Below are 60,948 nucleotides of genomic sequence, written 5' to 3'. Positions count from 1 at the left end.
TAGTTCTGTGTGGGTTGACAGGTAGACCTGTGTGGGTTGACAGGTAGATCTGTGTGGGTTGACAGGTAGACCTGTATGGGATGACAGGTAGATCTGTGTGGGTTGACAGGTAGACCTGTATGGGTTGACAGGTAGATCTTTGTGGGTTGACAGGTAGACCTGTGTGGGTTGACAGGTAGACCTGTGTGGGTTGACAGGTAGACCTGCATGGGTTGACAGGTAGACCTGTGTGGGTTGACAAGTAGGTATTAGAGGTCAATTGATTAGGGGAATGGGTCACAGCACATCTGGACCACCCTGCATGATTATGCTATTGCACATTATTATTAGCGCAAGTCACGCGCGCGCACGTGTGCGAGGCGTGATCACGACACTGTCGTAAAGGCGCGGGGGAGAGAGCCCCCCCCCACCCCCTGTTCGCTTTACGGTAACCGGACACGGAAGAAGAAGGAGGGAGTGACACGAGACGAGGAGAAGGAGGAGAGAGGGGACCCTGCAAGTGCCTCGGGTGAGCTTCAGTTTCGCCTTCGCTTTTGAGTCGCGTTAAGTCAGGGGCGGACAAACCACGATCGCTGGCAGCAGACGTTGCCGGCAACGACAACGAGGAGGAGAGCGAACCCCTGTAGGCTGCGGCAGCGTGTGGGGGCCCAGGTTCACTGGGGGAGTTGTGGAAGGCCCCAGGCTGTGTTGTGATGCGGCGTTCGATGCTCGCTCTTGTCTCTCGCACTCTGCAACTCGCGGATGATGTCGATTGTTCGCGGCAGTCGTGCCTGACTGCTGGCTTTAGAAACAAACTACGCTCGTTGCCGTTGTATCGTCACCATTGTTAGCTCTGAAGCATGATACCGACACAAGGTGACGGGCGGATTTCCCCACACATTTCGTTGTCCGCCTGGTGATGCCGGTTGTATTTGCTGGCGGAAGATCCGTACTCTTGATCGTAAATGTTGTGGGTTTGGTCTCCTGACACACCGGTGTTGCTGTACTAGTGACGAATTGGCTCGTTCTGTTTACATGACAACACCTTACTAATTGGCTGTGTCGGGTGGTGGCGGGTTTAACGACGCATTAATATGTTTACGCGATCTAACCCAAAACAAACTGTATTATGGATTATATTGGTCGCGAAAGCCTCCTACGTGTTCAACTAGCACAGGCTCTATTACTGCCGTTGTCACCATTTTGATTGAAACGTTAATTATACTGGCCTAGGAAGGGCTGTTGTTTATGTAGCTTTTCCTGTTTCAATGACATCAACATCGAATGCGTTTTCGATGAACTAGAGACCCTGACATGCAATATGGAATATTTCCATCCAAATCGACAAGCAGATCCTGTCATATGAATGTGGAAGTGTAAATTGAGTTTGAAGGGAGATTCCACGTATGTTTCAATGCCAGTCCACACTGACCAAGCCAGCACACCACTCATCTACACTGTCAGCCCACACTCACCCAGCCAGCCACAGCTCTCATCTACACTGCCAGCCCACACTCACCCAGCCAGCCACACGACCCATCTACACTGCCAGCCCACACTCACCCAGCCAGCCACACCACTCATCTACACTACCAGCCCACACTCACCCAGGCAGCCACACCACCCATCTACACTGCCAGCCCACACTCACCCAGCCAGCCACACCACCCATCTACACTGTCAGCCCACACTCACCCATCCATCCACACCACCCATCTACACTGCCAGCCCTCACTCACCCAGCCAGCCACACCACCCATCTACACTGTCAGCCCACACTCACCCATCCATCCACACCACCCATCTACACTGCCAGCCCTCACTCACCCAGCCAGCCACACCACCCATCTACACTGTCAGCCCACACTCACCCATCCATCCACACCACCCATCTACACTGTCAGCCCACATTCACCCATCCATCCACACCACCCATCCACACCACCCATCTACACTGTCAGCCCACACTCACCCATCCATCCACACCACCCATCTACACTACCAGCCCACACTCACCCATCCATCCACACCACCCATCTACACTGCCAGCCCACACTTACCCAGTCATCCACACCACCCATCTACACTGTCAGCCCACACTCACCCATCCATCCACACCACCCATCTACACTGCCAGCCCTCACTCACCCAGCCAGCCACACCACCCATCTACACTGTCAGCCCACACTCACCCATCCATCCACACCACCCATCTACACTGTCAGCCCACACTCACCCAGCCAGCCACCACCACCCATCTACACTGTCAGCCCACACTCACCCATCCAGCCACAGCTCCCATCTACCTTGCCAGCCCACACTCACCCAGTCAACCACACCACCCATCTACACTGTCAGCCCACACTCACCCATCCAGCCACAGCTCCCATCTACCCTGCCAGCCCACACTCACCCAGCCAGCCACACCACCCATCTACACTGTCAGCCCACACTCACCCATCCATCCACACCACCCATCTACACTTCCAGCCCACACTCACCCAGCCAGCCACCACCACCCATCTACACTGTCAGCCCACACTCACCCACCCAGCCACACCACTCATCTACACTGTCAGCCCACACTCACCCAGCCAGCCACACCACCCATCAACACTGCCAGCCCACACTCACCCTTTCGGCCACACCACTCATCTACACTGTCAGCCCACTCTCACCCACCCAGCCAGCCACACCACCCATCTACACTGCCAGCCCACACTCACCCAGCCAGCCACACCACCCATCTACACTGCCAGCCCACACTCACCCAGCCAGCCACACCTCCCATCTACACTTCCAGCCCACACTCACCCACCCAGCCACACCACCCATCTACACTGCCAGCCCACACTTACCCATCCAGCCACACCACCCATCTACACTTCCAGCCCACACTCACCCACCCAGCCACACCACCCATCTATACTGTCAGCCCACACTCACCCAGCTAGCCACAGCTCCCATCTACACTGTCAGCCCACACTCACCCATTCGGCCACACCACTCATCTACACTGTCAGCCCACACTCACCCAGCCAGCCACACTACCCATCTACACTGCCAGCCCACACTCACCCAGCCAGCCACACCACCCATCTACACTGCCAGCCCACACTCACCCAGCCACACCTGCCATCTACACTGCCAGCCCACACCCACCCAGCCACACCACTCATCTACACTGTCAGCCCTCACTCACCCATCCAGCCACACCACCCATCTACACTCCCAGCCCTCTCACCCACCCAGCCACACCACTCATCTACACTGCCAGCCCACACTCACCCACTCTGCCACACCACCCATCTACACTGCAAGTCCACACTGATTCGGCCTGCACTCCTATCAGGTGAGGTTCTCCTTGCATCAAAAATAGATGATCAGCTTCTCCTTTTCACGTGGGCACATGTCTTTCTACTGTGTCAGTTGCAGCCATGCCGGTCCCAGGCAGTGAGTGGGAACTGCCGCCCGAGTTATGCTGCCGCCCCATGACATTTGTGGCGCTCACGGGGCTGGACGTGGTCTACAACGCCATCCACCGCGCCATCTGGGACGCCTTCAGTGCGAACCGGCGTGGCGAACGTGTACCAATCTCCTTCAAGGTGCTAGCCGGAGATCATGAGTACCCCAAGTGCCGCAGCAAGGTTGGTGGTGGTGGCTTATCGGCCATCGAGCGCTGGTCAAAAAAGATCTCGCGCAAAATATTTCTCTTGAATTTTGTATATACATCCAGACTGTGCGCGTCTTGGGATTTCCGACATGAGTTTGAAGCTTTTATTTTAATTTGAGACATGCTTTAACATCGCAGTGAGGTGCTCCATTATATCACTACTTTTGAGTAATAAAATATCTGGCGTGATATCACAAAGACGGCACGAGTTATATATTCACTTGCTTGATGGTACATTTAAAGTGTTTTTTTACTCAATAATGAATCTTCAAACTTGTGTCTGACAGCCCAGAACACAGCGACTATGTGTTTTAATTTATATATGTGCAATGTCAGAGCTTTTTCTTGTTTGTATTGCATCATCCTAGGCAGTTCTGTGCTTCTCACAACAGCATTTCTATTGACAAAGTAGTATGTGTGGTAGTCCCCTCGCCAATAACACTCGACCACAATATTCTCAATAAAAGTATGTATCCTATTTAAATTTGTTTTTGCGTAATTCTTAAATCTTTCATTTCTACGTAAATATTTTTTTATAAAAAAAACATAGATAGGGCCTTGAATAAAATACATTTTAAAAATGTTTACTAACAAAAACCTTTTTGCATAACATGTCCGGTCGAAGTAGAACTTCCTCTGCTTCCATCCACCTAATGCTGCTCTTGACACAGGGGGAAGGAAGTCATCGTGGCATTTTGTACAGTGTATGTTGGTGCATAGCTGTTTTGATTCGTAATAGATGTGTGAAGTAACAAATGGATTTGTTCTTTTTTATTTACGGCTATATATCGTTTTTTTTTCTGCGAATTATGAAAAAACGCTGCTAAAAAGTTACATTGAAAAAATCTGGTACAATGATATTTTTTTTTACGAATGAAAAATATATATTTACGAATGCACACCTAATGTATTGTAATAACCAAGTTGTTGTCTCTGGTTGTTGGCAGCGCACTTCCTATGAATGGTACATCCCAAAGGGCATTCTCAAAAGTGGCTGGATGCACAAACATTTGAACCTTGTGCCAGCTGTAACTGTCATCTTCTTTGAGCTCGATTGGGATGATGCTCAGTGGAAGGAAAAGCAGTCGGAGTGTGCCACCCGTGTGGAAATTGTCAGGTATGTTATTTTCTGTTAGAACAACTTTTGGGGGTTGAGTGGTGGCACAGTGGTTAGTGCACAGCGCTATGAATACGGCAGCCTAATTTGATTCCCAGCCATGGCTAATACCAGTGGTGAGTGATATCTGAACCGGTACTGGGAGCCTTCTTTACCAACTGGCATTGACCAGCCTGGTGAAGTATGGTCAAACAATCCCTTTCACTGAAATGCATTTGGAGGATTTAACTCACATTTAATCCAAAACGGTTTGAAATGTGTGTATTTTAAATATATGATACCTAGGCAGTTTGTGTCATATATATCTCCCTTTTGGACATTTTCTACAAACCTTTTTTGTTTCGAGATGAAAATATTTGAGTCATTGAAAATATGGTGTTGGAGATAAAATATATGGCCAATGAGGGACTTGGCTGAGATCAACAAGCTCACTACTTATAGGTATTCATCACTGCATGTGCTTCATGAGCACTCCTAAGGAAAACACCACTTTTGGCATTTATGATATTTTTTAATGTACATAATGGATTTATAAGTGGCTGAGTGTCTGGCTATGAGATATAACAAAAACAGTGTTGCTATAGGCCAAAATAAATAAAACATGCAAAAAGAGCAAGCCAATTTTATATATATTCATTCATATTAGGCTGTGATATTTAGGATGACTGGTAAAAAATAATATTGTGCGTGTGCAACATTTCCAAAGCAGTATCTTAATTTTATTTTATATAATATTAATTGTATATGTAATTATTAGAACAGGTAACAGATTAAAGAAATTGAAATAAAAACGTCTTTCTTCAGCACTTATAATGTGCATTGTGCCATTTTGGTTTATTGCGTGCTTTCTCACAACTGAATCATTTATTGCACAGTTTTAAAATCATATCTTTTTAAACACTACCAGACTTTTTAAGTGTAGAAAATTACATTACTGGCAATGTCATCCTGATGATGTGTTAAATGTATGATGTACATGGTCCATAAAGCACTTGCTACATCGTGATGAATAGGAAATAATTTGTGAACATGTCTTTCTTCAATTTATATCCATCCAGGCCTTGGAGAATTATTGGAAAAATTGCTACTGTACACCCAGTAACAGCCATTGCAATCTAACTGTGACTGCTGCTGTGTGGGTGTAATTTATTTGGCTTAATGTTTCAAATTCATCTGTGGATTTTTAGCTTTGTAATATAGTGAGGTTACACGGGGGGTCAAAGTTATTAACGTTAAGTGAAATGTGACGGCGCTGTGTTTAACACAGAACAAGTCTGCATGGAAGGAACACCAAGGTCGCGGTGGTTTTGATACAAAAGAAGGCACCTCTTCCTCCAGGTACTGAAGTGTTGTTATTCACTTGGAGATTTTGTGTTCAATAAATCCCTGGACATTCAATTTAATGTTGCTATATGTGTTCCACGAATCAAATGTAGATATTTCAACATGTAATTTATATCATGATTTGCCTTTACTTGCGTAAGTTAATTTAGTAACTCTCCAAATGTGTTATTTCTTGTATATCAAAAAAATTCTAAGTTAAATCACCGAAGCATTATTCCCATTTTGTTTTAAATTATTATTAATCTTTGTTGATATGGCTTGATATAACCCAGGTCACACTTGCAAAAGATGCAAACGTTTATTATCGATGGGTTTATTTAATCTCCTGATGAAATGAAGGATACTATTATAAGATACATGTTTACAAAGCCAACTGTTTTGCGTTTATTAAATGCACATTTTGTACAGTTATAGAAATGATCCTGTTGTTGTCGTGTTGTGGTGGACTGGACTTGCAATCCAGAGGTCACTGGTAGCAGTTTAAACTTTTTTAAACTACCAACTCTCCACCCAGCAATTAAATGGCTATACCACAGTTGGCTGATCAGCAAGTCCCACGTGGTGATTTAAAGTGTGGGAACTTCCACCTCTTCCAATAACCTCTGGCCAGTGTGGAAGAAGAGGCAAAATATCTTCTAGAGGGGCTCTATTGAGTGTCCTCTAATGGAGACCCTTCTGCCAGCAGTGGCATGAGCAAGCCAATACAGGGCTGCACCTATACCTTTGTATCACTAACATTGTTTTCATACAGGGATTCTGTTATTCACTAGGTACAAGTAAGAACAAAAATAAGACAAACCATGTTGATAGAATGTTGAGTCAATGGTGGTATGTTTGTTTCATTGTAAACTTTAGGGCATACTCAATGTGGAGTGTAATAAAGAATGTGAGATTTATTTCTGTGTAAATCGATAACCCCTGATGTGATATAAAATGATAACAGCAGTGCTTTGCACTTCTATAATTCATAAAGGAAAGAGTGCATGATTGTAAATCACCGTAATGTTTATTAATATCTATGCTAACTCCCACATGCAGGAGGCAGCAGGGAACCACTTGATAAAGTTATTTCCCATTCCATCGGCTGATTTTGCCTTCAAATATATTTTTTACAGTTAATGGCTTGGATGCAAAGTGTTTTGTCGGTGTCTTAATTACATTTATTGTTATTTTATGGTTCTTTATAATCCGTAGGTGTGGAGTTTATCATACTGTCTCATTAGAATTCTACGTAGTCACTTCACCCATTACTCATTGGTTTTCATACTCACTTCCTTTGCTCCCATGCCAGCAAAGTTTACATAATATCTTGACAATTCCCCTGTATTCGAATGTAAATTAGATAATTTGGGCTCAATGTATTCATAGAGCATGGAAACTGCAACATTGATTATTTGTGTACTGTACTCTGTATGTTCATCATTTATTTGATGGAATTATGTTCAGTGGACCACTGCACTTTGCACGTGCGTTTTTCCATTTTCACCAAAATACTGGAACTTTTACTACGGATAATTGAATACAACTTCTTCATTGAGATACTTTTTATTGTATTCTTTTTTAATTGGTGAGCAAATGTTTCATCAATAAATTACAAAACAAAATCATTGCAAGCATTCATTGCTCTCAACTGAACTAAATAAATGTGAACTATAAATAAAATATTTTGCGTTAAAATATTGATTGAGTCAAAAAAACACCACGATCAGAAATTATAAGCCAAATACCTTTTTGTGTATTAAATAAAACAAACTGCTGGCTCACTGTGTAAAATGTTTTCAGCTACCACCTGTCACATGACCAGAAGTTTTTAAAGTTTGCACTCTTGGAAATATGGGGGGGGGGGGGGAAGTGCAAGTCTATTGAACTATTTAGGCTTTTATAGTCGTGTTGTATCACTCTCCAATGTATTTTGTCTGACGTTTGTCTGTTGTGCTCCACTTTCTGGAAGCTTGAAGAAATTTTCACTTAAATTTTGACTTAACTTTCATGACTGCAGGAATTCCTATTCTATGGTTCTTTCGGTAAAGTCACGTAGACAGAAAAAATAATAACAATAAAATAATAAAACTGAAAATAAAGTGATGAAAATTTTTTAAAAATATCACGACGTTTCAATCACAACACAAGCGGTCGTCATCAGGAACAGGGAGGTTAGCCCCGCCCATCTCAAAACCTTTATAAAACAGCTTGCCCTCAGAAGCTTGAATAAACTACCAGGAGCTTGAAGAAGCTCCCAGTATGTATAGCAAAACATTCGGACATCGCGCTGATCAACATGCCGTACAACCATAAAAAAACATTGTGGAGAGATTTATTATATTTTGTTGCAGTACTCAAATGTTTTGTTGTTTTTGTAGTATTTATGATGTTTAAGGGTCACTGGTAATGGTGATGCCTACAAAGAGCCTGTGTTTTCTCAGGGGAAGACCTGGTTGCAGCTGAGAGAGCTGCAGCCCTCTGCAATTCCTGTGAGCTCTCGGCCAAATCGCTGTTTGTGCTGCCACACACAGACCACCTGGTGGGATATATCATACGGTGAGGGAGGTTGGCCAGAGCATCCCAAGCACAGCCAGTGCCAGTGATGTTAAAGCATAGGGTGATATAATATTGCAGAATTTCCTATGCGAAATAATTTCTACTGCTTTAATTATTAGTTTATATTATATAGATATAAAAAGAATACATTAATAAGCCACTAAATAGTAATTCACTGCTTGATCAAAACTTCTCCATGTTGATCGTGATGGTTGTCTGACCATACTTAACCTCGGTGGTTAGCATGGGTTTGTGAATTGGCTGGGAGGTCCAGAATCGGTTCAGATGTCATTATCACTGTTGTTAACTGCAGCTGGGAATTGAATTCACATCACCAGATACATATCACTGCGCTAACCACTGCCATCGCTCCACCTTTATATGTTCCAATTTATTTGATAATAAATTTCGATTTAAAGCTTTCGTGACTGCAGGGATTCATCTTCTTGGTTCTTTCGGTAAAGTCACGTAGAAGGGAAATAATAAAATAAAATAAATAAAACATAATAAAATATTTCTCAAGACATTTCGGCCACAACGCAAGCAGCCGTCCTCAGGTGAAGAACAGGTCTGTCGGAAAGACAGCGTCTGAATTGTCAATTATGGCAGTAGACAATTCGGTGTGTAGCTGTTTTCCTTGTACAAGTTAACATTATGATGCGCACACTCACCAGTAACATAATATCTGGTGTGTACCGTATCGGTCTGTAATACGAGAGACTTGCATCTCATGAGGGAATATTGCGAAGCTCCAATATTTCTTTATTGTACACAACTCATTGTCTTGTACTGTAAATTATCCATTACAAGTGGAGTCATTAAGCATTGGCCATTCACTTTTGGTACTTGGAAACTTTATGCCAGGCTGCATATGAAATTAATTTATCACTATTGTGACATGCTGTAACCAAGCTGGACATTTTTAAACCACATAATGTGTAGCTTGAATTAGTTGTAGGGTTATTAAAGTTTTATATCGATCATCGTTGCGGTAATGTGCGGAATCTTTCCTTTATGTGCTATGCGGGTGTTAATATACTGAGTGTTCTGTGCTTGTTTGTTGTTGAGAAAAGTCTGAGCCATTGCAACACTAAATGTTGCTTTTGTATTTCTTCCCATAGTTTGGAGAATGCTTTCTATGAGCTGTCTCTGAGTTATTACCACATGGAAGCGCGTCGAGTGAAGTCCCACAAGGAGTTTTTGAACAAGACAAACCACCAGGTGAGCCTTTACTGCTTGACTTGTGTGGATTATCTGGTGCATCTTCAGTTTTACTATTACATAGTAAAACAGCCAACAAGTAACTCCAGCTTCACAGTGGTTGAAATGAATATAAGGTGAACTGTTGATTCATTCGAAATAATAGTTGGAAAATATAACTTTTTTTTACCCAATTAATTGAAATAGTCAATCAGCAGATCATATGGAGTGGGGTAAAGTGTGGATACTTACACAGCTAACATGGAAGAGTCAGCCATATAACCTCTATAGGAGCTCTGTAGAATGCCCTCTCGTTGAGATACCTTTCTGCATGCAGCGGCATGAGAAAGCAAATCCAGGAATATGCACCATTACCCTACTGTGAGAATTAAGCTTCCTACCCATCACCCTATCCCTGTACCTACATGTGTGTGAGAATGAGTCTGGAACATTTTGGCTTGCACAGTATTCCTAACACTGTTCGAGAGAGGTACCATGGCATAGTAAGTCCTATGTACTTTTTGGAACATTGAGCCAAAGGACATGCTTACCCTGATATGAGTGGTTTCAAATTATATTTTCAAGTGCGTACTGAACAGGACTCTAAATGAGCTATATGCATAGCAATTTATGTAATCTTCATGTTTTTTTTATATAAACAAACCAGCTTCCAGTGATGGGTTGTCATGTGAAACTTGTGTATGTATATATTTTTGGGTTTCAATAAGGAATTCGGGTTTAGAAGTGAACATGGATTTTGTTATTCTTGGTTCTTTCGCTGTCCATGGTGCTGACGTTGAGAAAAAAACGCCACTTTTTTCAAATTTTCTTGCCTTGGATTTCACACCTGATGATGATTGCGTGTGTTGCAGTCGAAACGTCGTGAGAATTTTATTGTTTTATATTTTTAATATTTTTATTATTTCCCCTCTACGTGACTTTACCGAAAGAACCAAGAATATGAATCCCTGCAGTCACGAAAGCTTTAAATCAAAATGGATTTTGTTGTTGAAATTGCTTGATGGCAAATATGCACGTTGCAAAAAAGTCAATGATTTCCCACTCGAACGTGTGTGAAGCAGTGCTTACAATTTTTACAGCCCAGAGCCACCGTTGGACATTTTTCATTCCTTTGGCAGGGGCGAGCAATTGGACAATTCTTCCCCAAAAGTGGTACTCTTTTTTTTTATTAACCCAAGAAGGATAAATTGCTGACTGAACCCTCAATCTGAATGAGACTTTTGCAGCATTCCAATTGCAAACGGTGCACAATAACCACTGTGCAAGGCTCACTGCATTTATGATACTGGCATGCCACAACTGGAAAATGTCCAGGAATTTAAATGTGAACATGAACGCTTACTAATTTCAACGAAAATAGTTTAAGCAGGAGTACAAAAATTTTGTGCGTGAAAAAAGTTGTTCTTAAATGAGGAATCTGCAAATAAAAAATTGGGTTGTTTGCCTTCTCCATTTTTATATGTACATTATTAGAAACATTTAAGTTCAGAAATTCTCATTTCAGTGATTGAAAGCAGATTGCAGCTTCATGCATTGGCTTGTACTTAAGCTTTGTAAGGAATGAGATGTGGATAATTTAGTATTTTTTTTTTTACCCCTGTAGAGTTGTGAGGTACAATATGTTCCCAACAAAGGTAGCTTAAGCTCCTTGATAATGAGCTAATAAGATTTGCCTAGCAGGAGTACCCGACACTAACTTTTATATTATGCACATTTATGTATCGCAAAAAATATACATCTCAAATGGAGTTCAAAGTCGAAATGTGTTTTTTGTTTAAATTACGTTTTCCTATAATTGTTACCGGTTTTATTTGCAGCTTCTCTTTGTGAGACATCAGTTTAAGATCGGCTTCTTCAACGAACTGAAGCAGGACACGCAAACGGCTCTCAAGTACGTGATTTAAATGCAAATGTGTTTTAAATGGTAGCATGAACAAAGTTTTTGTTATTATATCAAAACAACTGAATTTAAATGAGTTGAATTTAATTTGGAAAAACAGTCATACACATGCAACATCTGAATTGAAATTATGAACAAGTAACTTGAGCCAGTATTCTTAACTCACATTTTGCCCGTCCAAGGACGGGTGTATTTCAGTAAATCTGAAACTTGCAAGCGAAAAGCAAATGGCGACGTGATATTCATTGCATCAATTCGTGTGCAATTTGTAAGGTCGCGGTGACACAGACTTATTTCATTTAAAGGTTATAATCATTTGTTCATCATGACGTCCTTTTTACTTGTATGTCTCAATAGCGTTATGGAGATCACGTGACGTGAGGGTTCTGCCTTTGTTGTGAGGGTTGTAAGTTGATACCGAGGAGAGGGGAGTGACGTCACCCGCTAATTATTATTAATGGGGGGGGGGGGTGTCCATTTCAAAGATGTAACCTCTTCATGATTATTATTGAGGGGGGCTGTTCGATGTCGAGTGATGTCATCCGATCATTATTATTAATGAGGGGGGGATCCATGTGGAGGATGTCACCTGTTCATGATTATTAATGAGGGGGGCTGGCCGATGTCGAGTGACGTCACGTGCGGGACACACAGACATTCTTGGATTATTTTCATAGTAAATGCCATGAAAACATACTTCCCTATTGGTTATAACGTTGGATAAGTGAATGATGGATAATAATGTTTAATAAAATAATTTAAAATAAATTATTAGTTGTGGTGGCCTCACCATTTCTTTTACTAATATCAGTTATCTACATTTTGAAGCCAGTTTGATTTATTGACGTTCACTTTATATTTAAAGGCAAGAAAACATGAGTGATTGACTAATTTTCTGTATCTTTTTTCATGCCAATAAAATACAAGAATTTTAGAGCGTAACAAGAGAGGTTATAAAGTTAGGCTGGGGATGAAATATGTGCAAAAAATATTAATGGAAAGTTTTCTTATCGGAACAAAACATCTTTTTGGAGGGATACAATTGGAAGAAACGGCAGAGCATGTATACCTAGGGCATGGCAGGTTTAAATACACATTCTGAAATAGAGTAAATGGAGCGCTTTTGGAAAAATATAATTTGATATGAATCACAACATATCGATGTGTCTGTGTAACAACGTTTTTCAATAATTTTGTGTTGCCTGCTGTGATATGTAAGAAACATGGACACTGGCAAATAAACTGTAACATTACTTGATATGTATGCAAGGAATCATTAAGAGATGCATGCTTGAAATTACAATCAAGAGATGGAGAAACACATGGATTATGGTAAAATTGCAGATCAGAGACATCACATTGACTCTTGAGAAACGTAAGTGGAGTTTGGCAGGACACATTGCGAAAATGAATGGTGGCTGCCAGTCAAGAATGGTATTGGATGACGACCACAGAACTGGAGTGATGAGATCAGTTCGTGGACAATAGTGTTATGGATCGTGTTATTGCATGGCAATGAGGACTGGTGAGAGCATGGCAAGGCCTTCATCCAGCAGTAGACAGACCATGGCTGTTTATGATGAATTGCAATGCCAAAAAAATCCTAACCTTAACTTCATCTCTCGCAATCTCATGAGACACTGCTATGGAGGCTGCCATATACAGACTTTGTAATGTGCCAAGAAAAAATACGGTTACCAAAATATTGTTTATTTTATGTTGTGTCCATACCCCTGGGATTAGATATGTGGAGCTCGTAAAAAAATACCATCTCTCTTTATGCGTGTCTCTGCTGATCTCATATTCTTAGGTTTTTTCGGTAAAGTCACGTAGGTAAAAAATAAATTAAAAAAATAAAAATCACGACGTTTTGGAGGCAACACAAGCTTTCGTCTTTAGCTGGAACCGTCACAGCACGATAGCTGTATCAACTACTTGTATCAACTACTTGATACAGCTATCGTGCTGTGACGGTTCCACCATTCACAGTCATAGCACGATTGATACAGCTATCGTGCTGTGACGGTTCCACCTGAAGACGGAAGCTTGTGTTGCCTCCGAAACGTCGTGATTTTTATTTTATTTTTATTTTACTTTTATTAATTTAAATTTTTTACCTACGTGACTTTACCGAAAAAACCTAAGAATATGAATCCTTGCAGTCACGAAAGCTTGAAATCTAGAATCTGCTGATCTAATTTATTGTTAACAAAAAGAGTGTTACTCCCAAGTCCGTTCTGTTTCAGTATAAATAAAAAAGACAAATTGTATTGTGTTCTTGACAGACATTACCGAGCAGCCTATGGCCATGTGCACGAACTGAGAGCGCACGATACGAATATGCTGGAAATAAAAACATTTGTCGGATTCATTAACTATAAGGTACTCTTATTTTTCCAAACACCACATAAATGATCCATACATTCTGATTCCATGTGTGAACCATGTTCTTGGAACATTTTACATTACCTGAAACCTATACTGTCTCTACACACACACGCCAATGCATCTTAGACACCAATGACATGAATCAATTATACTTTGTCACACCGTCTCCTAAGCGGTGTCTTTTAAAGTTCATGCAATGTTGATCTGTTCTACGTAGTATTTTGTATACGTCTGTACCCCTAGCCTGTCACAATATACTGGTTGTTAAAATGAAATCTCACTGAATGGCATCTCAGATGCAACCTCCTTTTTTCATCTCGTGTTCGTTTGAAAAAATAGATACTGCCTGATTTATATGCCGCATTTTCAATCCTGTTTATATGCATTGTTCAAACAGCTTCTGTGTGCAGCATTTTTCAAGCATTCTGTGCTCTGATTCTTTGCGCTGTGGGACAGGTTCTGTGTTATCCCTGCATACAGTGGTACGGGGCATTTCTAATGGGGCATCTGTGATCTCCTGACATGCGTTACAAGGGTGCATGTATATTCTTGGTTCTTTCGGTAAAGTCACGTAGAAGGGAAATAATTAAATAATACAAATATAAAACAATAAAATTATCATGACGTTTCGGCTGCAACACAATCAATCATCATCAGGTGTTGCAGTCGAAACGTCGTGAGAATTTTATTGTTTTATATTTTTATTATTGTATTATTTCCCTTCTACGTGACTTTACCGAAAGAACCAAGAATATAAATCCCTGCAATCACGAAAGCTTTAAATAAAAATTTAAGGGTGCATGTGTATAGCTTTTGACTATCTGTATAATTGAAAAAAACTTACATCCTTGAATTCATTTCTAAATATAGGACCATTATAATAATTCCTACAGGCACTGGACTTCAGAGCTGTGGTTTGGTAATAATTATACAAAGTAAAACAGAATCAACTTTCTTTTGTTTGAACTTTCATTGATTTAATCCGTCTTTGAACTCAGCACTACCGCTCACAAAGGATTGTCATTGACATGACATTCATTGCTTTAATTGAGGTTGTTGACTGTTAAATTTTGCACTGTCAATTCAAGAGTGAAAACTGTTGAAATGTACAAATTGGATTGTGCACATTTCATCCCACCGGATTTTATCACACCTCCTAATGCTGCCTTGCACCACAACCCTTTCCTTGCAGATCTGCCGTCTCTCCTTCCAACACAACACACCCCTGGATGCCATCGCACAGTTTCGCAAACATGTGGATCTGTGCAAGAAAAAAGTCGGTGCTTCCGAGTTGGCCTTCGAGCACTCTGCTTGGATGTCAAAGCAGTACGTACGCAGTTGCATTCTCAATATGTGTGCATCCAGTTGTCTATTGACACTTCTACAGTTATCCAAAGCTCAGAGATCATTGCTCATTGGTTTACTCCTACATGGACTTTGGTGTCAGTTTCAGGTAGTAATTATCAACACCTAATAATCAGGTACTGAAATATATATTGCAATCATTCATTTCTGGTTCAATTTGTGCTCATAAGTTGGTGATTTTGCAAAGGGCCATTAGCTGAAAACGTTGCCTTTTCAGACAGTTATTGGTGAATATGAGTATTATTATTTTTCATTCGTCTAGAGTCATTGAATAATTCTAACCATTTTTAAAGCTTGCCCATTAATTTATGCATTTACTCATTCAATGCCGACACATTTTTCAGACTACATATTTCACCAGTGTTAGATCACGGAATGCCAAAAGGCAAACCGTAAAAAGACTTTGCAAATACAAAAGCATTAATAGCTCTGAATGAGAAGTTATATCTATGGGACCTATTGGTGTTGGCCAATCAATTTGAAAGACAATGCATATATTATCCAAGCACGTTTGCATGTTTTGCCGTAAGTATGTGTGGTAATGCAGGCTTTATGCCTTGAAATAGGTGTCTATTTATTGTTTGAACATTTTAACGTCTGGGTTATTGCCGGAAAGGGTAATGACTTTTTTTCTTATATATTTCAATTGTTTGGAACTTATCTAGCAATGGAAAACAGAAAACAGTGCAGAATGTGTCAGGATTTTTTTAGTATTCTTACAGCTGATTCTGGTAATGCTCCTGTGCTACAGTAGCCATTTGACAAATTTGAAAACAACCTCATGTACATGAAGAACATTAACCGGAATGAAAATTTGACTCCTCTCTGTTGCGTGCTTCAGGTTTGAACAATAAATATACGAATAGCATTAGTGTTGGATCTATTTGTCGAGAAGTGGCCCAATGGCTCAAGAGTAAGACCAGAGCTGACACCGTTGAGAACCAATTGGTCTCAGCACAGTTACCAATGAGTGCACAAAAAAAACAATGCATTAATATATTTTTTTACCTTATTTTGCAAAAACCATGGTGTTTTGGAAGGCATGCCGCTATTCAGATGATGATGGCGTTAGGGATCACAGTAATTCCGCAATATCTTCCTCCGTGCAATATTCTTCAACATGCATGGTTCCAAATGGATACTTCGCCTCTTGACATAACATGAGTGGCACAATGTATTTGGGAAAAAGACACGATACATGAGAAAGTATCTATATTTTGTCTCACTTTATAAGCTGTACCTGTGACAGATCACGATGTGAACATTAGTTGAGCCACTCTTCTGATATTAAGGTTGAACGCTTTTGAGCTCAATGTTCACGTAAAGTGCCTACTCCAATAAATAGGGTGGTGTGGTTACATTGTTAGGGTATTTCTCTAGAAATTCTAAATCTATTCCTCCTTGACGCGAGTAGATCATTGTGTGCCTTATATAAGTAACAAACTCATTCCACAACATTTCATATATTTTAAATAGTTTCTACGTGAACTCTTTCCATTTGCTCCCAACGCCTCCGAATGTGCAAGCTTTTTATGCAACAATGTTCTCAACGTGAATGTTCCTTTACCATTATTAGAATGTAAGGAATCATAAGTAGCTAGTTAGGTGTGAAAAAAAACACTGTCTCGCCATGCAGGTTTTCAGTGTTCGGAGATCTCTTTGATGAAGCCATCAAGCTGGGCCTCACAGCCATACAGACCCAGCACCCTGGTTTTTACTACCAGCAAGCAGCCTATCATGCCCTGGAGAGAAAGAATCTCGCAGCTGTGCTCTGCAACCATGCGGTACTACCCAACACGAGCTCCCAGGAACATTGCCCATCTGCCAGTGTGCCCAGAGATTGTGTGGGCTGCATGCCTGCATGTTTATCAACATTTTCAAATGTCTCTTTATAAGTGTTTTAACATTTATCGAGCATGCGTTATGCACATTAGCTTTTTCCGTTGTTTGAGCTACCCATTAAGGCAATTAGATTCAGGTGTTTTTTTATGATTGCACGGTTTTTTTAGTTTGTGGCACAGCATGCTTAACAGCTATCTACAGGTGTGCTTTTATTGCTCAAGGATTGTGACTCAAATATGTAAAATCAGTTGATGATTGTTCTTGTAGGATTGTTATGTAACTGGATTAATTTACGGACATGATAATGACAGTGGCTGCTTGAATTTTTTTCTTTCATATTTATAACTCTTAAAAAAATTAGTGTTTTATTCAAGTGAACAAATATATAATTGGTAGTATTTGATTATGTTATTGGTGAAGGAAAACCTGTTCGGAGGGTAATTGTTTACAAACTATATGTAAAAAAGTTACATTTTTACATTTAAGTAAATCTTGGTGTGTGTGTGTATGGTGGACATTCGGCTAGCATAATTGTTGTTTGTTTGTGGTCTCTTTGAAAGGGTCAGCATGTTCAATGTGCTCTAATGTCCATAGTCGTATTCCTTGAACTCACAGTAATAATTTTTTATATAGCAGGCATTAAGCACAGGGTATGTATACAACATACATTCTTACTGCAGTACTGCGTAATCCTTTTTGTAAATTGATGGTATATGATGATAATGGTTGAATTAGTTTGGGGAAAAAGCGAGCATGCCTAGACTTTCGCACATGAGTTAGTCAATGAGCACTTGGTGTAAAATGTTGATGCTTAACGGTGTGTGCCTTTTTTAATTAAAGGCTAATATAATGTTGGTCTCAGATAAGACACATTTTAGTTCTTCATGTTGCATTGTTTTGCTGTCACAGACCACTTTGGCATACCCCAGCCCTGACCCATTGGAGACATCTAGTGGACAACTGGATTACTACGGCCAGCGACCATGGAGACAGGGGCAGCAGAGTAAGGTTTTATACTTGAATAGAGTAGAGATTTACTTTTATGTACAGCTGGGTTATACAATTATTTAAGTAATTGATTACTCGTTTTATTATTCGACTCATCGGATAACTGGAACCTTGGTGGGAGAAAGCTTCACATCTGTTCCCATGTCTGCAGCCAGTTGCGAGGTGGTTAGTGGGGCTTGATGGCATCCGTAATGAGTAGCTGCGTCAGTGCTAAGTGTGGCTTATAGAAGGGGCCTGAGTAATCGTTCACAAAATAGGTAGTTGATTAAATGTTCATCTCTAAATCAACCAAATATACTAATCCCAGCTCTGCTTTTCTGAGTCATTATTTCCCCCTACCTCGTTAGTGTGACTCTTTGCCGAATAACAGAAACACTGAATAATACTTCAAATGTAAGTTTATGATCCTTTGAAGATATCCGAGAAATATTCATTTCATACATATATACATTCTGAAAAGTTACAGGGTTTCCTCAAATAATTACAGAAAACTCATACTGATGCATTATCTTCAAATATATTTAAAGCTTTAATTAATTAATAGTGTTATTGAGCATTAAGAGCATGATCATAAAGCAAACATGTGGTTGTCATTTGTGTCTAGGTGTTACATATGTAAACGATTTAGCGGTGTTACATGTGATTACATACTCCAAAGGTTTGGGACACCTAGACAATTTATGTTTTAAAATCATCCACCCGTCTTATTTAACTTTTCCATAACTTCAAAGTTGTTTTTCTTGTCACTACTGCAGCATGGTTGACTATGCACGATGCGAAAGAAGTTCAACATACAAACATACTATAGGGCTTTATGCATTTGTAGTGGGTTCGATTTAGGCGCACACAAGAACTGGCGGCAACGAGTTATTAACTAACACAACAGGTTACTCTTAACGTTAATAGGATAACGACATAGGGTGGTAACCACCGTTCCTAACTTGGCTAACACGGGGTATACTCTATTACCAGACCAGGACAGCTCGACACGCTGCCTGATCCACTTGCGGAGACGGGAGACCGAGGATCGTAGATGTCGGCTTCATTCCCAGAGTTGACCCAGCAGAACAGCCCCGCTCCCTCCCAGGACTTGGCTTATAACCGCTCCAGCGTGGCCGGCTCCGCCCTTGGACACGCCCCCTTCCAGATCCTTCGGGAGGGACCCTGGGTCCACATCACGTGGCCCTCGCCCCCATCTGCGATTCCCCTTCTCCAGTCACGTGCCCTCTCGGGTTCACCCAGGATATCATGTCCTGACCCGACCTCAGTGACACCTGGACTCTGCCCTCTAGTGAGCCATTCCGTGCCATGTTCACTCTGGTGCCATAGAGCAGCACCACGTGTACAGTACCACTCTTCACTCGGTACTGTCGCCACACAATTAGCGACACCATTTATGTCACTACACATTTAGAGTAAATAATTTGTCACTTGATGTCTTCAAAAATTTAGAAATATTAACAGAGCATCTCACAATTAGTCTGAGATTTTATTGAAAAATTGGCACAGTTTTGAGTGTTAAATTGCTCAATGGATTTCAATTAATTGTATAAGAAAGATGACACATTCATCCTTCACAGGCAAGCTGCATACACATTTTATTGTTTGGCAGAAGTAGCTTAGTATGTGATATTTTATTCTGATTATTTACTTTTATGTGTGTTCCTTTGAACATTGTAGAGCTCACACTTCAATAACAAGCTATTGATTTCATTTTGCAGTTGCTTAAATAAAATGGTAATGTGACAACTACACAATCTCCACGGGACTGTATGGTGCTGATAAAATCAAAACACTCCTCATTCTGCTTGTCTTTGAGAACTATATATATTGACCGTAGAAACAGGTGGACTATTTTATCCACAACAATAAACCTCGATAAATTTACCAACCATGCTGGTTCTGGAGAACTAATTCCCTCTTGTATGAGTTACCTTGATTATAGGATGCTTGCTTTGTTGGGAAGATCAATGTGTGTTTCTCACATTTATTTTATTTTTGTAATGTTTGTATTTTGTTGAACCATCATCACCTTGGCTTGAAATCCCACCATGTAGCTGAATTTGTGGCAGTGTGTTCAATTCACAATCGTAAGGTTTTGAATGCAGGTACCAGTACATAATTTCACGTAGCCAATTTTTCTTTCGAGGTCAACAAAAACAGTATCCCTGTGTGGTAAGTCATCAGTTGCTGTCTTATGGATAGACTACTCCATGCAGTAGGAATGTGTAAATCCTACTGCTGGAATAGGCCAATGACCAGCGTCAATAAGCACTGCCCAAGGCACATGATAACACTTTGACTGTTCTATTTTCTCAAGGAAATTAATTTTTTTTAAACATTTATGGGGGTCTGGGAGTATTGTTACACAGCCTTAAGTGGAGTGGAGGGGACATGTGACTTGCCCTTGCCTTCACCTATTAACAAATTAGTCCTACCTGCCAACATGAGATAGCTGCACAGTACATGTCTGGAAGTGACTCACGTCTGACCTTTTCCTTGTATATTCATGAATCTATGATTGGGGCCAGAGGAGGGGACACCGCGTGACACACTTTGATCATCTGTCCCATAGGCATTGACCCTCCAGACGCAGCGCGCGAGCGTGAAGGCATCCTGGCTCTTCAGCTCAGAGAGAAGAAAGTGGACCACAGCGTGAGTTTTCTCTGTCCACTGCATGCTTGCAATAGTGCAGGCTATATAGTTGGGATTGGTGAGTAGTGCAGTAGGTTAATGTACTGCGCTGCGAACCTGTTGAACTGTTAGATTTCCAGGCACGGTTAACAACCGCCGCGAGTGATACTGTAAACCAGTATTGGGGTCTTCATCCCCGTTTACCGTGTTTGATGTCGGGTCAAACAATCCCCATCTAGGAGTAAATTGACAAAGGGCTGTGGATTTTTATGTTATACATATATAGAGACTATGTTTTTATATATATATGGCATAGTTGAGAGATTTTTCTTGAGTCGATAAACCAAAATATGTTATCTAAATAAGTAGGGTATAAGTCTCTCAGGGAAGACTCAGATATGGTGTTCCAATTACAATGTCTTGATTCCTTTTAGATAATTTCACGACTTAGACCGGTATTATTTAACTCCTATTAAACATGTTATCTTAAAATGTATTCTATTTCCTTATGATAATTGGATGGCAACAACATCCCTCGTTTGAAATCCAGATTTGAATATTAAATCTTGTACCTCCCAAAGTAAATACTATATTGCAATGCAATAAATAATAATTGTCATGTACAGTTTTGTTAATCGAGGTGCCCTATCTTCATGCAGGGCCTTATCATCCCTCTGCTGAGCAGTGCAGTGGCACAATTCAAGAAATATAAGTGCCCTCGTATGAAAAGCTACCTCAGTAAGTCGATCGCCTTTGATGGTATATTCCAGTGTTCAACATTAAAAACAATGTATGGTGTGATGTCCCGTGTTCAGTTCATCTGCACGGTCTTAACCTTACATTTGTACTTTGAATGACTTTGACCCCTTGCAATAGGTCATTCAGAGTAAAATAAAGGTCACATTGGTCTCGGACCATATTTTATGGAATGCCTCATCAGATCTTGGAAGCTAACCTTGGTTGAGCCAATATAGTGCTTTAAATGGAGACCTCCAATCTTCTTGGTTCTTTCGGTAAAGTCACATAGAAGGGAAGTAATAAAATAATAAAAATAAAACATAATAAAATTGTTCTCACGACGTTTCGGCCACAACGCAAGCAGCCGTCCTCAGGTGAAGAACAGGTCTGTTGGAAAGACAGCGTCCGACAGACCTGTGGATTGGCAAAGACTGTACACGTGCACATGCACACGGGTACAGATCTGCAGCAGTGCAGGTTGCATTAATGTGTGTTGAGCTTCAGCACAAATTCTTCTTATGCTGTTTTGCAGTGGTACAGATGGGTGAGGAATACTACTGTGCAAGGGATTACAAGAAATCCCTCACGTAAGTTGTAATATGTAGTCCAAAGGGAATTAGCCTTGCAGATAACAGCCATTATTCATCTAGCTTTTGTGCATTGTACCCCAGTCACTTGTATTTAATGTTGGCATTTGATCCCATTCGGCAGAGCAGCAAATAATTAGAAATGTATAACCCTTGTCACATTGGAAATTACTTTTTTAATGAATCGGTGGAATGCCTGTGAACTTTTTTACGCATTTGCTCTTTATATTAACTGTATTTATTAACAGAGAATACATTACTTCTTGTATAAACCTGAATTATTTCAACACTAATAACACTCATAACTTTTGTTATTTTTAATCCAAATGGTTTGCTCAATTACATATGCAAATAGGTATTATTCTTTAATGCATACGAAGTTCGGTAAACTGGTGAATTATAGTAGTTTTCAAACACTGATAATTATAATTAGCATTTTACAATTGCATATTGTCTGCTAAATTCATAAATGCCTGCGAATAATCGTTCGTGTGTATGCGTCATAATTCCTATTGCATTTCTAATGTCAGTGGTCCTTTTTGGAAAGGGGATTTTATATCGACTAAATAGTTTGGTAGGCATCTTACAATGGATCCGTTTCATCTATTAAAATACGTTTTTAAGCTCAACTATATGTGCATTGAATATTGCCGTAAAGAATATTATTTCGCACGATTTATGCAATTGGTATGCGAATCGTATACTAATGTTATCTTTCGGCTAATGCAGTGAACAACGCTGTAAAAACTAAACGGGGAAAAAATGAAATGCAATGATTGTAAATACAACACAAACATAATCCATTATTTCATAAGATCGCAAGGCCCCAATTGTCACTGGAGGAGGGCGAACCAGTAGACAACTAGCCTTCTGGTGTCAGAGATCGCTTACGACGATGATGATTCTTCTTCTTGGTTCTTTCGGTAAAGTCACGTAGAAGGGAAATAATAAAATAATAAAAATAAAACAATAAAATAATTCTCACGACGTTTCGGCCACAACGCAAGCAGCCGTCCTGTTCTTCACCTGAGGACGGCTGCTTGCGTTGTGGCCGAAACGTCGTGAATTATTCTATTATGTTTTATTTTTATTATTTTATTATTTCCCTTCTACGTGACTTTACCGAAAGAACCAAGAAGATGAATCCCTGCAGTCACGAAAGCTTTAAATCGAAAGATGATGATGATTCTGTGAAAGATGGGGGTCGGTAAAATCGTGCTCGCGCACATGTCGCCTGGTTCAGCCTGCTCAGCTACGTGCTGTGGGAGTACCGGAGCGAGCGCTGGTGGAGCCTGCTGACCTCCATCCTCTCAACAGCGCTTAAGTGCGCCTACCTCATGGGCCAGAACCTGGAGTACATCACCTTCTGTCTTGAGCTGCTCGGCCGAGGTGAGGGATCGCGAAACTTCACGACCTGCGCACGTCCACTAAGTTTTGTGCAGGCACCCTGTGCTGCCACAAACGTTCGTGTTTTTATTAAACATATGCGAGGTGTCTTATAAAGATGGCAAATGTTGCAATGGTATTAGTTTGGTAAGGTTTTATAATTGTATATTTGTATTTTATTTCAGCATCAACATTGAGCCATGAAAAGAAGGCTTCTATTCAGAGAAATCTAATGAAAGTGCTTATGGTACGTTATCCATTTGAAAGCACGCGTGCACATACAATGGTGACACGATTATATTATTTGTACACTTTTATTCTCATCCTAAAACTATGGGCATCTTGCTTTTCACTTCTGCATTTAACATGTGTTCATGACGGTGCTGCGTGTATTTTCATGAATTTCCATTACATTCTCGTGCCTGCTTTGTATCCAACGTAAGATGGTGGCTGGTCAGGTGTGAACGATAACCCTGCGGTTTATCTTGACTAATTGTATTAGTTCTGGTGTGTTGTTCAACTAGTAATTGACCATGTAATCACATAACGCCTACCTGTAAAAATATTATGATGTATTTAGACTTAAAACTTTCGTGACTGCAGGAATTCATATTCTTTGTTCTTTCGGTAAAGTGACGTAGATAGAAAACAAAAATCTAAATTAAAAGCAAAAAACCCACGACGTTTCGATCGCAACTCAAGTGGTCGTCTTCTTCAGGTGGAAAACAAGACCACTTGTGTTGCGATCGAAACGTCGTGGGTTTTTTGCTTTTAATTTAGATTTTTGTTTTCTATCTACGTGACTTTTACCAAAAGAACCAAGAATATTAAGATGTATTACATATTTTTTTGACTTTGCATTATCATTTTTTCAGAACGGATCCCCAGACCCAGAGCCTGGTTGCATTGCCGAGTCTGTGAGAGCTGCTCAGAAGCTATGGGAAGATCGAATGTCCCTTAAAGGGAACAACTACTTCACTGTTGATGCCCAGAGCTATGTGCCCTTCGGTATGTCCAGCTGCAGACCAACATTATCGTGCTCCACATTTATGTTTATACAGGGTGACCCAAAAAAAACGGGCCCCGTGCACACGGGGCCTATTAGAGTTGGGGCCCGTTTTTTTTGGGTCACCCTGTATGTGTGGGGAGCGGTAGCGTAGCAGTTAACCCGACGACCCGAGTTCAATTCCCGACCACGACCAACACCTGTGACGATTATCTGAACCTGGTCCTGGGCCTCCTCCCCTAGGTAGGCAGTTTCAAATGAGTACCTGGTGCGTGTGTATAAACATCGTCACTGGGTAGACAAAGGCGGCCGGATTTTGTTCTGGCCTCCCCACCCCCTTGTGTACTGTGCCGACCTTCATAGGTGCTTTCTAACAGCACTTTGCTCAACAGTCTGTTAAAGATATTTGTCTTGTGTGTGTATATATATATGCAGATCAACAGGGGCAACTACCATGCGCGCCAGGTTGTACGAGGCAGCCGTGTGGGGTGTGCTACGTGGTGGGCAGTGCAGCAAAATAAATAGCTTGTCCCGTGCTTCTTTGTTCCCACTTGTATGCTCCCCGTCTTCACCCACCCGCACTGGCCACGGGTGAAGTGCGGTGAAATATTTCCCATGACCAGTGGCGTGGGGAGGCCCTCATCCACCAGTGGATTGTCAAAAGGGCTGTAACCTATACATGTATACATATATGCAGTCTATTTTAAAATTTCCTACAACTTTTTTAACAATATTTATGGGAATATTTGTTGACTAAAAATTACTCTCCAACTTGGTCACTAACGGTTGCGAATCATATTTAACATTGGTTAAAATGGAAGCATTGTGAAATCATTCAAAATGCTTGGCCAATTTAATGAGTTCTCACTTTGCTGGAACAAATTGTGCTTTAATAAAACTTGATGATACATGTCCCATCCAGTAAACATTTTCACTAAACTGTGATGCTTTGCAAAACGAAATTAAATTGGCCCTCCTGCAAATTTGTGCCAGCATTTGCTTTGTGTGTGTGCGGTAGGGCAGCGGTTAGCGTGCTGCACTACGAACCCGGCTACCCGAGTTAGATTACCGCTCACGGCCAACACCAGTGACAATTTTCTGAACCAATCATGGGCCTCCCCTAGGTCGACTCGGCCTCAATTCAGTACCTGGTGGGGTGTATAAACATCGCCACTGGGGAGACGAAGGTGCCCTGGCGTTGTGCTAGCCACCCAACCCCTCGTGTGCTGTGCCAGCTTTCATAAGTGCTCGCAAACATGACTTGCTGCTACAGTCTGTTAAGGCGTGATCTCTGTGTGTGTTTTGCAGTGGAATGCAAGGCGGTGCTGACTGCGAACAGCTTTCCTGTGGACTCTCTCGTGGAGCTGCACGTGTACCTGAGGGCCAGCTGCCCCTTCCCTGTGCGCTACTCCTCGCTCTCTCTCACCTTCAACAACCCAGTGAGTTACTTCGCTGAGCCGCGGCTAAAACTCCTAATGGGGTAGACGGTTAAAAAATGCCAGCATCGCAAACCTTGATGTCCGGCCATTAATGTTGACGTTACAGCCACAGCCCTATTTTAATCGATTCCCTGTCAGTAACTGGGGTTGTTTAAAAATACTTCATGCTGGTCATTGCGGATTGGTGAAAGGGGGCGTCTGCCAGGATTGGTTGCGGTATCATTCAGCACTGATGTTCTCTGAGGCCAGGAATTTAATGAAAGTTACCAGGCTCGTAGTGCAATGAGCTAAACACTGCAACACTGGTCATGCAAATTGTGTACGTACATACATGACTAGCTCTAGTGATTACACTACCTACCTTTTTATATTAGTTAATGAAGAGTAAAATATAACACTGCCATACAGACTACATTTAAAACAACAATATTTTGTTTGTGAATAAGAACTATCTCCATCAGTAATAATATGAAGTACGATATATTGCTTGCAGCAAAATCACATTCGACTGACTTTACCCAAACTTCAAAGCACTCGTAACATTCAAGGCTATTTGCACTTGATTTTACAGCAGTGAGAAGGTTGTTTGAGAAAGAGGCTCTCATGCAGCACGTGCCATTTTGCTGCAAACAACCACCGACAGAGCTGGCTTATATGTGTGCGTGTGCGCATTGGCAGGTAGTGGCGTGTTAGCGGCTGTTTTGTTGTTGCAGGCCTACAATGAGTTCTGCACACTGACTGACGCGAGCTCTGTCTCCTGGTCAATGGAACCGCCAGCGAGCGACCAAGAAATGTGCCTCGTTCCTGAAAAGACCAAGCGGCACGTGTTCACCTTCGTGGGTCAAGCGGAGGACGTGGGGAAGAAGATTGAGGTGTGCGCATGTGATTGATTCTGTTTTTTTATTTCATTAATTTTTTATTCGTATATTTTTTTAATGCCGTTACTTTCGTATGAACGAGCTTAACAATCAGTAAGCCCAATGTAAGAACCTGGTCCCACGCCGAGCTGTAATTATTCAGCCCGGTCATTAATGATCTTTTCTCATTTACTTCTGGATGAAAGGACTGCCGATGCAGATGTAATGTAAGAACTTCACTAATACGTGTGGTCAACTGCAGCCTACGCTACGCGGTTCCCCCGGCTACACACACACGGGCTCTCCCGCCCCGTAGCTTCCAGGGAACCCACCCCGGCTGGGGTATGGGTCCCGACCACTGGGTCCCACAGCCTCGCCCTCACAAGGACGTCAGGCCGCGGGTCCCACGGTCTCACCTCTGAGCCGCACAGGGTCCCGGCCCTTACAAGGACAGCGGGACTAGGGGTCTCGGGGCCCTATCTCTTCCAACTCCGTCTTCGATCTTCACTGGTTACCAACTCCCTGAGCGCCCCTGCGCATCGCCTTTTATAGTCCTCCGCTCCCGGGGAGACGGAGCCTATGCGGACCTCGATGTGAGCACCCACCCTAGTTGACTAATCACCACGCGCTGCCACACGATCCTTTTTCCCAGCTTGTGTCGGCGCACACAACCACTCGCCACGCGCTGCCACACGATCCATCACTGTCAGCGCACGTCACCACTATACCACGCGATGTAGCCACACCCGACGCGCTCTCACACGCTCCCCCCTTGTCAGCGCGTACCGTCACTACACAGACACCAACATCTTCGGTCCTCTAGTGGCATTTTTTCCTCGCTCCCAACTGTGCTCCAATGCCAATGCTCCATTTCCCATTTACTAATTTCCTCTTGCTTACACCTTGTTTCAGCTGCCTCCACCAGTTGTATAGTTTTGTCTACCCGATCTGCAGGATGAATCAATAATAATTATGGTGCAAGATGTTAATCAGCCAAAATATTAATCTTTAGTCATTACGATACAACCACTTGATTGTATATGCCATCTCACATTTCCTCTTGATTTATGATGAGTGAATTTTCCATAATCGGGCCATGACGACCTTTAGAGCATACTTTAAAAACATTTTATAATGTAATGTCACACAGAGTTTCACTGCTTTTAGTAAGAGCTTAGTGCATGCTGTGCTTGCTCTGCTTAACTTAATTCTAAAGAATCATTAAGTGAGTTCTTACCATCATCGTAATTTGTATTAGCTTACAGATAACATGGTCTGGAGGGGAGCAACGTATAATTTTTGCTTTTAATAACTACCGTGCAGCCATTGCGTAACAAGTCTTGCTTATATTATATTTTTCACTGCTCTGTTGGGAAATAAGGGAAGAAGTGGAGTTTTACATAATAATATAAATCAAATGAACCATGTAATTTTATTATGGGAGTTGGTGAAAACAGTGTTTTTTAAATAAGTTTTATGATCAAGGAAATTATGAGAGGAATATAGTCGTATGCACATGTGCTCCTTATAGCGATACCCCGGGGTACCAAATAATATAAAATGGGGCCACGCAAGTCCTGCGCTCGTTCCGGCGCCCGCCCGCTCGTACGCACCGTAGTAGTGCATCGTGTACAGCTCGTCGAGATGAGTCGATTGTCGCATCGCCGACCATCAACAGACTAAAACTGACTGCATCACGGACATTGTGCAAGAGCCAGGGTACCGCCATAAGGTTCATGTGCATAATTAGGTGTTAAGCCTCGCAAACTGGATTTGCAGTTCAGGGGCATTAGGATTAGGTTATAAAAGGTGGATAAAACTAGGGGTGCACCAAATAGCTATTTTTTAATATCTGGCCATATGCAAAATACCTAACAAGTTCTGTGGCTAGGCCTAAATTAAAATAGTAATGGAGAGTTTTCTATGTTTATATAGCATAATTGAAAAGCGAGACTGTGGTACAAACACAATACAATCCCCAGTGATACATGAGAGATGAGAGATACATTCAGTCAGATGAAAGATGACAAATTAAATATGCTATAGGTGAGAGGTACAGTAGGTTGCTACTAGAGAGATGCGAACAAGAGATAGGCATGTAGTGAGGTCGCAGAAGATTCAGACAAGAAATAGAGACATGCGAGACGGTTGCATTGTGATGAGGTGTGATGAGAAGTGTGAGCATCCCACCCCTATCTTCCCGGCATGGAAACGTAGCTCGACAGAGATTCCTCTCGAGGGTATTTGGCTCACCCGCCAGCAGTGGCGTAGACCAAGGAGTTTCAGGGCTGCGCCTTTGACATTTTACACGACAAGTGCCGTGCGGCTGTCTCCCTGCAAAGGTGACGTCGGTGATTGCCGTGCTGGGCAGCGATTCCACGCGCAGAGTTCTCCTGCACTGGGCCAAGGGCGGCGGCGACGCCGCCTCGGCCCACGAGGCCACGCAAGTCCTGCGCTCGTTCCGGCGCCCGCCCGCCATGGCGGAGGGCGAGCAGGCCTGGGACGGAATCACTGTGCAGGCCTCCACACTGTGAGTCGCCACACCGAAGGACTCAACTGCGGTCGTCGCTCACATCTTGCACTGCTATAGGTTCTCATGAGACGGGTCATGAACTGGGCCGGTGGAGGGAGGGGGGGTTGCTGTTGCAATGTGGGTGCGCATTACTTAGACTTCATTGTAGATGTTTAGTGGGTGAAATTTGGCGTCTCTTCAAAAATGTTTTACTGTTGTAGGACACTCGTCTATGTGACAATAAGAAGGCCATCTGCCTGCAGTTTAATTAAGCACTCCATTCAGGTCATAGTTTTACCCATTTTAAGTCACCAGAAAAAAAACCTCAGTGATTAAAGCTGCTATGTTTGGATATGAATCCCCAGTAATGTTTGTTCAAGGAGAGAGGACACTCCTGATACCCCAGTCGTGTGATGTTCTCTTCCTTCGATCATTTGTACTGCATAGATGCTAACCCTGTTCAAGTCCAGGCTCAAGACCTTATCTTCTCCAGCTATGAGCCTCTCTTTAAAACGCATTATTTATTCATTTACTATGCTGTTTTCGTTACTTTCCTATTGTTAAACAATGTCTTTTAATTACCTCGATGTGAATGCCCTTACCGCCTCCTTCCCAATTTGTGGAACAGATGAAGGTGCAGTTCTACAACTTCTTGCTGGCAGATGGCCTCTACTTGGGATCACAGTTTTTCAGAATTTAGAAGCGGACGTTTTTTAAACCCAAACTGTGTTTGCATTGCCTGCAGGCTCTATCCACGTGCCCCGAAAATAGCGGTTCAGATGCAGCACGAGCCGCCTGCACTCACCAACGAGATGTTCTGCATCCGGGTGACAGTGCAGAGTCTGGAGGATGTCCCCGCGGCAAACGTCACCCTCTCTGTGGGCCTCAAGTCTGGTACTGGCTCCTTAGCCCGACACTGCTTGCTGCTCATTTTCATGTCCAGCAGCTCCCTCTTGTGGCGTCTAAAATAGCAGGGCGAAAGCTGGAGTGTTGTAATGTTAAGTACCTTGACCCGAGATTTTTGAGGATTGATTTATATATGTATATAAAGCATAAACGTTGTACCAAGAGCCTCCCGTTGGCCTCTGAACACAGCGGGATGTTGTTATTTTCAGGTCAGGATGCAAACCTGACACAGACAACGCACGTGACGCTTGACGGCTCCAAGATTTGCGACGAGTCCCACCCGTCGTTTCTGCACGACATACCCCTTGGAGACCTGCAGCCTGGGCAAACGGTTAGAGTCCCCGAGGTGCACGCATCCCAACATATAACTTGTATATGTGTATGTTGAGCTTATTTCGCATCGTACTTAGCCTACTCTGCTTATCGGAGGTGTTGGGGAAGGACAACAAACTAAACACAAAAAGCAGTTCGAGTGGAATGAGTTTTCAGTCTAGATTTAAAAGCGCATAGCTTCAGTGGCTTCCTAATATCGGAAGGGTGTTCCAGATAGCCGCAGGAGCGCATCTGAAAGTGTGCGATGCTGAATTGTTCCACGTGTGTGTGTGTAGCAGCGATGGTGAGCTCGCATACACAGAAACCTTGGTTTGATTCCTCGTCGTATTCACTTGTTTTGTAATGATTTACCTCCTGGGCACCTCGTGATTTTTATGAATTGTCATGATGCAGGGTCACACTGAAATATAAAAGATATTCTCTCTCTCTTATTTTTGTACTATTTTCTGTCTGGTTTCTTCCATCTTGTTTATTCCACGAGCCTAAAGGTTAACATTCTATTCGTTGGATTTATCATGAATATTCAATTCTTCGATGAATGAATTGATTCATGTATCAAATTGATGATTGTCAGAATATATTTTAAATGATGTTTGATATGTGAACATGTCATCGTACCTATTTTGGCTGCCTCAAATTAGTACCTCGTATAACGTGTTAGCGTAAACGTCATGTGTAATAATGGATATAATAGATTCTTGCTAAAAGGGGAATTTGTGTGTTCTCATGTGTGCATGTGTATATTTAGGTGGATAAGACGGTGTTCGTCAAATGTTCCATCGTAGGAACTCGTATTTTCTTGATGTCTGTGGGTTACTCGGTGAACGCTTCTGTTGGGACCAGCGGCAAGGAGGTGACTTGTCGCTGTCACAAGGTGAGCCGATCGAAATAAGTGATGAACTATCCACACTAACAACAGGTTACCGGATCACTTGCACCTTTGGCAAATGCTCTATGTTGTTGGTCAATCGAGATTAACGATTAGCACAAGGATAAAAGAACACCAGAGGGATGGCAATACTCTCAACGACATTAAATTAAATGTGATAATGTTCTATACAAACGAATTACTATTGGCCAAGGCTAATTCGAGAATCTATTAAAATTTAGAGCAATAAAAAAATAATTCAACAGTCGACCGCTATAGGCTGAGTGCGACTTGAACACATCGTTAATCATGTTACAAACTGAATAAAAAAGTGTATTTATGTTGATAGAAACTAACACAGCAATTTAACAATACTAAACATCTTGGTTCTTTCGGTAAAGTCGCGTAGAATGGAAATAATAAAATAATAAAAATAAAACATAATAACATAATTCTCACGACGTTTCGGCCACAACGCAAGCAGCCGTCCTCAGGTGTAGAACAGGTCTGTCGAGAATTATTTTATTATGTTTTATTTTTATTATTTTATTATTTCCATTCTACGTGACTTTACCGAAAGAACCAAGAAGATGAATCCCTGCAGTCACGAAAGCTTTAAATCGAAATTCAATACTAAACACTTGATATAATTCACTATGATTAACCAGTATCACCACGTAAATGTGTACTTTATTAACATGTCACAAAATGTGTTATAATCTAACAATCGACAAGTGCAATCAATTAACTTTGCTTAACTTGTTTCATTATGTAAACCTTTGTATTACCATAGCATGTATTGCAAACTAAAATAACATCATTTATGTGATTTATATTAACCTCTAGGTATCACTTCTGGCCACCTTCTGATCTTTTGTGGGCACGTATTGATGACATCGTAGCACCTATTTTAAGTCCCAAGACTGGAGGACATTTGCTCAATTCTGCCAAATGTTTGATGGCTGTAACTGAGTAAACTGCCATACCCAATTGTTAAATGTTGTGGGATTGCTCTCCAATGCACGTGTGTGCTGAAGCAGTAATAAACTGGCACGTTAGTTCAGGTGATAACTTTATCAATTGGCTGTTGGGTGGAGGAGGGTTTTATGACACACTTTTACTCGCTTGATTTGATCCAAAAACGTGTCGACTGAATCGGCTTGGCTGTGGAGTGGTGGAGGGTCTTGAGGACAGGTTTAGTCAAATCATTATGTTGCTCAACGCACAAATCAATCATTGGCTGGGGAAAGCTACATGTTAAGTCAGGGTTATTTGTTTAAAAAAAGTTAACAAGTAACATATTTAGATTTACTAGAAGGAAGGTTTATTGACAAATATTTAAGTAAAAAAAATGCATTTCGAATACTGCATTTCTTTTGTAATGCACTCGGGTGAAAAGACATTTTGCAATGATTACAACCATGCTGTTTAAATATTTTCCCTTCCGTTTTCTTTCTTTGTGAGCAGGATGAGACGATTATCATAGAGACAGTGTTACCTTTCGACACTTCTGTGAAGTTGGTTTCTACAAAGGTACGTTTGTGTTTATTGGTGAAAACTGTGGATTTGTTTGGTAAATAATTCAAGAAGCGTTACATATATTGTTTTCACATTCTTGCAGCAATCATTGTACAATTATAATTTAATAGGGGAGAAAATATGCCTTACAACATATTAAACCTTTAATGTGGTCATATCAATTGGTGAATTGCAATGGCATTGAAATTGTTTTTAATATTTTAAACAATATTAATACACTGACCATCCACACATTTCTATAATAGTCATCAATATTGATTCATACAAAAATATTTTATTTTAAGATTGCAAAACCCATTAGCATCAGATAATGATGTAGCATACAAGACAAAAACATTTAAGAATATTGATTAGTTAAGTGAACGGTGATTTGTTATTTTGGATTTATAACTTTGAGTTAACTTGCGCACCTATAACAAAACTCAATGCATTCGTTAATAGCACTGCCCTAGAAGGAGAACATTTATAATAGGTACCTTTTTGGGCAATGGCCCTTAGGGCAGCATTGGTGAAAGTGTTGGGTTATTTGTTATTTGTGCCGTATGCACAACTGCCAATGCATTATCGCAAAAATGTAAATGTATGCACGTGCTGTATTTCAAACACGTATTTTGTGTCCACATTTTCAGTTTGAAGCCATGGAGAGGGTGTATTCGGACGACCCCTTCGTTCTCCTCACAGAAGTTCTCAGCATGTCGCCCTGGGCTCTGACCATCACAGCCAGTCAGCTCCAGCTAACCTCGCCGATGGAACACACGGACCGTGACGTGAACTCGCAGTTGCAGCAGAGTGCGTGCACGCACACACGCATGCGGCCTACGGGACCACATGCGCATTATTAGATGCCGCACGAATGATTGTCTACATATCCAATGTGGGCCAAGCTCAAGGTTGAGTGGCAAGAATAGCTGATCACAGATTATAGTGGAATTTTATGGACATATTGATTGTATGCAAGTGTCCGTCTTTAGATATTTTTCATTCTACAATGCTTTTATGGATGGGTCATCGGTCATTTGTCCGGCTCCTTTATCAGAGATGGCATTACCCCCAATAACAAGTGGATGGCTCACTGTTATTGACAAACGCGTCTATTCCAGTAAGATTTCAAGATGATTACATGATATATTATACAATGTGACAATTTGAGCAATTGGTCAGTCATATCACCTGCAGTGGATGAATACTCGTTTGTTACTGAATTAAATTTTGTTAGAAATATTCTGGACATGCACCCATCTCATATGCATCACTGTCCATGTAGGTGGGAAAAAGTTAAAGTTACATGCTTAATTACATCCATACGTGTTTCCAATTGGGAGAACCAATTCAGTTATTGATATAAATTGTGAGAATTAGACATGTATTGCATGTGTCACAGTGTACGCGATTCTGCTGCCCTGCAAACCTCATGGACGCTCATATCAGATAGGGAATGTAATCCGAGTGGTGTGTGTGTGTTAGCCGGTTGTTGGTAGTGCACAGTTGTAATCCAACACTGGAAGCGAGTGGATCACTGCACCTAAATGTTGCGAAACTCCCTCCCACCCATGGACATCAAGGTGTCCTAATACCCTGGCTTGCCAGGAGGCAGTACAGCAGCATCTCTCTTTGAGTCCCGTTCGATTAAATGGAGGTTTTGAAAAGAAAGTGAATTTCCCATAGAAGAAACTCGATCCCATTTGTAATTATGCAAAATAAATTGATGTAAATTGCCTGGCTCTGTATAAAGAACACACCCCCCGTGTATGCTAAACTGTACTTGGAAGTGTCACAATGCAGTTAAAAAAGGTCTCTTTTATTTGTAAAATTTCAACAATGTCGGTGTTTGTGATTATTGTTATGATGTGCTCTGGTACATCTGAATGCTGACATAAACTTGAACTTTGAATACCTGCAATATAAAACATTTACCTGGGAGACGTTTCCAGTTGCTTGCTCCAAAGTTTCGTGCCGTTTCAGGTTTGTAGTGCAGGTTCAGATCGGCACGAGTTGGTTGGCGTGCCTACAGACAGTCACGTCTGGCACGTCCAAACAGAGCCAGGCATCTCGCAGATGTGAGGCGGACACCGAGAATGTGACTTTGGCATTGCACGGAGACAGATGGAGTGTTTAGAAGTGTTCAATTGTACACCCAACATTTTACCAATTAAGGATTCTAAAATAGATCTAGAATTCACTTATCAGATTGTATTGTGACGAACTGTGATATAAATCACAAGAGCTCTGTTATTCCAAAATTCTTTCTATACCGAGATGACTTTGCACTGATTTCTGGTGCATGATTTCCGGTATATGTCCGTCAGCAATATTAGAGAATACCAATTAGATTATGACATTGATGATGGCGTTATTAGTGACCTGTATTTGCATTGTATTTACAGTGGAGCTGCAGACAGGAGAGAGTGGTAGCGAGTGCTACTGCCTGCAGTGTCCTCCTATAGCCAATGGACAAAGTGGAATCGCGCTGGGTACATACACCCTCATCTGGAAGAGGTTAGTCTCTATGTACTCTTACCTGGTAAAAGCTGAGCCCAGGGGAGATAACACTTGTACATCCGGACATACAATTCTCTTATACATGCCCAGACCTCCTGAACTTGTGAGCTACTTACACTGTGGCCCATTCTTTCCCATACATAGGTCCCTCCACACATCTGCCCCATGCCCTGCATGTGAACCCTCTGCCCCTTCCACATCTCAGTCCAGCCTTACACACCATAATTAGTCTCCGAGAATAACAATGCCAGCATAGTCTGAGCCACAAGGCAACAGTTGTACATTCTTGTTGTGCATGTTGTCATGATAAGCACATAGTTTTGTTCCTTCATTCTTTCACCAGTCTTGTCTTAAAATGCATACATCGTATGGAGCAGTGGCATAGTACTTAGCATACTGCTATGAACCTAGAAACATTAGTTCGATTCCTGCCCATGGCTAACATCATTGGCAAGTGATATCTGAACCGGCTGTGGATACCCCACACTGCCAAGCATGCTAAAGTAAATAAAAAACACTGACTTAGATTGCGCAGAGAAACCTTTGCCCATTAGTGACTTGCACCATCGGAGATGTCATGCTGTTCTACCTTCAGGAGCTCTGCAGGACCAGACACCCCACTGGTGAGCACAGTGGTGACGCTGCCTCACGTCATTGTGGAGACCATCCCGCTCTACGTGAAGACCGGTATGCATGGCACAGCATAGCATACAGCACAATTGCTGCAGAGGGCAAAGCGACACATGCTGCCGCACACACACACTAAGCTGATGATCCGTGTTTGGTTGTGCGCAGAGCTCCCAGCAAGCGGCTGTGTTCGTGAGATGCTGCCCGTGCAGTACACGCTGCACAACCGCACCGACATTGTGCAGGAGGTTGAGCTCACGGTGGATGCAAGTGAGGCCTTCATGTTCTCCGGAAACAAACAGGTGCCCATAAGAGAGGATTACCACCACCGAAAAGAGAGTTTGCAATGTGGATGTTCACGTAATTTTTGAAAATCATTGACAAATCGGTTACATTTTATACTAGGCCTTCAACAGTGGTTCTCTGCACAGACTGACCCCCACCACAAGAGTGTTGGAATCTTCCACACTTAAACTCGGGTCAAAAAACAACGATGGGTGGTACCTTGTTGATCATTTAAGGAGATAAGCACTCACTTGATTATACTTTTACAATAATGAATTTGCAGTTTTTCGAAGGCCTCATTACTTTGAGAATATACTTGTGACCTAGCATTTGCAAGAATTCAACCAGAAAGCCAACCCACAAATTTTGTACAATATTCCTGTTAGGTATTACAAGAAATATGCAATACCATTGAAAGGAATTATAATTGACAAGTTGGCCTTATGTCACAATGTGGAATTTGATTATAACATCTCCATATACTCCAATACTATCCACGTGGAAAACATGTTTCATGCCAGAAAATCGCTCCATTAATCGGTCTTATTTCAAAGCAACACGACATTAATTGATCAACACATCACTTAAAAATACTGGTGGGGGGGGGGAAGAAAATCCTAATGAACAATAATATTTTTTGTAGGTGGCAGACTGTCTATCCCAAGCACCTCAATCACTATAGTTTAATTATTTAATATACATATACACTGTACCTCTCACGCAGTAGTTATTGAGGCGCCAGACAAAACGAGTATTTGAAATTATTACTTTGGAAGTGATTGCAGACTATATCCAATAAGCAATACGGGCAATATACAAAAACTATATCAAATGACGACCAATCATTTCCTTGAGTCTCATCTCGTTTTTTTTCACCTTCGTTTGAGCTGTTTGCTGCCCAAAAATGTCTTTCATTTTGTCTTAAATGTATTAAATGTCGGTGCCGGAAGCTGGTTCCACAACATTGGTGGCAAAAACGCCAATGTCCATTTTAATAATTCTTCAGATGTGTACGCCGTTCTTGAAATCAATAAAAAAAAAAGTCCTCCGCTGGTGTGCAGATCCGGTTAAGGATCCTGCCGGGCAGCCAGCAAGAGCTGCGGTACAACATGTACCCTCTCGTGGCCGGCTTCCAGCCGCTCCCGCGCCTGCACTTCAAACTGCTGCGCTTCCCAGGAGCCAGCGACGAACTCATTCGCCGCCTCCTGCCAACGCATGTCTTCGTCAAGGTGTGTCCTGACCTTGCACGAGTGGCATGTGTGTATGTATGCTTTCCCACCTGATGATGGACGCTTGTGTTGCGCCCGAAACGTCGTGATTGATTTATTTAATTTTATACCTACGTGACTTTACCGACAGAACAAAGAGTATGAATGTGTGTTACATTTCTTCAGCACCTTACGGAGCCAACTATGCTAATTGATGGTGCAGGGGGGAAAAGATAAGCTAAACACACAAAGCACTTGTAAAGAAGTTAGTTTTCAATTTAGATTTAAAAGTGCATATCTCCAGTCACTTCCTAATATTGAAAGGAAAAGAGTTCCAGATGGCCACAAGTGCATCTGAAAGTTGCGCAATGCACTTTGTGGAGCTTGATGTGCGTTTGCGTGCGCACGTGCTGTAATTTTGTGGGCTTGCCAAGGGGTGTGCCACCTGAATGTACTTGCAGAAAGATGAATAAACTGAGGGAAGTTGGGAATATCAACAACAATAATAATAACAGGAATTGCGGTGCATCAGTATTTTACTTGAAAGTGAGATACTCTAACTCCAGTATGAAGATCATCAGTCTTCATCGATATGAAATTTCCCCACCATTGCTATAATTTAATAGAAACAGGACCCATCGATAGAAAGGGGGTCGGTGGGGTGTAGATGGTTACGTATAAGCCCAGTTTCCAATCTGACCCAAGGACGGCACTGCGTTATTGGCACCTATCTGCAGTTACTCTTGCAAATTAGCAAATGGAAAAGGAGATTCAGCCATACAGTCTTCGCATACATAATATCGTTTTTTTGGGTTGTATCACGTAAATATAAATGTGTCGTTAAACTCGCCACCACCTGACACAGCCAACTAGTAACGTTTGTCACGTAAACAGAATATGCCAATTCGTTACTAGTACAGCACACCGGTGTGTTGGAGAGCAAATCCACAACATTTATATTGGTCGCGAAAGCCTACGCAGTATTCACATCTTGACACGTTAATGGGAGCACAGGCATCTAGCTTTGCATGCAGTTATGGATGACAGTTGCATTTTATGTATATACAACACAGGGTGCTCATAAGCACAGGCATGCTCATTCATGTTTGTACACAGTGGTCTTCATGTTTTGCGATCAATACGTTCCTGGTAATGAAACTTTTCAACCTTGTGGTGTTAATGTATCTTTACCTGTTTTTTGTTTAGCCCCAGGGAAGAGGACTGGAGAGCAACATGTCTGAGGCTGGATGAAAACGGGGAGGTTGGGTGTTAGCCATCCTTCAATTTCACCAGAAGAGTTAATGTAAAATAAGACATTTGGTTGCTGTCTGTAATTGGATCATATGAATATATTTTAATGGTAAGCATTGTAATGCACTACTTAAGTTTGCTGCAGAAAGATTCTTCATTTTACAGCATGGCCTGTGAATAGTTGCGAGAATAATAAAGTTTTAGATTATGTTGACCAAAACTTTGTTGTGTTCACGGAGTCTTGTTTGTGGATATTTTTTCCATTTCTTTCCCCAACCTTACCCATAAAGACTAGCGGGGAGGATAACCTTATATATGATAATATCTTTCTTCCCCTTTTTCTGCCAGAAAAAAGGGGGGAAACCTATTAACATATTTTGGAACCTTATATATATTTTATTGCAGAATACATGCAGGTTAAAGACAGACATAAAGGCATAATTTGGGAGAGGGGGTGGACTTTTGGCATGCTGCCCCAGGGTGATTCACAATAATAAGAGGGCCAATTGGCCCGTGTAAGTTATTTTTAAGTTTTGTTTGGGTAAATTATCTCCCACCCCTTTCCTCGTATCGCCCTTCCATAAAAATGCCTAATTCCCGAACGTTGCCCCTTCGTGAATAGGGCAGTTAGCCCAACCACCTTTCATTTTCCCTGCCCCGTGAGCACCTGGCCTCGGGCTTGTTGTCCGCCGGAATATCTGTACCCCCTCTCCCCGTCGCGTGTGCTTTGTACCAGGCTGGTCTTTAATAAAAAAAAAATTAACCTCGTGAAGAAAAAAAAAGTGGGCTTGGATGGGACGTGTCGCTAAAAGGGATGTCTGGTGGTCGAGACTCACGGAGTGGCAGTCAAAGGAGGGAAAAACACTGAAGTGGATGTCCACTGTGGAGATGGTGAATAAGCTTGTGGATGGAAACAGCAGAACCAAAACCTCTGCCGTAGCTGAACATTGTTATTACGTTGTGGGCTCGCGTGATATTGTTTCTGCAAACCTGGCTACTATCAAAGTGTAATGTGAGGTTACACCTGGGTGATGATGGGCTCTGCCGGCCTCAGCCCGCAACCAATGGGGAGTCGAGCCAGGGGCGTGGCCCTGCAGCCGTACAGTAGCTTTGGGAAAGTTCCAGAGGTGTGGCTGAGGATTGGCTGCGGGGCATCGCGTGTGCCAGGAATTAAAAGGGCGGAGAAGTACAGCACGTGTTCAGTGTGCGGAGGAACGAAGGAGGAAGCCAAGCTGGTGCCGTGGTCCGGAGCCTGCCACGTGGCGGGCCACGGCAGTCTCTCTCACGCTGTCAGCCAACAGGAACTGGAGGAACGAATGTGGTGGAAGCTGTGAACGAAACTGAATAAAGAATTCTCAATTCCTGACGTCGTCTCAACGGGGCTTATTTCCTCTTCCCCTAACGCTCACGCCCCCCCTCTCCCCCCCTTGCTCCTCCCCCCTTACCTATATAACCTCTTGCCACGGCAGCTCTCTCCACCTGATGAGGATTGCTTGTGTTGCGATCAAAACGTCGTGATTTATTTTATTTATTTTTACCTACGTGACTTTACCGAAAGAACCAAAGAGGATAGATTGTTACATCATTTGACTGAGAATTCGAAATGGCTTGAGGGAAGCCTTGATAGTGAAAACGAAGCTAATACTAATGTAACAACGCCAAGAAAGTCATGCATTCGTGTATTGTGTACAGATTCAAATTATTTATTTTGGCAGCCAATTTATTGAGTGCTAGAATTTTGTTAGACAAATGTTTTCTGATATGACACAAATCCATCACCAATGGAAATTGCTCAATATAAATTCTTGCAAAAGTAAAAAAAAATGTGGCAGAAATCCAATAAATCACAATTCCAATACTGTACACATGTCTCTAACTCGTGGAGGTCTTCGACAATGGCCACGACCACAGTCCCCACGCAGTGGAGGGCTCGGTATGGATGAGGCTGAATTTTGTCGAGCCAGTCATGTGGTAGCCACGCCAGTACAGGCTGCTGCACTATTTTTAATCTGTATGAAGATTGGAGATAGGCCGTTAATTTGCGACTTCGCACCTGTCAAGATTTGTCACTTCTGCCAAAAGAATGGGGAATTGTAATAAATGAAAGGTTCACACATTTGAAAACATCTACTTCTCCTTCGAGCATTTTTAAAAATCTTATTTACGCTGCCACTTTGCATGTTTTTGTTTTATCTTTCTCCAGTTGTGCCCTTGGAGTGTCCCGTTAATTTGAATGTTAAACAAAATATTGCATTGGGATATTTAGTTTAGTTTCGACAGGTTTGAACGCATAATGGACAAGTTCATCTTTGCAGGTCTTCGATCGCGTGATCGGAAATATATCAAGAGGAGAGAGGTCTTCGTTGGCAGTCATGTGGACGCGGGTGCAAATGTGCATAGCATCGGTGCTGTTTCAGATGGTAAGGTGCTGTAGGTAGGTCAGTGAGTCAATTGCAGTCAAAGTGTAGATGCTATCCACAACACGTTTCACTTTTATGGAAAGGAAATCGCGAAAGGACTGAGCAGTGATGTGCTGGTTTGGGGCAGCCTCATGTTAATGTTAACACGCCATTTTATCTGGTGCATTTGCTGCTGCTGCCAAAGTCTCGTGATGATGGGCAGTACGAAACTTGCATGTCAGCTTGGCAGTTGCACAACACGATATCCTGTAAGCGAAGACGGTTAACGTCGGACTTTTTTTCTGTATTAGTCTACTTAAGTTTGCTTCGGGTTCTTATTAACGCAATGACTGGTGACAACCAGTGGTTTTTTTGCCAAGCTTAAATTCTTCGTGGCTGTCTTAAGTGGGGGCAGAATCATCCAAGACCGAAGACAAGTATCATAATTGTCTCGTGTAGGTATCAACGCGTGTTTACGTAGTTTAATATTTGGTGAATTTGCAAACTCCAAAGGGTAGCCACAAAGAGTGGAGGATCTGATAACGTTGTTTATGAAATACACAATCATAAGGTGAACATCTTTACCATTTTCAGAGGAATGCGCTGCTTGTTACAGGCAAGATAACGAAATGCCAGTAAATTGTAGAGACCGGTACAAAGTGGAATGAGGCATAGCAAACCAATTTTAAAAGGGAAGTGCTGTGTATAGCTGCTTTTTAGTGTAGACCCCCTCGAGGTTGCGAACATTGGCAGATTAAATTATTAGTAACATTCATCATCATCATCAGCCATTGTCTACCCACTACTGATTGGATGTCTCCTCTCACTTGTCACCATTCCACAGTCAGGGTGCCGCCATTCATCTCACTCCTGCACGTCACTCCGTCTGCAACTGTGATTGGTCTGGATGCCTTCAGCAGTCCAATCAGTGAACCTTCACCAGAGACGGACATACTTCCTGACCCGAAGAGCTGCATACCGAAAGACAAAATATGAACTTCTACAGAACGTGCTGAAATAACTCCACAGTGCTTTAGAAAAACATCAGTACATAACTTGAGGCGGTCACGTGGCCCAGGAGTACCCACCAGGGGCAAGTGTTTGTAACAATAAAAAAGGTGTTTGTAACAAGAAACAAGTTTCACTTTCCTGCTATACAACATTTGACGGCAATAGTGGCAACTTGGGTTTAAAGAAGAAGAAAAATAATAAGATTGTGAAATATTTTTTTTTAGCAATTAAACTTTCTCATTGTTCACATTTCACAATTCCAAATTGGCTTGAACGTTCTGCATTTAATAACAGTGACAATCTGCGAAAAGACCAAATCAAGAATCGCCCTGCTACAGAAACCTATACAGGAACGCCCCGGGTCGTTTCAGCTGCTGTGATGTGGCCTGTCCCCCTTTTACTGATCTACTCCGTGGCATAGTTATTGTGCTCAAGCCTGGTCCGGTAATTTCTACACAACACTGCTTATGAAACAACGCAGATGCCTATCGTAACCAGAATATCTCAAACCCGACACCAATTCCCCCGGCTTCCGGTTCTGGTGAGCATTCTGTCACCAAATATCCACAGAGGTATGCAAACTGCAAGGAAGTTTACATGTTTTATGGCCACGTATATATCTGTACCCATACATGTTTCTGATGGTATAGTGGTCCATGGCATAACTTAGATTTTTTTGGATGTGAAATTCACTGTCAGTTGGCAGCTCATTGCCAATACGAATGTATGGCTTGGATCTTAATTATTGTATCTGGTTAATGTGTTCATCTGGTGGAGCGGTGGCACAGTGGTTGGCACACTATGCTTTACATTTCCAGTCGCTGACAAGAAGATAAGTGGCGAGTGATATCTAAACCTTTCCCAGTTATCCCCCCCCACCCCCGCTTGCACTCAACAGCACTGATAAGCACAGTCAAATATGGTAAAAGAACTACCAAGACCTACATGGTGTGGGCAGGCTTCCATTACCAGTAAATTCCTGAAGAGCCATCTCGTGTATATATATAAAATGAATCAGCTGGCATGTAGTATCAGAGTAAAACTATCCTTGAAGGACAAAGGCATTGAGTGTGGTACTACCTACAGCGAACGACAACCACTTACCCATCATCAACAACGACCTCAAACGTACCTCGCCACCAACTCAAGTCTAGATCCCCCCTTCTGGGATCTTGCTATGACCATTCTAGAATCTCACCCAGATCCTGAAGAACGCTGGCAAAACATTGGGGCAATGTGGACGTCCTGAATAAACACTTCAATCGAGACCAAAAAATTGCACCTCATGGCTTTGCCATTCGGAGCTGTTCTTTTTCAAAAAGTCCGGGGCTCTTCTGCCTACAAACTGGACTCCACACTGAGATATCAGCAGTCAACTCATCCCTGATGCCATTGTTGATATGATGCTTCTTCGGGCCTACTTTCAAAGTGTCCTCATTGCAATTTTTTGGCGAACTTCTGTACGACACCCGGATGCACTGCGCTATCGGATGGCCCCTTGACTTTCCGCCGCCTTTTCCCATCTATTGGGGCTATCTTTATCGCCCCTAGTTGGCTGCTGGACTCCTTGAATATATGACTCTGGGTCACTACCCCTCGGCCCTACCATGCACCCGAGTCTACTTCAGCTGGCCCTGCACCTGCCCGACTCACAACGCACACCACCAACACGGGACAAGTCCAAACACGTTATTGAACAAACATCGATCGTGTACACTCAATCAAAGTCACTACCCTTAACACTAAACAACACCAACACTAGCTAACAAACAATACAATACTAACACCAACCTATTCGACCAACCCGAGCTAACTCCTATCAGCTTAACGCTGACCCATTGACACTAATTTACCTTCTAACTCGGCTAACATTAACGCATCCTTCAGCTAGGTAGGGGGAGTCACAGCCCTCCAGCCTGACCTCAGGCACACATGGTCCTGCAAACTATGCGTACATACTCAGCATACATACGTTGGAATTCTTTCGCCAACTTTTGCGTATCGGAGGCACGACTCGGGGTGGACAACTGAAGCCCCGATTCCTGCCCCTCGCCTCCTACCTCCTTCGGTAGCGCCTTTGGTCCCTCTGCCATTCCTTTGGGGGTCTCGGTGGGACTGGATCACCAGGGCGTCTCCCTGGCAAATGGCTCGATGCATGGGGGGCAGGTGGAGGGGATGGTGAGGGCCGTTGAATGAAGGCTCTGGCACCACAGCAAATTCGTTCTGCCAGTGACGAATTGAGACGAGATAATTGTTTTTGACAACCCCTGAGTGAAGTCGAGCGCAACAATCAGCCCCAACACGCAATGTTTTAGCCACCATTGCTTTAATAATTGTCCTGCCAGGTTCTAAAAGGATTACTTGGCTTTGTGCTGTGCACTTGTCAGCAGATGTGCAGGAAAGATCAAAGAGACCATTGATGGAATCTCTCAAGCGAATAGGTGTCATCTGCACTGTGTTCAGGGTTCGCAGCCATACACTAGCGTGCAAGTTGCCTGTTAGACAATACATTTTGTATGGTCCGTAGCAGTCTCTTCGTGGACAATGCTGCCGAGGCTTGGGAGAGGCGATGTTGAGTCTCCTCATCTACAGTGACATTTTGATGAAGGTAGCTGCAAAGATGAAGGCATAGCTGATCGTTTCACAGGTAAATTTATTTTTTTATTCATTGTGCAGGTGTAGGAGACGAGCCGTGGGCTGGTTGTCAAAGTACCCGGGTCTTGCGAACATTCATATCCAGTCCATACCGGTCATAGGCGTTGACAAAGAAATCCAATATTAACTGTAGGTCAGACCCTGCAAGAGCTGTAAAGACCGGTACAAACTGTAATAAAGCATAACAAAGGCATTTAAAAAAGGGAAGTTCTGTTAATGGAAAATCACACGTCTACTGTTTGAAATTTATAGCAGATTTTTAGCGGAGAGCCCCTATAGGTTGAAAACATTGCAGATTAAATTGTTGGTCACATTCGTCATTATCAGCCATTGTGTACCCAATGCTGATTGGAGTCCTCCTCACACTGTCACCATTCCACAGTCAAGTGCCGCCATCCATATCACTCCTGCACATCACGCTGTCTCCACGTGAATGTTCTATTGAATATATTCAACAGTCCAATCAGTGAACACTCAATATTCACATTCACCAGGGATGGACAAAATTCCTGACCCTAAGAACTACGTACCAAAATCTTCATAAGCCACAAGACAATATTAACTTCTACAAAACGTGCTGAAATATATCCACAGTGCTCGAGAAAAACACGAGTAGATAACGTGAGGTGGTCACGTGGCCCAGGAGTACCCATATCTTGAGTTCGCCACCAGGGGCGAGTGCACCTGGCTACTTCTGCTCCCATATCATATAAAGTTTTATTGAACATTTTTAAACATTAGTTGGGTCTCTATCGAGCCCAACTTGAACTGTCTTGGAGCTACACATGACTCCCATGCTGCGGGTTGTCTCCTACACAAATACGGTCAGCCCTCGACGTTCGCGAGGGTTAGACTCTTGAAAATCCGCGCGCAAGTAGAATCGCGAATTTAGATGCTATGTTTATATGGGAAAATAAGGTTAGGTTCCTGCGTCGGATTGAGCATACGAGACAACATTCATTTAGAAATAAGGGTGTTAGCACAACTATTGCCATGAATAAAATAGCGTCAACGTGTAAATAAGCAACACTCGCAGCAAAATTGCGTCAATATCAAGGTTTCATCATTGCCATAACTGCGCATGTCACCACACCTCACCAATGCCTTATACCCTGGGCCATATCTTGCAGCGGCCGCACAGGAGGCATGTGATCTTCAATATGTAGCTGAACAGTCGCCCATCAGCTTGTCTTGGATCTCCCTCTTGGTTGCCAAATTCATGGAGACCATTTCAATGCCTGTCTCAGTTAACTGACCTTCCTTCCATTGTCTGTTACACGTCCCACCCAGGGCAGCCAGTCTTTTTACTGATCATATCTACAAACGATAATCGGAGATTTTCAATTCCAGATTTCTGCATGGCTTATCTCGCCCTGCCACAAAATATCGAGTGTGTCTCCAACATCGCTGCTAAAATGCCAACAACTTATTTTCAAGCTTCTTAGTTTAGATCATTGGCAAATATGCTACCGTGCTAATCATTTTTCGATTTAAAGCTTTCGTGACTGCAGGGATTCAACCAAGAAGACGTGCTAATCATATTTACGTATTGTCTTACTAAAAACATAGTAATGCACAATATATCAACAACGTCAGAGTCAGCATTCAACATCGAGGCATACCCTGAAAACATTCTGATGTCTCACCCATTTATCCAAAGACACGAGGCCCATCGTACAAGTGTTATGGTCGTGCGAGGACGCCTTTAAGTAAGGGTCACATGAGGACACTTTAAGCAAACGACGGCTGGGTGCACAGCCAGGTTGGAGGAAGCTTGAGGACTTTGGAGAGATTTGGTGGGAAATAGAAAAGAGGTGGAGAAAGAGAACAAAGGACAAGGTTGGCAGGAAAGGAAAATTAGATTGGGAAGAACCTCGTGGAAGGTTCTACAAGGGATGGGGAGGATATATAAAGGGGGTACAGCCTTGTGATGTGAAATCATCGCAATAATTGTTTTAAAATGTTTTTGTTAAAAATACTGGGGCATGATTTTAATATGCACACCCTGTAATTGTTGAAATGCATTATGGTCATGCCACTGCTACTTCACACGAAATACTACATGATTTTATATAAAAGTAATTTTACACGTAATTTATGAAGATAAAACATACGTGCATTTTACATGCACAACTTGAATTGCTCAATAACCGGTCACTCAGTTGGAATACATGTCGAGTGCATTGCACTTTTCATGATCCACTCGATGTTTCTACTTCCCCTTGGAGACCTTTTTCCCCCTTGCAGTTACTTTTCAGAACAGTTTCTACCAGCGGTATCCTTCTCATAGATGTAGCAGAAATAGCATTAATAACCATCCTTCACATCCTGGTTTAACAATATACATTTAAGTACTTGTTTATTTCCACTAGTAAGACAATAACACATTATTTCAATTGTTAAACATTCGATGCTCCTCTACTTAAGGTTGTGCCATGAATACACTGTGTAACAAATTTGTATATATTTTTTGTTCCTGGGTAGTAAGTGTTATTTCCTAATTGCTTATGCCTCAAAATACAGAAAATGGCTATTATTCCCCACAAACTTTGCTTTTCTGACCAGGACCGTAATATTTTGAAATGTACCTATTTTCAATGAGAAAACGGGCGAATTTGTGTCTTTTCGTTCACATAAAATCAGAAAAAACAACATGAATCAAGATTAACATGTATATATACTAAAGTAATACGAAAATGACTACAAAAGATTTTTACATCAAGGCGCACTACCACAGGCGGGACTGGCCACAGCGAACCGAGTTCTCTGTGGGGAGGAACAACGTCAAGTGGGAGCCAGTGGTGGACCCCCGGAAGGTGCTGATGCCACCATTGCACATCAAATTGGGCCCTATTAAACAATTTGTCAGAGCTGTAGATATGGAGTCGGCAGCCTTCAAGTACCTTCAAGACTTCTTTCCTAAGCTGTCTGAGGCAAAGGTCCAAGGCGGTGTCTTTGTCGGACCACAGATAAGAAGATCCTGGAGTGCAATGAATTCTCCAAGAAGCTCACTAGTGTGGAGAAAGCGGCTTGGAACAGCTTTGTCGCAGTGGTTCGTGGCTTCCTGGGCAATCACAAGGTCAAAAACTGTGGAGCTGGTTGAGACTGGTAGAGAACTACGGCACAATGGGCTGTAGGATGTCCCTCAAAGTCCATATCCTTGATGCTCATCTTGATAAATTCTACGAGAACATGGGAGCATACTCGGAGGAGCAAGGTGAGCGCTTTCACCAGTATATACAGGACAGTATAACGAGAACTTGATGATAGACAACATTTGGGGGCTGATTCGTGAAAGTGATTTACAGTATAATTGTAAATCTCGAAAAACTACTCACTTCTAAATGTTTTGTAGTAATTTTTTATTACTTTAGTATATATACATGTTAATTTTGATTCATATATTGTTTTTTTCTGACTTTATGTTGTCACAAAAGCAAAGTTTGTGGGAAATAATAGCCATTTTTAAAAATACTTTTAGGCATAAGCAATTACGAAATAACACTACCCAGGAACAAAAATTGTGTTACAGAGTGATATCAATTACAGGGTGTGTATTTTAGAAGCATACCCATGCATATTGAACGGAACATTACTTGGAAATATGGTACTTTTAAAAGGCATGCTGTATTGCACCAAAGTCGAGTAAAGAGCCGTGAGAAAGCACTTTACGTATTAATGGATTAACTTAAAAATACTATTACTCCAGTGTTGGATATTTCTAGCTATGTTTATTCTACGTTAAATTATCAAAACACTAAGTTTTACTCTTCTAAAGGTGTTTGTAACAATAAATAAAGTAAAACTTTCCTGCTAAACAACATTTGACTGCAATAGTGGCCGCTTAGTTTTATAGAAGAACAAAAATAATAAGATTGTGAAATGTTCTTTTTTTAGCAATTAAACTTTCTCATTGTTCACATTTCACAATTCCAAATTGGCTTTAACGTTCTGCATTTAATATCAGTGATAATCTGCGAAAAGATCAAATCAAGAATCGCCATGCTACAAAAACTTACAGGAATTATCCGGGTCATCTCAGCTGATGTGATGTGGCCTGTTCCCCTTTTACTGATCTACTCCGTGGCATAGTCATAGTGCTCCAGCCTGGTCTGGTAATTTCCACACAACACTGCTGATGAAACAACGCAGATACGTATCATAACCAGAATATCTCAAACCCGACACCAATTCCCCTGACTTCCGGTTCTGGTGAACATTCTGCCACCAAATATCCACAGAGGCATGCAAACTGCAAGGAAGTTTGCATGTTTTATTGCTAATGACAACCACCTACCATCATCAACCAATACCTCAAACGTACCTCGTCGTCAATTCAAGTCCCGATCCCCCCATCTGGGATCGTGCTATGACCATCCTAGAATCTCACCCAGATCTGGAAGAACGCTGGCAAAACAGTGGGGCAATATGGACGTCCTGAATAAACACTTCAATCGAGACCCAAAAATTGTACCTCCTGGCTTTGCCATTCGGAGCCGTTCTTTTTCAAAAAGTCTGGGACTCTGCTGCCTACAAACTGGACTACACATTGAGATATCAGCAGTCAACTCATCCCAGGTGTCAGTGTTGATATGACGTTTCTTCGGGCCTACTTTCAAAGTGTCCTCATTGCAATTTTTTTGGGCGAACTGCAGTATGATACCTTTATGCACTGTGCTATCGGATGGCCCCTTGACTTTCCGTCGCCTTTTCCCATCTATTGGGGCTATTTTTATAGTCCTTAGCCGGCTGCTGGACCCATTGAATGTGTAGTGAGTCCAACTGAGTCGCAGACGTTGTTCTTTAGAGGCAACACATTTATTGTAACATCAACACGTTTACACAAAGGGGTAACTGCCCCTTCACCAGATACAGCCTAGGGTGGTGACCACCCAGCTAACTACACTATACGTAGGAGTTACAGCTACGAAGGGTCGGACCCTCACTCGGGTCCCTGACCACGTTTTGATGCCTCTTAGGACGTAGAGCTTCCAGCTTGTAGACGTAGGGCTTCCAGCTGTCGAACAAAGAACCCCGGTTCCCCTTATATCCTCCCTGGGTCGGGGCCACTCCGCCCTTGGCCCCACCCACCTTTTTGAGCGTTCTAGCTCCCCCTCGATCCCTCTCGGGAGCTCTCCCCGGACACGTGATCACCCCCTAGCTCCCCCTCCTGGGGCCCTCTCTATGGACACTCCGGATCACGTGTCTATGGGGTCAACCAGAGTGTCATGGCCTGGGGCAACCCTGCCCCTGGGCTGACACTATCCCACTCCCCCTGGTGGGAGCCCGCAATACACGCTATCCGTGGTGGCCGTGCTATCCCAGCGCTCACCAAGCCCTGCTAGGGCGGGTACTACACCTACCTACGGGGTGTACGCAATGACAGTGCATCACACATCACGGCCCTCCCGGGCCGGCATCATACAGTGACATCCCCGATGACGCGCGATACCTGAATCGATTGCAAGAGGGGTCGGCAGAGTTTCGACGGTGGCATCTGCCGAGCGTACTGCACGCACCCTTTGAGCAAATCGTCCACATCTGCGGACATGGCCGGCCAATAGAAATCCCTAGTCTTTAGTTATTTCAGTAAAGTCATGTAGATAGAAAATAATAGATCACGACGTTTTGATCGCAACACAAGCGACCATCATCAGGCAAGACAATCACAGCAGGGAAACTGCTGAAACAATACAAATCCTGTTTGAGCATAACCAGCGTCTTCCGCACGCCTAGGTGCAAAAGACACTCGTGCACCACCAAAACAACCTTGCCTCACAGGGCAGTGGGGACAACTATGGTATAACGGCGCAGCCCCCCATCCCAATGTAGGAGTAAGCCGACCCGCAGAACCACCGAGGTGAAGCCTCATCGACCATCGCCCCCATTAGCTTCCCTCACACGACGCCGCAATTTGAGTAGTGAAGCGTCTTCCGTCTGAAGGCATCCCCATTCCACGTAATCCAGACCGAGAACTGCGTCTCGTGCGTCTGGACCTGCGCCTGTCCCGCCTGTCGTCACATCGGCAGATGCCGCAAGAGGGGGCGAGGCCATATCGGTCGGTTTACATCGTCCAGAACCCGAAAAACATCCACAATCTCTGGTCGTTGGCAATCGCGACAGGGCATCGGCGTTCGTATGATGAGAACCTTTGCGGTACGTAACGTGGAATGAGAAGTCCTGCAGGATCTCCAGCCAGCATGATAATTAGCCTTATGGGTGATCCACACGCAGTGAAAATCGTAAGCTATCATCATGCTTCTTCACAAGCACAATCGGAGCTCCCCAGGGACTGGTGGATGGTAAGATGATGTCTGTAGCCAACATCTCATCAACCACCAGCTGAACATGTTCCTTCTCCGCCGGACTCAGCCGGTAAGGATTCTGCCATATAGGGGCCGCGTTGCCCGTATCAATGTGGTAATTCAGGAGCGACGTGCATCTAATATCAAATTTACCCTTGCTAAAAATATCCGAAAACTCATGCAAGAGCATCCGTAGCTTCCCTATTTGGTCCGCGCACAAGGTAGCACTGTCTGCGCACAGTTTGTCAATCCAACGTTCATCCACATCACGGGATTGTTTGTATGTAAGGCTCAGCACCCACATTCCCGAGGACACCCCCTTCCGGGCATGCCAGTGACGCATGAGCCAACACCGTATCCTCCTGGATGACCGTGGTGTCCAACCCAGCATTAAGAACATGAATAAAATGCTCCTGGTCGTTGGACACTATCGTTTGAACCACCACCAAAGTCAGTCCGTGACTGATCTTGTTGGAAGGACCCAAAACAATTCCATTCTCCGTAGCTCCAAAATCGAGCGGCTTCCTCAAGCGGAGGGGAACTAATATCTGCACGCCGGGAGAGATTATCACTGTTCAGCGCGTGAGCGCTTGCACTGTGGCGTTGGCCATACACAATCGTGTGGGGGTAAGGCAAAAATGCCATACGATGGCCGGATGGCAGTTCCAGACAGCCATGGTCAATGTGGATTTTCAAAGGCATCCTGCCCAAGAAATCGGTTCCAAGTAAACATAGAACAGCCAGGGACGTGGAGATAAGAATGTGCCCTGACAATTTAACGTCAGCGATGCGCACCTCGGCCATTATTTGACCAATAATACCCAATGATTCGCCTTTAGAGACGAAACATGGTGCATCAACAGGGTTTATAACCTGGCACTTGGGGGACAAAATATTGTAAATCAACTCCGAGATGATAGTTGCCGACGCACCTGTGTCGACTAGCATTCTAATTTCCACACCCTCAATAAACCCAAGCACAGCAGATGAACCCGCGGCCGCAGCTACCACTCGATGGGCCAGCTCCGACCACTGATCCAGTACACAAAATCCCTGATTTGATCCCATCTGTGAAGGATGTCATTCCTGACATGCAATACCTTGGTGTCTACAAACTAAGTTGTGTCTGTGGCAGCAGTTACATTGGGGAAACGAAACGATATGTCTCAGACCGTGTTCGCGAACACAATGTAGATTTGAAACATTGCAGAACCAATACCTCTGCCATGGCTGATCATTGTTATAATGCAGTGGGCTCGCACGATATTGTTTTTTTCCGAGACCAAGGTACTCTGCAAACCTTCGGGCTACCATCAAAGATTTGTCCATGAAGCCATCCAGATATATATACACAGAGACAATTTTAACCGAGAAGATGGGTATAAGCTGAGCAATCATTGGAAGGACGTTATTTACCAAGCAAAGTCGTAACTTGCTGTGGTGCTTCCATTCTTCTATGCCGTTTGGCTGTTATCTCTGACTCTCTGAGTTGCATTGCCCTGTTAGGTGCCTCTGCATCAACAGGCTGGGGTCTCACTAACATGGCCACCTCTGCTCCCTTAGCTTTGATGTATCGATGGTTCTGGTTGTGTGATGGGCTGTGTGTCTCACTAGCTCGACCACCGTTGCGGTAGTTCTCTTGCGTGGATGCGCTTGCCTCTTACAAAGCAGTTGGCAGTACCGCAGCTTGTGTTACACATAGACATGACATTAATTTGCTAATCTCCCTAATCTCTGCCTAATCTCTCCCATCAACATAGTGCTAATCTCACATTAACACTGCTGTTGTGTGCATATGCGAGGGCGATATACTTATGCGGCGACGGAAGCTCATTTCATGCTAATCTCTCTCCCTAATCTCCCCCATGAACACAACTGACGTGCTTGCGTGCGGGGATGGAATTCCTTTCAAGCTCAGACCCCGCCTGCTTGCCCTTCGCCATATATATAACCTCTTGTTGTAACAGCTCTCTCGATGTGTTTCTTCCTGGTTCAGCAGTTCCACTGTTGGATTATTTTTTCCGCCTGATGACGACCGCTTGTGTTGCGATCGAAACGTCATGAAAAAGTTATTTATTTATCAAAATTTGACTTTACCGAAAGAACCAAAGAGTATGATACTACGGACCCGGGACCAACAGTATCTGTCCGGGTCCACGTGCTGGAAAACTCTTAGGAGAGAGATCATAGATGAAGGGTTTCGTTCCCGGGATGAACATCCTCTCGGGACTCGGCTTATATTCTCTGCGGCGTGGCTGGCTCCACCCTTGGCCACGTCCCCCTTCTAAAACCATCGGGAAGGACCTGGGTCCCAATCATCCCCTAGCCCCCTCTTGGGGGCCCCCCTGTCATCTTAACCGGTCACGTGTCCGCCCGGGTCAACCAAAGAGTCATGCCCTCACACGACCTTCCTCTTAGGTCGGCACCCACACACCATGTCCTGTAGCACCGGCACTGCACTTACAGCATGGTGCCATCCAGAGATGTCGCTACATCACACACCGTGCCCCTCTAGGGCCGGTACTGCACCCACAGCATGGTGACATCCAGCGATGTCACTACAAATGTATTACTCTGGGACACTACCCCTCGGCCCTACCACGCACCCGAGTCTATTTCAGCTGGCCCTGCACCTGCCCGACTCACAACGCACACCACCAACACGGGACAAGTCCAAACACTTTATTGAACAAACATCAATCGTGTACACTCAATCAAAGTCACTACCCTTAACACTAAACAACACCAACACGAGCTAACAAACAATACAATACTAACTCCAAGGGGCTGTCCATAAATGACGTGACGCGATTTTGGACGATTTTGACCCCCCTCCTTCGTCACACGTCACAAAAAGGCAGACACCCCTCAAATATGACGTCACAAAGCTCTGCCCCCCCCCCTGCCAAGAAAATAAAATATGCTTCAAATCGCTTTAAACTATTGTCATTGTAGTGCATATTTAATGTGGCCCTGCACTCAGATGTTGTAGGAGAAAACATTTATTAAAACGTATATTTAATTAAGTAGAACGTGTTGTCTATATTTATTTAAAGTTGCGCATTTTGATGTGGCGTCACATTTCTCAAACCTCCCCCCCCCCTCGTCACACATCGTCACAAATGTCTGACCCCCCCCCCTCCCCAGGTGCATGACGTCATTTATGGACGGCCCCCAACCTATTCGACCAACTCTAGCTAACTCCTATCAGCTTAACGCTCACCCATTGACACTAATTTACCTTCTAATTAGGCTAACATTAACGCATCCTTCAGCTAGATATGGGGATTCCCAGACCTCCAGACTTACCTCAGGCACCCATGGTCTTGCCAACTATGCGTACATACGTTCGAATTCTTTCGCCAACTTTTGCGTATTGTAGGTGCGACTCGAAGCCCCGATTCCTGCCCCTCGCCTCCTACCTCCTTCGGGAGCACCTTTGGTCCCTCTGCCATTCCTTTGGGGGTCTCGGTGGGACTGGGTCACCAAGGCGTCCCCCTGGCAAATGGCTCGCTGCATGGGGGGTGGGGGGGATGGTGAGGGTCGTTGAATGAAGGCTCTGTGGCACCTCAGAAAAGTTGTTCTGCCAGTGGTGATTTGAGACGAGGGAATTGTTTTTCACAACCCCTGAGTGAAGTCGAGTGCACTCGTCAGCAGATGTGCAGGAAAGATCAAAGAGACCATTGATGGAATCTCTCAAGGGGATAGGTGTCACTTGCATGGTATTCAGGGTTCGCAGCGATACACTAGCGTGGAAGTTGCCTGTTAGACAATTACTTTCGTATGGTCCGTATCACTTTCTCTTCGCGAACAATCCTGCAGAGGCTTGGGAGAGGCAATATTGAATCTCCTCATCTCCAGTGACATTTTGATGAAGGAAAAACTGACCGTTTCACAGGTAAATGTATTTTTATTCATCGTTGAGGTGTAGGGGAGGAGCCCTGGGCTGGTTTTAAAAGTACCTGGGTCTCACGAACATTCACATCCAATCCATACTGGTCATAGGCGTTGACAAAGAAATCCAAAATTGACCGTAGGTCAAGCCCTGCAAAAGCTGTTATAGCACAATCGTCACCATACTGAGTCTCAGTGATTGGTGTTTTTACGACCTTTGATTTGGCCTGTCAACATCAAGGGTTGAAGGGCTTACCATCAGCATGGTACTCTCTATGCAAACCATGTGCACATCAGGCATGGGAAAGGAAAGTAGCAAGAAAGATGAAGAAACATGTGGGTGGAAGGAAGCATTTCTCTGCCTCCTAGATCTGACAGTAAAGAATTCAGATTGTTTTCCACAGGAGAGTACTGCCACAAATATCAACATGGAACTATCTGATGATAGAAGTGATCCTCTATGGGCAGCCATAGTGGTGTATGACCTTCCATAGAGGTTATTTTTTCACGTCGTTAAAGGTCGTGGTTAGGTCAATAAAAGCCATTCCTCATGTATCTCCTGAATAGAAAATCATCGAGAGGTCCAAGACAATAACTAGAAGGAAACAACAGCGAGAATATGAGGAGGCCCGACAAGAGCCATGAGTAGTGAGGGGATCAGGACAGTGTAATGGGAAAAGAACAAAATAAAACGTGGAAAAAAAACAAGTGACTAAATTAAACCATGGGGAGGTTGACATCGTGAAAAGTTGTATTCGACGGTAGCAACATTAAGCACCCAAGAGCCTTCACTTACACAATTGTGAAAGTTGAAAGTCGTGTTCTTACGCAGTTTCATATTTGGTGAAATTGCAAACTCCAAAGGGTAACCAGAGAATAGATGATCTGATAACATTTGTTTCTGGTGAACGTGTACCATTTTCAGAAGAATGTGCTGGTTGTTACAGGCAAGACCAGTACAAAGTGGAATACAGCATAGCAAAGTCATTTTAAACAGGGAAGTGCTGCGAGTGGAAAGTAAGACGTTTATTGTTTGAAATAAAGCTGCTTTTAGTTGTGGGAAAATTACCAAAAGAAAACGTGGGGAAAAAACAACAGACTAAATTAAACCATCAGGAGGTTGACAAAAGAGTTAGTGAAAGTTGTGTTTCACACCAGCAACATTCAGCAGTCGATGCAGCCACATCGTCCCGTAAATACTATCTAAATTATAAAGCATTTACTTGTAGTTTCCCCCCTTCCAATATTGTGCGATATGTTCTTCCCATTATACGCTTGGTATATTTGTTTCTCAGAGGTGACTATCCTACCAATGCTTGAGTATATCAATGAATAGTAACTAAGTGTATCAAATATTTGCTTTGTCATGTTAACTGTGGCATATGTTCAAACTACTGACCCATGAAAGATTTACGTAAGAAGCCCTTATGAAGAAAGCACTTGAAAACATAGGCATAACATATCATAGTAGAGACACTCAAACGTAAGACTGTAAAAACTCCTCCCACACATTGGGCAAGGCTTGGGGAAATGTCAGCCACTGACAAAAAAACTGGCTCTGAGCCCGCCCACAGGACATGGATGTACCTTTATAACTGTGAGCTGAATTTGACCGTTTGGATCAGGCTCGACAAGACTCCCCTCAAAACATCTACTCGACGGAGCTTCTTCATCTGGTATCAGCTGTGTAACAGATGCCTCGCAACTAAATTGTTAAAATTCATCTAAATTGTTTAGCCAACTATACCAATAGGGTCTGTAAAAAGAAAAATAGATACTATCCATAAGTTGAAGATGTTTTAAAAAACTAGCTAAAGATACAAGGATAGTGTTTATATGCTGCATTTATTCAAGCGAGTCTGCAACATTACTCTTAATCACCTGCTTTTGAACATTTATAGTGTGCCAAATTGGCGAGATGTTAACTACCTCGCTTGGTATACACGAGGTTGTGGGTTCGATCCTGATCGTGATGTCTGTATATTTGGAGTTTGCATGTTTTCCCTATGGGCACGTGGATTTTTCTCAGGCCCTCCAGTTTTTCCCTCCACACTTAGAAGCATGCATTTAGAGTATTTGGCTGCTATACATTTTCACGTCATGATAAGCCACTTCGTTGAGCTATCATTTGTGGCAAAGTTGCTTCTGAAAAAGAGCTATAGAGCTCAGTGGGCTTCACCTGGTTAAATAAAAAAATAATTAGATTTAGTTTTAGTTAATATGTGCATCGAGAAGTTTGTACCAGTAACCACGGATGGAAAGATAAGAGTCTTCGGGTTTGCCATTACTTAACTGTCAAAGTGTAAAACGGCAGTTTTAAAATGTGACGGTAATAAACATTTTTTCTGTTCAAAATCTTCCGAAAGATTGATAAAAATACAGATTCTAAATATATTTTAAGGGACAAAGTAAATTCATACGTAAATTATTGAAACACAGTAACGACCAATACAATGGAGACCAAGTAGGTTTGAGCCTGGGTAGTATTTGGATGGGTGACAATATGCGTACAACAAATATTAGACACTCATGTGGAGCCACATTGTGGGCAAGCAGAGGGCAGTGGAGCAAAATCAATTGTTGTACTCTATTGTGCTCCCACGTCTATGATCCCTGGCTTCACCAACCTACACTAACCAGTGTGGTGAAGTATGGTCAAGCCACCTCCATGGCCTGCACGGCGTGGCGAGGATCTCATCCAGCAGTAGATTGACAAAGGGCTACACATGTCATTGTACAGTAATTTATTTCAATTGAAGTGCATATTTGTCAAAACAGTGCACATGGTAACTTTCGTGAACTTTAGTGAGAAACTTTAAGTGGGAGACAGTATGACAGAATTTGGCTTTATCAACGTGTTGGTTGCACATTTCGATATTTTACAGCCGTGCTAATTTTTCAGCATCACCTGTCTCACGGTTAACAGATGTAGTAGTTCTACCACTGGTAAATGTTGGAATGTTTTCACATTTTTGTGCTTTACTTTTTTTAAGGTGAGATAGCTTCAACAAAATCGAGTCATGAATATTGCAATGAGCACGCTGTGCCTGATGCTGTTCATCGTTCACGCACAAGGTGAGTTTCTCAGCTGGGCGCGAATTCTGACAAAATGTGTTTTGTACTTGTTGCTTATGTATGTTGAACTTGTTTGTTGAACTTCTTCCGCACCGTACGTAGCCAACCTTGCTAATTGGAGGTGAGGGGGAAGGAAATATATGTACACACCTTGTAGAATATATATAGCACACTACCAACATAAATAACTTGGTTATTGCAAGAACATTTCAAGTCGAGCTTCTGAGTCGCGACTGGAAATTGTCTTGCCTTTTCATAAACATGTGCGAGTTATAAATATCTTCTTGGTTATTTCGGTAAAGTCACGTAGAAGGGAAATAATAAAATAATAAAAATTAAACATAATAAAATACAATTCTCACGACTTTTCAGCCGTAACGCAAGCAGCCGTCCTCAGGTGACTTTACCGAAAGAACCAAGAAGATGAATCCCTGCAGTCACGAAAGCTTTAAATCGAAATTTAGAGTTATAAATAGTTGTATTATTTATATAGTCCTGTTTTCCTACATTTATTCTTGAGTCACGATTTCTGTTGTAAACGTCAATTTGCGTGATCATTTGCCATCCACTGCTAGATGAAAGCATCTCCAAGCTGTTGCCATCTCTTATGGCCTCATGATGTAACAATCCATGTAGATCCTGTACACGAGTTTATTGGAATCATCTCTGTCTGCACTGGCAATCCCCTTGGGTGTTCTCCCTCATTAGGCTGCCATTCCATCTTTAGTCCCATTCCTTCAAGTAATGTCTCCTGTCCTAGCCCATTTACTTCCTAAAAAGTGAATGTTCTCTTATCTGTGTGTTGTTGTTCATTTTGTTTTCTCTAAGTGTAACTGCAAGCATGCATCTCCCCATGCTTCTTTGTACTTTTCAGCCCTTGTTCCATTTTGTTTGTCAATGTCCATGTTACACATTCATTTGTCATAGCAGATAATGTTCACTGATTAAAAACATGCGTCTTCAGCACAATGGTATGTTTTCCAAAAGCACTTCAATCTGTTCTCGTCCATTAGAGATGAGGCTGCTTACAAAAAATCTACTGATTGTTAATTAAATGTTGAAAGAAGACTTCTCCCAACCAATATTAGTCAGAGGATTTGTTTGACCATAATTCACCATGTTGGTCAGCACAGGATGGTAATGGTTGTGAGTGTGGGGGGTAGGCGGTGCAGAACTGGCTTATCTAGCTCCACCCTGCGTCTAATAATACATCAGTATAATGTGTGTCTGTGTTTTTATATTTTACAGCACAGGATTCAGACACGCCTCCGCAAAAAGAAAGACTAATTGGTATGAATAATAATCCGCAAAAAAAAGGAATTAATCCGAGTAATACTCGCACAGCTTGTGTTTTGTTATTCTTGCCCCATTGCAAAGGGAGTAGGAGTGGTTTGACTCAACGTAAAGCGTAGGTTTGCCGTGATATGACTATAACGATATACGATCCACAATAATCGCACGGTCTATTTTGTAAAGTACAGCAATGATCATAAAACATTTGGTTTTTCGATGCACACACTTTTATTTGCACTCAAAAGTAGAAAATACATTATTTTGACCCCAGAATTAATCAAATTTGATGTACTGAATAAAAGTTGGTGGTTTCTTTAAGATGTATTTAATTTGCTTTATGCAAGCCACCCACTTTTATTCAGCATATCAAATTTGATTAATTTTGTGTAGAGGAGCTCACAAATTCTTGAAAGATCTGGGCAAAGTCCCATCGGTGAGCTCCTCCGGCAGGCAAGGCTGCGTTGGCTAGGTCATGTAGCCCGCATGCCCAGCCACCGTATGCCTAAACAGCTTTTGTTCGGGCCGGATCGAGGGGGCTAAACGGGCGCGGCATGGGCTAGAGAAGAGATGGAGTGATGTGGTACAGGAGGACGTGGAGCTGAGTGGACTTGCCGATGACTGGTACCAGCGGTGTCAAGATCGGCCTCTGTGGAGGAGGCTCGTGAAGGACGCTACTGGGCAGTTGGAGGCAGTCGCCCTCCAGCAACAACGGAGGGAGGAGGAACGACGCTCACAACAACGAGCGGAGCGCCGGGTGGCTAAAGCACAGCAAGTTGGCACAGTAGGGGGCACAGGTGGTGCATCAGACAGTCATCTCGGTCATCTCAGTCAGTCGACCCGTGGCACCTGGGTCTGCCCCATGACCTCCTGCCAGCGGGCATTCGACACTTCACGTGGCCTCAAGGTGCACATGGCCTGGCACAAGCGTCGTGGTGACGTCACCGCCACTTAGTGGCGAATGGCAGTTGTTGTTGTAACTCCATGTGTGTGTATCTAAAGTCGATGTCTGTGTGTGTGAGTCGATATGTGTTTGTGTGTAGGACGTTGTGTGTGTGAGTCTATGTATGTTTGTGTGAGTCGATGTGATTGTGTGAGTCGTTGTATGTGTGTACGTCGATATGTGTGTGTGTATCTAAAGTTCTGTCTGTGTGTGTGAGTCGCTGTGTGTGTGTGTGTGCAAGTCGATGTGTGTGTGTGGGTCAATGTCTGTAAGTGTGTGTAAGTCGATGTGTGTGTCTGTCTTTTTCGCTCGGGCAACGCCGGGTA

The 60,948-nt window shown here is 42.8% G+C and overlaps 1 protein-coding gene and 1 long non-coding RNA gene across 2 annotated transcripts in view; both read left to right on the top strand.

Annotated features, from left to right (window-relative positions):
- Positions 1–444: 444 nt before the first annotated feature.
- TRAPPC11 (trafficking protein particle complex subunit 11) lies at positions 445–39,270 on the top strand. The gene is made up of 30 exons (XM_061565142.1): positions 445–508; positions 3,409–3,626; positions 4,600–4,769; positions 6,037–6,107; positions 8,537–8,651; positions 9,773–9,872; positions 11,690–11,763; positions 14,058–14,154; positions 15,353–15,486; positions 17,162–17,309; positions 18,277–18,370; positions 20,951–21,030; positions 21,669–21,747; positions 22,280–22,334; positions 23,578–23,723; positions 23,906–23,967; positions 24,596–24,728; positions 26,035–26,165; positions 26,879–27,037; positions 29,365–29,552; positions 30,280–30,428; positions 30,650–30,771; positions 31,522–31,647; positions 33,109–33,174; positions 33,810–33,969; positions 35,565–35,676; positions 36,275–36,366; positions 36,475–36,608; positions 37,653–37,820; positions 39,006–39,270. The coding sequence occupies exons 2-30, from the start codon at positions 3,417–3,419 to the stop codon at positions 39,048–39,050; spliced, it is 3,420 nt and encodes a 1,139-aa protein (XP_061421126.1). The 5' UTR covers positions 445–508; positions 3,409–3,416; the 3' UTR covers positions 39,051–39,270.
- A 17,670-nt stretch (positions 39,271–56,940) lies between these two features.
- Positions 56,941–60,948, top strand: part of LOC133350477 (uncharacterized) — a 15,183-nt gene continuing 11,175 nt past the window's right edge. Inside the window, exons 1-3 of the long non-coding RNA XR_009756080.1 lie at positions 56,941–56,990; positions 58,308–58,389; positions 59,638–59,679. This is a non-coding gene — a long non-coding RNA (uncharacterized LOC133350477). The remainder of the gene's footprint in view (positions 56,991–58,307; positions 58,390–59,637; positions 59,680–60,948) is intronic.

Source organism: Lethenteron reissneri, chromosome 34 (assembly GCF_015708825.2).
Source record: "Lethenteron reissneri isolate LAM-NWPU_2019-01 chromosome 34, ASM1570882v1, whole genome shotgun sequence".
NCBI lineage: Eukaryota > Metazoa > Chordata > Hyperoartia > Petromyzontiformes > Petromyzontidae > Lethenteron > Lethenteron reissneri.
The sequence above is the reverse complement of the archived record's forward strand: the minus strand, read 5'-3'. Positions and strand labels throughout refer to the sequence as shown.

Excerpts from the sequence above, each read along its gene's own strand:
- TRAPPC11 (XM_061565142.1), top strand. The coding sequence starts at position 3,417 with ATGCCGGTCCCAGGCAGTGAGTGGGAACTGCCGCCCGAGTTATGCTGC. Across the intron at positions 26,166-26,878 it reads CTCTCACCTTCAACAACCCA|GCCTACAATGAGTTCTGCAC; the intron begins GTGAGTTACTTC and ends TTGTTGTTGCAG. Across the intron at positions 27,038-29,364 it reads ACGTGGGGAAGAAGATTGAG|GTGACGTCGGTGATTGCCGT; the intron begins GTGTGCGCATGT and ends CTCCCTGCAAAG.